The 72089-nt window shown below is 43.5% G+C and overlaps 1 protein-coding gene across 2 annotated transcripts; it reads right to left on the bottom strand.

The window, feature by feature from the left end:
- Nucleotides 1-42119: 42119 nt before the first annotated feature.
- On the bottom strand, nt 42120-48064 carry RPS14 (ribosomal protein S14). 2 transcript variants are annotated; one of them, XM_040440562.1, is made up of 5 exons: nt 47970-48064; nt 47336-47486; nt 47055-47216; nt 43809-43885; nt 42120-42234 (listed from the first exon to the last, which is right to left on the bottom strand). In XM_040440562.1, exons 2-5 carry the CDS (start codon nt 47482-47484, stop codon nt 42167-42169), a joined length of 456 nt encoding a protein of 151 aa, XP_040296496.1. In that variant the 5' UTR covers nt 47485-47486; nt 47970-48064; the 3' UTR covers nt 42120-42166. The 2 variants fall into 2 exon arrangements, with proteins under 2 accessions (XP_040296496.1, XP_040296489.1); XM_040440555.1 differs by lacking the exon at nt 42120-42234 and adding an exon at nt 43015-43034 and having other exon boundaries at nt 43722-43885.
- Nucleotides 48065-72089: the final 24025 nt, after the last annotated feature.

Genomic DNA, 72089 nt, shown 5'->3' with positions numbered 1-72089 from the left:
TACCGTATATCACTTAATGTTGTAATAGCTTTGGAACGCTTTTACTTATCCAAGCCATTCAGAGATTGTTTTCTCGTGACACATTGTAGTTCATGATAGTCATAAAATTGAGTCAATATATTTCACCTTTATTTATGAAAAAATCCCAAATTTACCAAACATTTTGAAAAATTCGCAATTTTCTAAATTTTAATTTCTCTGCTTTTTAAAACAGAAAGTGATACCTCATAAAATATTTATTACTTAACATTCCCCATATGTCTACTTTATGTTGGCATCATTTTGTAAATGTCATTTTATTTTTTTAGTATGTTAGAAGGCTTAGAATTTTAGAAGCAATTCTTAAAAATTTTAAGAAATTTGCCAAAACCCACTTTTTAAGGACCAGTTCAGGTCTGAAGTCACTTTGTGGGGCTTACATAGTGGATACCCCCATAAATGACCGCATTGTAGAAACTACACCCCTCAAGTTACTTAAAACTTATTTTACAAACTTTGTTAACCCTTTAGGTGTTCCACAAGAATTAAAGGAAAATAGAGATCAAATTTTTAAATTGCACTTTTTGGGCAGATTTTCCATTTTAATCCATCCAAACTCAATATTTATTACCCTGATTCTGCGGTTTACAGAAACACCCCACATGTGGTCGTAAACTGATGCAAGGGCACACAGCAGGGCGCAGAAGAAAAGGAGCGCCACATGGTTTTTGGAAGGCAGATTTTGCTGAACTGGTTTTTAGATGCCATGTCCCATTTGAAGCCACCCTGATGCACCCTTACAGTAGAAACTCCCAAAAAGTGACCCCATTTTGGAAACTAGGGGATAAGGTGCCAGTTTTATTGGTACTATTTTTGGGTACATATGATTTTTTGATCATTCATTATAACACTTTATGGGGCAAGGTGACCAAAAAATTGGTTGTTTTAGCACAGTTTTTATTTATTTATACAGCGTTCACCTGAGGGGTTAGGTCATGTGACATTTTTATAGAGCAGATCGTTACAGATGCGCCGATACCTAATATGTATACTTTTTCTTATTTATTTAAGTTTTACACAATAATAGCATTTTTGAAACAAAAAATTATGTTTTAATGTGTCCATGTTCTGAGAGCTATAGTTTTTTGTTTTTTTTTGCGATTTTCTTATGTAGGTACTCCTTTTTTGCGGGATGAGGTGACGGTTTTATTGGTACCATTTTGTGGGACATACGCCTTTTTGATCACTTGGTGTTGCACTTTTTGTGATGTAAGGTGACAAAAATGGCTTTTTTTTTACACAGTTTTTATTTTTTATGGTGTTTATCGGACTGGATGGATTATGTGATTTATTTATAGAGCCGACTGTCACGGACGCGGCAATACCAAATATGTCAATTTTATTTATTTTTTCTATTTAAAAAAAATATAATAATTCCTTACTTGGGGAATTTTTTATTTTTACATGTGAAACCTTTTTATTTTATTTTAAAACTCTATTTTTTATTTTTTTTATTTTACCCGACAGCTCCTGCACTCTCCCTGCTGGTGAACCAGGTAAATTACATTTATAACATTTATATAACAATATTATAGATGCACATTGTGGTGAACCTGTAACAGAATACATGACCGCCGGGCCGGAACAGGAAGCGCAGAGCGCTCTGTATACAGTGATCTAGAAGGCAGGGACACCTGGGAACTGTCCCTGCCTTCTCTCTGGGTTGGCCTGCTGTCACTGACAGCGGGCAACCCGCTCTGCAGCTGCACGATTAGCATGCAGCTGCAATCTCTGAATGGACGTTCAGTAATGTCCATTCAGAGATAGAGAACCACCTCCTGGACGTTTATAGTCAACGGGCGGACGGGAGATGGTTAATGCAGGGGAAGGTGTTGATTGGAGCAGCAATTTGGCACATATGCATTGTGGAAGCATATTATACTTACCCCTTTCTTCAGTGCGATTCCCTGCAGCTCTGGTCAGTTCTGGCTAGTTTACAAACTGCAGCGGTAACTTACTGGTATATGGCATGTTACCACTGCAGCCAATCTCCTCTCTGTGATCGAATGCTGAGGACAGTGACTGGCTGCAGAGGTCACATGTCATACACCGGCACATCAGTGTGCACATTACTGACACTATACTTGCTGGTTGTATACCTGTCAGTCTTTGTTTACATGGCCGCAGCAATGATGCCAGAAAGTCCAGCACGTCACATGCATCATCACTGCGGCAATAGAAACAAAGCACTCATACTAGAATAGTGAGGATGTAACAGACAATAAACGTGGATTTTTTTCCACATGCTGCTGCCATATTTTATTTTTAAATACTGGACACCCCCTTTAATCCTGGGGTTTGGGGATTTAAGGGCATTCTGTTTAAGACATTTTGAGGGTGTGGAATGGAGGCATGGTCTCTAAAAAGGGGGCGTATGTGCAACGTGCCGCCTCCCCCCAGGGCCCTCTATATCGCGTCTCAGGTTTGGTAGGAATGCCGAGTGGTGCAATGCGGCCTAAGGCCTCTTTCAGACGGGTGTTGCGGGAAAATGTGCGGGTGCGTTGCGGGAACACCCGTGATTTTTCCGCGCGAGTGCAAAACACTGTAATGCGTTTTGCACTCACGTGAGAAAAATCACGCATGTTTGGTACCCAAACCCGAACTTCTTCACAGAAGTTCGGGCTTGGGATCGGTGTTCTGTAGATTGTAATATTTTCCCTTATAACATGGTTATAAGGGAAAATAATAGCATTCTGAATACAGAATGCAAAGTAAAATAGCGCTGGAGGGGTTAAAAAAATAATAATAATAATTTAACTCACCTTAGTCCACTTGATAGCGCAGCCGGCATCTCCTTCTGTATTCTTTCTTTAGGACCTGGGTAAAGGACCTTTGGTGACGTCACTCCGGTCATCACATGGTACGTCACATGATCTTTTACCATGGTGATTCACCATGGTAAAAGATCATGTGACGTACCATGTGATGACCGGAGTGACGTCATCAAAGGTCCTTTACCTATAATTAATGCTCACCACAGGTCCTATTCAACAAAGGGGACAGAAGGAGATGCCGGCTATGCGATCAAGTGGACTAAGGTGAGTTAAATGATTTATTTATTTATTTTAACCCCTCCAGCGCTGTTTTACTATGCATTCTGTATTCAGAATGCTATTATTTTCCCTTATAACCATGTTATAAGGGAAAATAATAATGATCGGGTCTCCATCCCGATCGTCTCCTAGCAACCATGCGTGAAAATCGCACCGCATCCGCACTTGTTTGCGGATGCTTGCGATTTTCACGCAACCCCATTAATTTCTATGGGGCTTGCGATTTTCACGCAACGCACAAGTGATGCGTGAAAATCACTGCTCATGTGAACAGCCCCATAGAAATGAATGGGTCAGGATTCCGTGCGGATGCTGTGCGTTCACCTCCCGCAACGCATCCGCGCGGGAAACTCGCTTGTGTGAAAGGCCTAAATGTCTCTTTATGTGTGTCACAGTGCTCCTACCTGGATACGGCTGGACCCCAGGCGTTGGCTCCGAAGCAATAAAAAGGGGGAATAATTGAGGGATTTGAAAGAATAAGACTTGAGCCCAGACCTTGAGATGAAGTTCAATGGCAGCTTTACTTGAATAAACGTTTCTCCAAACCGTTTTCAGGCTTTGTCCTGGTTCCAGCAGGCTTTAGCATGAACTGGCAGGCAAACTCAACTCTGCTTTATCTCTTTCTCTCTGCTGTACTGAAAGGCTAACTTAGTAACTTTGATTCCTCCTTTATGCTGCACTCCACTCTTTAGTCTGACTTAGTTTCAGTCAAGGAATAGGTTAGCTCCAACGTGGAGTCTGAACCAGAATCCTCTAGAACTTCCCCACCTCCTTCTGGTAGCAAGCAGGACTCGCCCACTTATGCCCAAAAGGGGGGAGAATGGAATGGTGAGTTCCATTCTGTCTAAGGATAGATCTGCCATATTTGCTGCCACCTGCTGGTGAACCAGGTAAATTACATTTATAACATTTATATAACAATATTATAGATGCACATTGTGGTGAACCTGTAACAGAATACATAGATGACATTGTGTTAGCACAATAAAGACAGTAGCAGGGTGCAGGAGTGGTAACACCACTCTGGGGTGTTACATATGTCCATAAAAAGTTAATGCTGGCAACCCTGAGACAGGATTAGTAAATCTGCCCCTTTCTACATATAAATAGAATCATTATCACCTACACAGCTCAAGGAGCAACCACACAGAGAGTAATTCCAATTAATTATTCTTTATTAGATATCCAACATGATGGATGGTATATCAATTTAAAAAACATATACAAAAGACAGTACATACTGGGAACAGATCGGTGTTACAATGTATAAAAACAGAGTACGCTCCAAACCAATAAGGGACTAATATCCCCCCGTATACACAAACGCAATGTCAGCTAGATGGGGCACATGTGGCAGTAAAGGCATCCAGAACATACATACACCAACACTCCAAAACAATTAAGGGAGTGTAAGCCTGGATGCCGCCCACAACCAGCGGAGGCTGCAAGAAATGAGGGAGGAACAAAACACTAGTAAAGTGCAAGTGCATGAATACCTACTGACCCTGGTCTGGAACAGCCGCCCGACGATCGTTTCGCAAAGTGCTTCCTCTTGGGGCACTTTGCGAAACGATCGTCGGGCGGCTGTTCCAGACCAGGGTCAGTAGGTATTCATGCACTTGCACTTTACTAGTGTTTTGTTCCTCCCTCATTTCTTGCAGCCTCCGCTGGTTGTGGGCGGCATCCAGGCTTACACTCCCTTAATTGTTTTGGAGTGTTGGTGTATGTATGTTCTGGATGCCTTTACTGCCACATGTGCCCCATCTAGCTGACATTGCGTTTGTGTATACGGGGGGATATTAGTCCCTTATTGGTTTGGAGCGTACTCTGTTTTTATACATTGTAACACCGATCTGTTCCCAGTATGTACTGTCTTTTGTATATGTTTTTTAAATTGATATACCATCCATCATGTTGGATATCTAATAAAGAATAATTAATTGGAATTACTCTCTGTGTGGTTGCTCCTTGAGCTGTGTAGGTGATAATACGAATAACTCCATGCGAGATATTTATGATATTGTTGTTTTTTGGTGCTATATAAATAGAATCCTATATGAATACATTACAATTAGGGATGAGCGAATCGACTTTGGATGCTTCATCCAATGTCGATTTGCATAAAACTTTGTTTTAATACTGTACAGAATGGGCGCTCCGTACAGTATTAGAATGTATTGGCTCAGAAGCATCCGAAGTCGATTTGTTCATCCCTAATTACATTATCCATCCTTACATTTGAAAATAGTAGTATGATGTTCACAAACAAAGGCGCCATCTTTTGGAAGATCTCAGCTATTGCAGGACAAGAGACCTCCCTACCAGAAACCCAGACACTTCTATACTGTATACCGCTGTCATAATTCAATGTCCACACAGACTGAACTATATAGACTAAACTAATGGTAAATGATGAGACAGTTGCATTACCTAAGGCTGTGTCCACTAGGGCTGCAGCTATCGATTATTTTAGTAATCAAGTATTCTATTGATTAATCCAACGATTAAACGAGTACTCTAATAAGAAAAAACTAATTGAAAGAATGTTTTTCTTTCTAAAAACTCATCAGCCCCCCTGCCATCAGCCCCCCCATGCCATCAGCTCCCCACAGTGCCATCAGCTTCCCGAGTGCCATCAGTCCTTTGTGTTGTTAAGGGCTTGTTCACACGACTGTATGGCTTTTTCAGTGTTTTGCTGGCCGTTTTTAAAAGATCAGTTTTTCAGTTTTTTGTTTCAGTAGTGTTTCTGGTTCCATTCCGTTTTTCCGCATGGCATATACAGTACTTACATAGAAAAAATTGGGCTGGGCATAAAATTTTCAATAGATGGTTCCGCAAAAACGGAACAGATACGGAAGACATACGGAATACATTCCGTATGTGTTCTGTTTTTTTTGCGGAGCCATTGACTTGAATGGAGCCACGGAACGTGATTTGCGGGCAATAATAGGACATTTTCTATCTTTGAACGGAACATAAAAACGGAAACGGAATGCATACGGAGTACATTCCGTTTTTTTTGCGGAACCATTCAAATGAATGGTTCCGTATATGGACCGTATACGGAACTCAAAAAACGGCCCGTATACGGAATGCAAAAAACATTCGTGTGAACAAGCCCTAATACAATGGAGCATGAAAAATGATGAATGATGGTGGCAGCAATCCTCGGTTCTTTTCCAGAGATGAAGCTTTATTCCGATTATCAGACCCAGATACAGCAAGGTTATAGCTCTTAAGATGAATGAACCTACTTATACCCAGAATGATGTTACCTCAGTTCATCCATATCAGTTCATGCCTCCCAGTCCATTTAATTTTTATAACCATCCTTCAGCCTTCCTTGTTATACAATTTTTACCCATTGACTAACACGTGGAGAGCATCTAATTGGCTAGTACAAAATTCCAATTCTGATTATAAGTCTATTGGCCGTTTTAAACTAAACTGATATTCTGATAGGTTGATTTTCTAATCCTATTTTTGTGGAGGCAGTTGTATAACTTAAAATGTGGAGGGAAGATTTTTGTCTGGGCAGTTCTATGCAGATCTAGATGACAGAAAATAGTCACCTTTACCATAAACAGAAACTGCTCTGGACAGAAAACGGTATCCATTGTTCTCCCAGCTACAGAGTCTCCACTGGCCTAGAAAACCCGGTGAGGTGAATGCATTGCACCCGCACTGAATCCAGACCCATTCACTTCAATGGGGCTGTGTACATGAACGGTGATTTTCACGCATCACTTGTGCGTTGCGTGAAAATCGCAGCAAGCTCTATATTGTGCGTTTTTCACGCAACGCAGGCCCCATAGAAGTGAATGGGGCTACGTGAAAATCGCAAGCAAGTGCGGATGTGGTGCGATTTTCACGCATGGTTGGTAGGAGACAATCGGGATGGGGACCCGATCTTTATTATTTTCCCTTATAACATGGTTATAAGGGAAAATAATAGCATTCTTAATACAGAATGCTTAGTAAAATGTCCATTGAGGGGTTAAAAATAATAAACAAATTTAACTCGCCTCATCCACTTGGACTCCTCTTCTTTCTACTTTCTTCAGGACCTTACTAAAGGACCTTTGATGATGTCACTGATCACATGGTCCATCACCATGTGTCACTTTATGTGATAATAACTTTGGAATGCTTTTACTTATCCAAGCCATTCTGAGACAGTTTTCTCGTGACACATTGTACTTCATGACAGTCATAAATTTGAGTCAATATAGTTCACCTTTATTTATGAAAAAATCCAAAATTTACCTAACATTTTGAAAAATTCGCAATTTTCAAAATTTCGATTTCTCTGCTTTTAAAACAGAAAGTGATACTTCATAAAATATTTATTATTTAACATTCCCCATACATCTACTTTTATGTTTGCATCATTTTGTAAATGTCATTTTATTTTTTGGGGACATTAGAAGGCTTAGAATTTTAGAAGCAATTCTAAAAAAAATTAAGAAAATTTCCAAAACCCACTTTTTAAGGACCAGTTCAGGTCTGAAGTCACTTTGTGGGGCTTACATAACCCCCCATAAATGACCCCATTGTAGAAACTACACTCCTCAAGTTACTCAAAACTGATTTTACAAACTTTGTTAACCCTTTAGGTGTTCCACAAGAATTAAAGGATAATAGAGATAAAATGTCTAAATTTCACTTTTTAACTACCTCCCGACCGCCTAACGCAGGGATGCGTCCTGCGGGCGGCCGGGTTATTCCTCCTGGATGCATATACGCGTCATCTCGCGAGAAGCGAGATGACGCGCATATGCGGCCCGCACATGCGCAGTGCGGGTTGGCAAAAGGCGCACAAGGAGTTGGTCACCAGCCTGACAGCCAATGATCAGCGCTGGCAGGTTGGTGACTTTTAAAATAACGAACCACCAGCCATATAACACATTATATTTATAAATATAATGTGTTAAATGGCTTCTGTGCTCTCTGCTGGGTCCTTTTCGCCGGTTGGTCCCAGCAGAGAGCACAGATCACAGTGAGTACACCAAGCACTACATATTTAGCCCCAGATCACCCCCCCCCCATCACCCCAATTAACCCCTTGATCACCCCTGTCAGTCACTAGTGAAAGGGAAAAAAGTGATCAGTGTAAACTGTCACTTTTTTTTTTCCACCAGTATTGACTGTTAGGTTTAGGTTAGTTTAGGCCCCTTTGGTAGGTAGTTAGCTTCAGTTAGCGCCCAGCCCACCGCACCGCAGTCACTGATTCGCTGATTAGCATATCGCTAATCAGCATTGGTACTTTATAGTATCTGTAAGTGATCAGAACTGATCACAGTCAGATCTATAATATTAATAGTGTCACCTTAGCTCGCCCTCCACCCAAAACGCAGTGTTTGCCCGATCAGGCCTGATCGGTCGCCCACACGTGCGTTCACCCACGCCCGCCCCGCCGCAGTGACAATTTTTTTTATTTTTTTTATCACTGCACAATCACTACACAAGCGCTGCGGCGATAAAAAAATCTGTTTTGATATTTTTTATCAATCGCAGCGGCTTCCTGTACTTCGCTAGCCTCCCATTTGTAAGACAGACTTGCTTTTTTTCTTGGGTAGTCTCAGGGAATACCCCCTAAATTTAGTTGACCAAATGGCAAGGAAGGGGTATTCTTCTGAAGAGGCCTACAGGCTTCTGACCCAGTCGGATGAGGAATGGGAACCCTCATCTGACGAATCCAGCGGGTCAGAATACGAACCTGTAGAAAGCAGTGGCAGTCTGACCCAAAGTTCGGACTATGAGGTTGAGGTCCCTGATACCACCAGGCGTACCCGTCCCCGTGTTGCTAGACCACAGGTTGCGCAGGATCCGCTTCAAGGGCAGCAGAGTGGGGCTGGCGCTGTCGGATTACGTGGTGAGGCATACACCAGCAGCGCAGCCCGTCCTGGACCTAGTACCAGCACTGCCGTAGAACATGGTGAAGTGGCGAGCACCAGAAGGGCAGTTGAAGCTGGTACGGTGGCACGTGCAGTAGTTCCCCCGTCGCAGCCACCGCACAGACAGGCCCGTAGAGCCCCTAGAGTCCCTGAGGTATTGGCAGCCCCCATCTTCAGTCGCACCAGTAGTTCCCCCTTTCACCGCCCAGTCTGGAGTTTAGATTGAGACAGCTCAGATCGGATTGGCACTGGGGATTTTTGAGCTGTTCTTCACTGCAAAGCTCTTTGACTTAGTCGTGGCAGAAACAAACCGGTATGCCACTCAATTTATAGCAGCCAACCCGGGAAGCTTTTATGCCCAGTCTTTCCGGTGGAAACCCGTCCAAGTTTCCGAACTTAAGACTTTTCTGGGCCTTCTCCTCAACATGGGCCTGACAAAAAAGCATGAATTGCGGTCATATTGGTCCACGAACCCAATTCATCACATGCCCATGTTCTCTGCTGCCATGTCCAGGACACGATTTGAGACCATCCTGCGTTTCCTGCACTTTAGTGATAACAGCACCTCTCGTCCCAGAGGCCACCCAGCTTTTGACCGGCTCCACAAAATTCGGCCCCTCATAGACCACTTTAACACCAAATTTGCAGATTTGTATACCCCTGAGCAAAACATCTGCATAGACGAGTCCCTGATACATTTTCCCGGGCGCCTTGGCTTCAAACAATACATCCCAAGCAAGCACGCCCGGTATGGGGTCAAATTGTATAAGCTCTGTGAAAGGGCCACAGGCTATACGCACAAATTTAGTGTCTATGAGGGTAAAGATCAGACCCTGGAGCTGGTCGGTTGCCCTGACTACCTGGGGAGCAGTGGGAAGACAGTCTGGGACTTGGTGTCACCCTTATTTGGCAAGGGGTACCACCTTTATGTGGACAATTTCTACACAAGTGTGCCCCTCTTCAGGCATTTGTTTCTAGAACAGATTGGCTGCTGTGGCACCGTGCGACCTAGTCGCCGGGGCTTCCCCCAACGGCTCGTTACCACCCGTCTTGCAAGGGGGGAGAGGGCTGCCTTGTGTAACGAAGAACTGCTCGCGGTGAAATGGAGAGACAAGCGTGACGTTTACATGCTCTCCATTCACGCAGAAACGACAATCCAAATTGAACGGGCAACCAGTGTCATTGAAAAGCCCATCTCGGTCCACGACTATAATTTGCTCATGGGAGGGGTGGACTTCAATGACTAGATGTTGGCTCCTTATTTACTCTCCCGCAGAACCAGACACTGGTATAAGAAGGTGTTGGCTATGTACAATAGTTTTGCTCTCTACAGTAAGGCTGGGAGAACAGGATCCTTCCTCAAATTTCAGGAAGAGATCATCGAGAACCTCCTGTATCCAGGAGGTTCCGTGGCCCCAACCACCAGTGTAGTGAGCCGTCTACACGAGCGACATTTCCCAAATGTCGTTGCTGGTACCTCAAACCAAGCGTCACCCCGAAAAAGATGTGTCTGTAGCAGGAGTGGAATAAGGCGTGACACCCGCTATTTCTGTCCTGACTGCCCTGACCACTCTGCCCTATGCTTAGGGGAGTGTTTCCAGAAGTACCACACACACAGGTACACTTAGTATAGGGATTGCGTGACACAGGACAAGCACACAGGGGTCTTAGGGCCCTTTCACACAGAGCTGCTGCAAACCTCTCCTTTCACCTGGGACAAAGTGCATAATGTACTTCACCACAACTTTTTGTCACAAGTTAGCGGAACGGGAGACTTTGTGAGAAAAAAATAAAATAAAAATTTCCGCTAACTTGTGCCAAAAAAAAAAAACTTCTATGAACTTGCCATGCCCCTCACGGAATACCTTGGGGTGTCTTCTTTCCAAAATGGGATCACATGTGGGATATTTACACTGCCTTGGCATTTTAGGGGCCCAAAAGTGTGAGAAGAAGTCTGGAATCCAAATGCCTAAAAATGCCCTACTCATTGGAATTTGGGCCCCTTTGCACACCTAGGCTGCAAAAAAGTGTCACACATGTGGTATCGCCGTACTCAGGAGAAGTAGGGCAATGTGGTTTGAGGTGTATTTTTACATATACCCATGCTGGGTGAGAGAAATATCTCTGTAAATTGACAACTTTGTATAAAAAAATGTAAAAAGTTGTCATTTACAGAGATATTTCTCACACACAGTATGGGTATATGTAAAAATACACCCCAAAACACATTTCCCTACTTCTCCTGAGTACGGCGATACCACATGAGTGGCACTTTTTTGCAGCCAAGATGCGCAAAGGGGCCCAAATTCCAATGAGTACCTTTAGGATTTCACAGGGCATTTTAACGCATTTGGATTCCAAACTACTTCTCACGCTTTAGGGCCCCTAAAATGCCAGGGCAGTATAAATACCCCACAAGTGACCCCATTTTAGAAAGAAGATACCCCAAGGTATTCCGTGAGGGGCATGGCGAGTTCATAGAATTTTTTTTTTTTTGGCACAAGTTAGCGGAAATAAAAATTTTTGCACCATAGTTTGTAAACGCTATAACTTTTACCCAAACCAATAAATATACACTTATTGCATTTTTTTTTATCAAAGACATGTAGAACAATAAATTTAGAGAAAAATTTATATAGAAATGTAGTTTTATTTGAAAAAATTTACAACAGAAAGTGAAAAATTTAATTTTTTTGCAAAAATTTCTGTCATTTTTGATTAATATCAAAAAAAGTTAAAATGTCAGCAGCAATGAAATACCACCAAATGAAAGCTCTATTACTGAGAAGAAAAGGAGGTCAAATTCATTTGGGTGGTAAGTTGTATGACCGAGCAATAAACCGTGAAAGTAGTGTAGTGCAGAATTGTAAAAAGTGGTCTGGTCATTAAGGGGGTTTAAGCTAGGGAAGCTGAGGTGGTTAATCAATTTTTATTACCCTGATTCTGAGGTTTACAGAAACATCCCACATGTGGTCGTAAACTGATGTAAGTGCACATGGCAGAGAGCAGAAGGAAAGGACTGCCGCATGGTTTTTGGAAGGCAGATTTTGCTGGACTGGTTTTTAGACACCATGTCCCATTTTAAGCCCCACTGATGCGCCCCTACAGTAGAAACTCCCAAAAGTGACCCCATTTTGGAAACTAGGGGATAAGGTGACCGTTTTATTGGTACTATTTTGGGGTACATATGATTTTTTATCGCTCTATATTATGTTTTTTGTGACAGTTTTATGGGTACTATTTTGGGGTACATATGATTTTTAATCGTTCTATATTACGTTTTTTGTGAGGCAAGATAACCAAAAAATGGCACTATTTTTTTTTTACAACGTTCATCTGACAGGTTAGATCATGCGCTATTTTTATAGAGCAGGTTGTTACGGATGCGGTGATATCAAATATGTCTACTTTGTTTGTTTGTTTCAGTCTTACATAATAAAGCATTTTTGAAAAAAAAATATGTTTTTTTTGTCTCCATTTTTTAAAAAAAATTTATGCCAATCGTCTTGTGCAAGGGCTAATTTTTTTGCAGGAAGATTTGACGATTTTATTGGTACCATTTTTGGGTACATATGATTTTTTTGATCATTCATTATTACACTTTATGAGGCAAGGTGACCAAAAAAATTGGTTGTTTTGGCATAGTTTTTGTTAGCAGTTTTCTTCAGGCAGGTTTATGCTGGTATAAGATGAGGCATCAGACCTCCAACCCTTGAATATTTCCCTGTGCAATGAATATCCCTTTGCTTCTGATCAGGAGGTAAATAACCAGCCCAGACCGAACTTAGGTGGTTAAATATCTGACATCTTTATTTTTCATCACATACTTATAGGGCTTTTTGGGGGTGGGCGCATATTGTTTCTCAAGGTCCAATAGGAACAATCCTGGTATTTCTAAAGAGGCTCTGGGAACATGTGTCACCAAATTACAGTTGAAACTTTGTTAAACAATGCTGGTATCTGCTGTATACAATACTTGCAAAGGGTTATTTTACATAGAACAGGTTTTCTCTACATGCTAATAAGTTGAATAAGTTGCTATCATTGTATGTGAGGTGAGATGTTAAATAGCCTTTTGTTCAGGGATGCTGCTATTGTGTCCAGCACTGGCAGAGGGTGTGTTACGTGCTTATTCGATGTGCTGCATGCATCAGAGATGAGGCTTGTATAATATATGTCTTATCTGTGATGTATCAAACGATTTATGAAAAATCCCTTTCAATCCAACCATTGATCCCAACTTATATATATATATATATATATAAAAACGGGATCACTGTACGTTTTCCTCCATCTAAGGCCGTGTGTGTGTGTGTGTATGTATGTGTATATATATATATATCGTGCGTGTGTGTGTGTGTGTGACACATGAAGACACTGAAGACTATGAAGGAGATAAAAAAAAACTTCTGTGTAATTTGGCGCACAGTAGGAAAAAATCTCCTGCATAGTGAAGAAAGAGAAAAAAGAAAAGTAAGAAGGCATGCAAGCTCTACACATAGATAGGCCTTGACCAATAGAAATTCTTTTTAGACCTGGAAGGCACACATTCCCCGAGAGTGGCGGTGGGTGGCGCTCAAACACTCACCATCCGCTACCACACCCAGAACATGCGCAAATGCTCCCAAATGAATCAGCCTTCTTTTAAACAAATGTGGCCCTAATCGGACAACATCTATTTAATCTGGTACAAATATGCTACTGACCCACAGTGAATCTCTGTTAGACATGGTTCCGACAGGGGGGATCAGTCCCTGAGGAAGGTCTTTTAAAACAGAGTCGACCAATAAAGGTGATATAGCATTCACATGGACACCAGTCCCACCAACCAATGTTCCAATGTTGGGGCGCCCATGGTTCAGTGAGACCGGCATCAGTGTGCCATACCCCACCGTTGCAGATGAGGACCCGCTGGTAGCTTTCACTAAGAACATTGCTCTCAGAGCCAGCAGCCATTAGATCCCTCTCAAACCAACGGTGGCGGCTTTCACATGGGGAGTAGGGACCAGAGTGCTGATTTATAGAATTTCCCTTGCAACGACCTGACCCGATCACGCTCTCATAACCTTAATCAGGTCAGACCTTACACAGGGAGGCATATAGAAAATAAACCTACATACCATTCCTAAGCCAAAAAGAAAGTCTACTATAGTCATCCCATGCTTAATAAAACTTTCCACGACAGTTCCCTCCTCTCTGTAATATGTCCCCTGTGTTCTTTGAGTCTCTTGCTGAATCTTCGGTTTCCTCAGCTTGCCCTCGTCGATTGTGGTGCTTCCTTGGGTGTTATTGCCTCCATGATGATGCTCCATCCTTCGGTTCGATTCTTTGGGGAGTTGACTCTGAGGCAGGTCCTGATGTGGTAAGGTGTGGCGTGGCGATGAACGTTTAGTTGGACATCCTTTCCATCAAAGACATAGGTTGATCTGTGGTGTATCTGGGAGCTGCGATTAGGATGTGATTATCTGCACGTCACTGGGAGATCTGATCGATCAACCAGCAGGAGCATCTCACCAGGATATATATGATAAAAGAGAAAAACAACAACAACATGAGTATATATATATTCCTATTTCCTTCAACCAGTTACCTATGGAAACAGGAAATCTCCAAAACCACCCAAAGCTGTGAAAGGATTCTATCCCTCAGTAATAGCCCTATCTCAATTACAGTGATCTTATCCATATGGGCCTGGACTTTATCCCTGGTATCTGCAGTCCTCTCCTATAAACTCACAGAAACCCCCCTAAGAAGCTAAAAGATAATCCAGCTGGTGCACCTGTTGGCAAGGGAAACAAGAGCGAAATATCATTCTAGTCAATGTTTAATTTCTTAATCAGTTTTGCCACATATTCCTCTTATATCTGCTGCAAGTCTCTAGGCCAGAATTAATGGACTCATTGTCCATGGGGTTGGGAAGGGTCTTCCCATCCAATACTACTCCTCCCATTGACCATAGACCGTTAAGAGTCTTTGGTCAGCCCTTGAATCTTTAATGCCCTTGCATATAGTTTTTATTTATTTATTTTTACAGGGTTCACCTGAGGGGTTAGGTCATGTGATATTTTTAAAGAGCAGGTCGTTACGGATGTGGCAATACCGAATATGTATACTTTTTCTTATTTATTTAAGTTTTACACAATAATAGCATTTTTTAAACAAAAAAAATTATGTTTTAGTGTCTCCATAGTCTGAGAGCCATAGATTATTTATTTTTTGACCGATTGTCTTAGGTAGGGGCTAATTTTTTGCGGGATGAGATGGCGGTTTGATTGGTTCTATTTTGGGGGGCATACACCTTTTTGATCGCTTGGTGTTGCACTTTAAATGATGTTAGGGGACAAAAAAATTTTTTTTGGGCACTGTTTTTATTTATTCATTTTTTACTGTGTTCATCTGAGGAGTTAGGTCATGTGATATATAACATGGCGATATCTAACATATCTACTTTTTTTTTATTTTACTTTAACACAATAATAGCATTTTTGAAGCAAAAGAAATCATATTTTAGTGTCTCCATTGTCTGAGAGCCAAATTCTTTTTATTTTTTGGGCGATTATCTTAGCTGGGCTCACATTTTTTGCGGGATGAGGTAATATTTTGGGGGGCATACGCCTTTTTGATTGCGTGGTGTTGCAATTTTTGTGATGTAAGGTGACAAAAAATTGCTTTTTATGGCACTGTTTTTATTTAATCATTTTTTACTGTGTTCCCCTGAGGGGTTAAGTCATGTGATATTTTTATAGAGCTGGTTGTTACGGATGCGACGATACCTAATATGTATACTTTTTTTATTTATTTCACTTTAACACAATAATTGCATTTTTGAAACCCAAAAAATTAAGTTTTAGTGTCTCCATGTTCTGAGAGCTATAGTTTTATTATTTTTTGGGTGATTGTCTTATGTAGGATCTCATTTTTTGCGGGATGAGGTGACAGTTTGATTGGTACCATTTTGGGGGGCATAAACCTTTTTGATCGCTTGGTGTTGCACTTTTTGTGATGTAAGGTGAGAAAAATGGCTTTTTTTTAACAGTTTTTATTTTTTACGTCGTTTATCGGACGGGGTGGATCATGTGATATATTTATAGAGCAGGTCGTTACGGACGCGGCGATTCCTAATAAGTGTGTATTTTCTTCTTCAGTTTTTTCATATAAAATCAGGGGAAAGGGGTGTTTTTTCTTTTTTTAATTGAAACGTAATTTGTTTTTATTAAAAACTCATTTTTTGACTATTTTTAATTTTTTTTTATTTCTGTCCCATTCTGGGACTTTACTTTTGGGGGTCTGATCCCCTCTGCAATGCATTACAATACATGTGTATTGAAATGCACTGCCTGATAGTGTATTACACTGAGTAATACACTAACAGGTTGCCTAGGAGACCAAGCCTGAGGCTGGATCTCCTGGGCACCCGTAGAAGGCAGGTCCCAATTCCGTGCAGGGCATTAGGCAGCCTCTGCACGGCATCGGGCTGCCTTTTCACCCATTGGTCCCCTCCACAGCAGCGCGGGGACTCGATGGGCTCCCTCAACTTCTATGTCGTGGTCAGCGCTGATCGCGGCATAGAAGGGGTTAATCCGGCTATCAGGGACTGCCGGACCCCTGCTGTGATTGGGCGCGCACCGCTCCGGTGCCCGCCCGATCACCATGATGTAATAGTGATCGGGCGCACCTGCTGCCATGACGTACTATTACGTCATATGTCGGAAAAGTGTTAAGTATTTTTATTTTTAGGACTTTTTAACCCCTTAGTGACCAAGCCTGTTTGGGCCTTTATGACCAAGCGTTTTTCTTCCTTTTTTTATGGTCTCGTTCCAAGAGCTATAACTTTTTTATTTTTTCATCTATATAGCTTTATGAGGGCTTGTTTTTTACGGGACAAGTTGTAGTTTTTAATGGCGCCATTTTGGGGTACACATAACTTTCTGATTAACTTTTATTAACTCTTTCTGGGAGGGAGATAGGGAAAAATAGCAATACTGCCACTGCATTTTTACATTATACATTTTTTGGCGTTCATTTTTTGGTACAAATAACATAATATCTTTATTCTCTGGGTCAGTACGATTACAGTGATAATAAATACTTATAATTTTGTTTACGTTTTACTACTTTTTTTGCAATAAAACACCTTTTATTAACCAAAAAAATTATTTTGCATTGCCACTTCACAAGACCCATAACTTTTTTTTATTTTTTTATATGGAATTGTGTGAGGGCTTGATTTTTTAAAGACGACTTGTATTTTTCATTGGTATGATTTTGGAGTAAATGCCGCTTTTTGATTGCTTGTTATTACGTTTTTTTTCGGTGGAAACTAAGAATAAATTCGAAATTCTGTCTTTTTTTATTTTTTATTTTTTACGGCGTTCACCATAGGGGATAATTTATGTAATATTTATGTAGTTCCGGTCGTTACGGACGTGGCAATACCAAACATATGGGGGATATTTTCTTTTTGCAATTTTTTTCATTGAAAAGCGTATTTTCAATGGAAAAAAAAACATATTTTTTTATTTTATGGAATTTTTTTTATTTAATAAATGTGTATTTATTTTCTATTTTTTTTACTACTTAATAGTCCCACAAGGGGACTATAATATACAGTATTTTGATTGCTTTTAAAATGTAATGCATTATCTCTATAATGCATTGCATTTCAATAGCAATGCTATTCGAACATTGACCAGCAGGCTGCGCCAGAGAGGCACAGCCTGCTGGAAGTAACGGAAGAAAGGCTCAGGGCCCTGATCGGAAGCAAGGTAAGCTTCCCAGCACATCAGCACCCCGCGATCGCATTTTCGGGGTGCTGATGGGAGACAGAGGGAGTCCGCTGGGAGACAGAGGGAGTCCAACATTGACCAGCAGGCTGCGCCAGAGAGGCACAGCCTGCTGGAAGTAACGGAAGAAAGGCTCAGGGCCCTGATCGGAAGCAAGGTAAGCTTCCCAGCACATCAGCACCCCGCGATCGCATTTTCGGGGTGCTGATGGGAGACAGAGGGAGTCCGCTCCCTCTGTCACCACTTTACATGCAGCGGGCGCCATTGCGCCCGGCATGTAAAGGGTTAAACAGCCCGGATCGGCACTCCTGCCGTTCCGGGCTGTTAGAGCAGGGACCCGGCTCTCATGTGAGAGCCAGGTCCGCGCTCCCAGCTGCACGGGGGAGCCGTGCAGCGCTTAAACTGGGCCGCCGTAAAAACGCGGCAGCCCAGCCTAAGGCCCCTTAGTGACCGCCGTAAAAACACGTATGGGTGGTCACTAAGGGGTTAAGGTGTTTTTAACTTTTTTTAAGTCATCTTGGGTGACAATAACTGGCAATCTTTAGACTGCCTATTGTGTTCATTGGTGTCTATATAGACACTATTGAACACTTAATTTGCACTATACCAATACAATGCTGCCACCTAGTGGCCTGTATTGGTATAGTCATCTAAAAGGCTCCGAAGCCTGCTTGAGACTTCAGCCTATTAGATCAATGTAACAGGTTCCCCGATCTCAGCCGGGGAACGCTGTTACCGGAGCGGCATCTGAAATGTGCCGCGGGTCTCTGCTATTTAAAATAGCAGAAACCCGACGACTATGGCGCCCACTGCACGTGCGAGCATGCGCCATGTTTGGGGACCGGACTTCCGCCATACATGTAGGTCCTTAAGTGTTAAGGATTAAAGGGGTTATGTTATACATGCAAAGCCTATTCAGTTATAATATTAATGCATTATATTGGAAATATTCCAATGGACATGTCCAGACCAGTTCGGACGCACTCAGGCTAATGTCAGCAGTAAGTATATAAGGCAATCTGGACAGATTTTGATAAAGTGATCTGTTTATAGTGATATCAGTTTTGAAACTTAAGATGGATAAACGCAAATGTGTTAATGATCCAGACAATTTCTGCTACATATGTAGCAAATACACTACTTATGATCAGCACAAAAATCTGACAAACCGAGTGCATTTTGCAGCTTGGGATGCATTTGTGCTAGTAGTGCACAACTTCCTTGGGAACAGATGAGCTGCAAACTAGCTGAATTAGTAGACAACATGCTTACAGCATATGAACAACTTGGCTGCCGAATGTCATTGAAAGTGCATTTCTTACATTCCCATCCTGACTTTTTCCCACCCAATTTGGGACACGCAAGTGACGAACATGGAGAGCGGTTCCATAAAGATATTTCTACAATGAAGAACAGGTATCAAGGCCGCTGGAATCCCAACATGATGGGGGACTACTGCTGGTTTTTGCAATAGGAAAATATGACCGTTCACAAATGCAAAAGCAGATGCCTGAAGCACTTTTAACAGTACTGGGCCTTGCTCAAGTAAGACTTTTATATTGAAAAACTAGACTTTTTGAAATTTTGTTATTCCATTACATTTTCATACACTGTTTACTACGCAAACTTTGATGTAGATCAGGTAATTGTTGGAGTAAAACTCGTTCTGTTCAAAATTATTCAATGCTTTCCAAGTGTTTAATTAATTTAGGCATACTTATGCATAGCAGAATTTTGTGACGTGTTACAACAATTCTGACTTTGGATTTGTAATCCGCACGATGAAAAGTTTTATTTTTTTAGTTGCGTGGTGATATGTAATATACCAATACTCTGTGCCATAACCCCCCCATGACATCAGCTCCCCCATGACATCAGTTCTCCATGCCCTCTGCTTCCAGTCCCCAGCGCCAGTTTAATACCTACCTCTCCTGTAGGGGTGGTGCTGAGACTCCACAGCTCTTGAGCCTTGTCGTCTTGATGTCACACAGTGTCAGGTCATAGTGCGTGCTTACGTGCACTATGTCCTGACGAAGTGCCAGGATCCAGTGCAGAGCAGTTCGGGCCGGTGGGTGACCGCGGAGCGTGAGTAATAGCAAGCGATTCACTCACGCTCCGTGGTCACATGACACAAACGAATACTCGATGCTAAAAATTTGCATAGAGGATTTTTGTGTGTCGAGTTACTCAATTTAATCGAGTAATCGTTGCAACCCTAGTGTTCACATCATGATTTTGTCCTACTTTTAACATATACGCATGACTTTGCCTCAGAGAAATGCTATACATTGGAATCTGTCACCCTTAACGTATACAATTTTGACTGAACTATGTGGGATAGAAAAATACAGTATACCACACTTTTCCATATTTTCTTCATTTGTTTGAGCAAAAACAGTCATGGCCAGCTGACCTTTTTTCTACCTTGACATTTTTTTTCTGGATCACAGCAGGCTTTGAGTGTGGCGTTTACCCATAGACAGGAAAACACCTGTCACAATTTTAATGCAAGCTAAAAAATGGCTAAAAGAAAACTCCTTAGTGTGGAACCACTCATTGTCATGTTCCCCAAACCACACCTAACAACTTTTGTAGAGTGGTAGGAAATTTTATCCCATTGAAAGAGGCCACTGCCATTAGGGGATACCATTGTCTGAAGCAGTTGAAGTGTTCTGCAACAATGTTTAGGTACGGTAGGTGGTACCTGTCAAAGTAACATCTACAAGAGTGCCCAGACGGTTTCCCATCAGAGCATGACATAATTTCCACCAGGTTGCCTTCTTCCCATAGTAAATCCTGTTGCCATCTCTCCCCATCTCCATAGTGACTAATGCGCACATACACAGCTACAAATAAGGACAGGTCCTCATTAAAGGGGTACTTCCATCTCAAGGTTCCCCAGTCAGTTTTCCTTCCTAGTACCTCAGAACTGAAGCTGACTTTGGTTTTAAGTTTTAAAGTGGCATTCCTCTTTAAAAATCAATAACCGAAGTTATTCAATTAAGTCACGCGTAACTTCTTGAATAACTTACTTCGGCTCATCGGAGCCCATACATTCTAATACTGTACGGAGACAAATCTCTGTACAGTATTATTCCGACGTTTTGAACTAAACGACTTTGGATGAAGCATCCGAAGCTTGCTTCGCTCAACTCTAGTCCAGAACAACTTCCAAAGAGATTATAGGTGAACTCCAATGTCAAGGTACATCAGTGTCAGATCACACCATCCATCACTGTCTTAGCCAAAGTGGACTTAATAAGAAATGACCAAGTAGGAAACCACTGTTGAAAGCAAGTCATAAAGCTAGGCTGGATTTTGCCAAAACCCATATTGACAAGCCACAAAGCTTCTGGGAGAATATCCTTTAGATAGATCAGACAAAACTGGAGCTTTTTGGCAAGTCACATCAGCTCTATGTTCACAGTTGCAAAAATGAAGCATACAAAGAAAAGAACATTGTATCTTCTGTGAAACATGGAGGAGACTTGGTTATGTTTTGGGGTTGCTGTGCTGCATCTATGCAGTGTACAATGAAATCTCAAGACTATCAAGCCATTCTAGAGTGAAATGTGCTACCCAGTGTCAAAAAGCTTGGTCTCAGTTGCAGGTCATGGATCCTACCAACAGGATCATGCTCCAAAAGACACTTAAATATCCAGGAATGTCTTAGAGCAAAGCACTGGACTATTCTGACGTGGCCTTCCATGAGCCCTGATCTAAATAGTATTGAACATCTGTCGAAGGAGGTGAAACATGCAGTCTGGAGAAGGTACCCTTAAAGCCTGAGACAGCTGGAGCAGTTTGCTCATGACGAGTAGGCCATAATACCTGTGGACAGATGCAAGAGTCTCATTGAGCGTAATAGAGATCACCTCTGCCTCAAAATGTTATATTGATTTATAATGCTTTATGTCTCTGCATGACCTTACTTCTACTGAATTGTACCTTATTCACACGTCAGTGATTGTGAGCCAAAGCCAGGATTGGGGCTTACACAGAGATAAGGTATAAAAGATCTGCACCTACTCTGTGTTTTTGACCTGTACCTGGTTTTGGCTCAAAATCACTGACTGTGTGAATAAGGCATTATACTTGACAGCATTATGTCAGTATAATTCTGAATTAAGTTCATTCAGAGACACACAGCATTATAAATCAGTAAAATGCTGTAAACTCCTGTAAAACAATTACGTTCACACATGGTCCATGATTTCCACACAGGACATGCTCGTTTGAAAGAACCCTAAAGGTACCATCATTTTTGTGTAAATATTTATTTATGTCAAGTTTTTGATAACAAAAACACTATATAACACAATAGTGTACATCAGAGAATATAACACAATTGAAGACCATTAGATCATATCTCCGACTCTGTAGTTATATGGCCATAAGACAACCCATAACGCCAAAATGGCATGAGGTACTAATAAAGGGTAACAGTAGCGTTACAACAAGCTAGAGTCATCCAACTCTACCAATCACGCTAATGTTGACTTTTACCTTAAGTAGAATTTGGCAAATGGAATTATTTCCACTTGTTGGTCTTATCCCATTTTTATCGGGCTTATTGTAAAAGGAGAAACAAAAGAAAAACAAACCAAAAATAAACTCATACTAACAAAAGTCAGCTCGGATCTCATCTATTTAGAGTACATTTATATTGCTTACTCGAAATAAACCTCTAATTCGGGTGAACTAATGAGAATGACATTGCCATTACTTTTAGTGTTATATTGTGAACTTCTCTGAAAAGCATACCCTTAAACTGAAGCATATCTCTCTTCCATGTGAGAGAGCCAAGGCTGCCATATTTTTAGGAACTCCCTCCTTTTGTTATTCTCCCATCCCGCCAATTCTTCCATTCGACATAGGAAGTTCATTTTCTCATACCACATAGTTAAAGTGTGTGTGTGTGGGGGGGTCTGTCTCTCAACATTTAATTGGGATAAGAAGTTTTGCTGCAGTGATCATATGCGTAGCAAGAGAAGCTTTATTTTGCCTAAAATCCTTCACAGGGAGCCACAATAGTACCAGAGGGTCTGAGAGTTTAATTTGGGAGTGACAAACCTTATTATTGGCAGTCTTGACCTCATGCCAGAAAAGTTGCAAAACCACCAAATATGAGAGATGTTGCCCACTCCATCAGAACATCTCCAGCACTTATTAGAAGGGATCAGGTTAATCCTATGAAGAAAGTCTGGGGTACGATACCATCTAGTAAGTATCTTTACAGAATTTTCCTGAACCCTAATGCATCTGGAGAAACCATGTAAATGAGATAATACAAACACCTTATCTGATTTGTTTATCATGATGTTTAGTTCTCTCTCCCACTCCCTCAAATATGCCGGGGTCTGTTGATCTCTACAGGTCAGCAGTTGCCTGTAAATTAACGATAGGCACTTTGTGGGAATGGAAGGAAGCAAAACATAATTCTCCAACCAGGTCGGGTCCGGAAGAGGAAGGAAATCAGACTTTTTAAATCTGGCGCACGTGCTCTCGAAATCCCACCCCTTGATCACATTTTTCCCAGACAGGGGGCCTCCTGTTAGGGTGGAGTAGTAATCAGAGCTCGGCGACAATAGAGTGAGATCGCCCAATCTACAATCTTGGACATCCATCCAAACCTTCAATCTGGAGATGGGGTGAGCCGAGAGCACATGCAGGAGTAAAGGAAGAGGCATTAGGGGAGAGAGACGTTTGCAACTCATGTTAAGCGCTGCAGAAGCATAACAGTGTTTAATAGTACAGTTTGTGAGCTCACTGATTTACTTTTTGTCTAATGGGTGTTTTGTTGTAACTCCAGAGAAGATGTTCTCCGTTCCTCCCTAGTAAAGCTCTTTCCATAGCTATATAATTGGGAAATGGATGTGGTCTGGACAAGGCACGTGATCCGACCAGAGAGTGGTTTGCTAGTCGGTGATGTTATCCACCTGCGCCGATCGAAGTAGCGGAAGTTGATGTAGCAGAGCCGCGCCGATGTGTTCGGCAAAGACGTCAATATTAGCGCACCAATAAGTCAGTCCACTATAATAGTGTTATACCGCTTGCACCGCTTGAGGTTATGGCTGATATCGTGCTCACCCTTTACAAGCTGCATCCAGATGAGATGGTCAAGGCAAAAAATCTTTTTAAAAGAAGATGAAAGCAGAAGCAAAAATAACGCACCACTAGCTGGGTCAGGTTCACACTAGTTCGCACTAGACGCGTTTCGGAACCGTAGTTCCTTCCTCAGTAGGCAATTGTGTAATGCTGAATGTGGACAAACTAGACACGTCTTTATATCCCCTTATTGGGTCAATTAGAAAATATGGTCTGGATTCCTGGTTTTGCAGCTGTCGGTCATTTGCAGACTGCACTCTCCTGAATCCCTCTTTAGACCAAGGGTGCTTATATAAATATATAATAATTTAATAAATCATGAATATAAACAATATATAATACAAAAATATATATAAAAATACATATCAAATACAAAATCTATAAAAATTATGTTATACATATTATAAATGGATCTCAGGTTCATGGATCTGTATGTACTGATGGCGTGGATCTGTGAACATCAGCGGAATGGGGAGAGGGGGGGGCCGCAGGGAAAGCCAGCGTGTCGCTGAATAGCCCAACACTGGCTATCCATGTGGACCTGCCCACCTCTCCTATAAGAAGCCGAAGATTTCAATCTCCGAGTTCAATCCTAGGGGCATTAGAGATCCAAATTCAAAAATCTTCTTGGATTCTTGTCTGGACATATTTGCTAAAAAATCACCCCCTCTCCAGTCTTGTTTGACTGATTGGATGGCACAGAAACTCATCTTACTGGGATCTCCTGTATGATGTAATTTAAAATGTTTTGACAGGGGATGTGTTTCTGACTGTTTTTTTAATATTGTTGATATGTTCTGCGATCCTAGTTTTAAATACTCTTTTTGTACGCCCTATATATTGTTTTGGGCATGGGCATTGGATGACATAGATGACTGCTTTACTATTACATGACAGAATTTCTTTAATTTCCCACTTGAAATTATTAGACGTTGATGTTATAATTTTTGTATTTCTATCAAAATGTGTCTGTCTGCAATTTTGACAGCAGCCACACCTGAAAAAACCTTTCAGGTTGGACCATGGAGTTATCATTGGTTCCATGATCTTCTTTCGTATTGTCGGAGCTACCTGGAGTCCTAAATTAGGAGCGCGGGTATAGACTATTGGGGGATTAGCTGGAAGTATGGGACCCAAAGTTTTATCACCTTTTAATAGATGCCAGTGTTTATATATAATGTTATTCACCATCCGATAGTCTTTATTGAATGGTAGAATAATTTTTGCCATTATATCATCTTCTTGGGTGGTATTGGATGTTTCCTTGGATTTAAAAAAGGAAGTTCTATCCAATTGTCTCACTTTTCCTATTGCATCCTCCAATAGTCCATTAGAATACTCTTTAGCCAGGAATTGCATTTTCATTTGTTCTGCCTCTACCTCAAACTGATCTTGTTCAGTACAATTACGTTTTAGGCGTCTGAACTGAGAAAAGGGGACATTTAGAAGCCACCTAGGGAGGTGACAGCTTGTACTTAAAATAAAACTATTTTTGGCTACATCTTTTTGGTACGTACTACAAACAAAAGTTTCCTGTTTTTTGTGTATATGTAGGTCTAAAAATTCAACAGTTTGAGGATCGATATTTGCTGTAAACTTCAGATTGAGCTCATTATCACTGATCTCTTGTATGAACTGTAATAATGTAGCGTGTGGACCTCTCCACACTAATAAAATGTCATCGATATTGCGCCGCCATAGGACCAGGTCCGCCCCGAGTCTGGGAGTGATGGTATCCTGTTCCCATGCTGCCATAAATAAATTGGCATAACTCGGGGCGAACCTGGTACCCATGGCGGTGCCAGTAGTTTGTAAATAATATCTGGACTCAAACTGGAAGTAATTGTGACTCAGCACAAAACTGATCCCATCCAGTATGAATTGCAATTGTTCTGCAGCTAGATTATCTTTCTGAGATAAGATTTTTGATATTGCTTGTATACCCTGACTGTGATTAATGCTAGTGTACAGGGAACTTACGTCTAGCGTAGCGAGTAGCCAATCTGGATGACAATACATATTTTCCAAAAGAGCAACAACTGTTGACGTATCCCCAAGATACGAAGGAGTGTCTCTGACATAGGGCTGGAGGAACCTGTCTAAATATTGAGACAAGTTCGATGTTAGTGATCCTATGCCAGAGACAATTGGTCTTCCAGGAGGGTTGACCGGATCCTTATGTATCTTGGGGATACAATAAAATACAATAAAATATAGGCAATCTTTTCTGGGTGCCCAAAATGAAATTGTACTCTGTTTCATTCAAAATCCCTTGTTCCTTTGCTTTGTTACGTAATAGTTTTTTATTATATCCAACTAAAGGGTCCTCACATAATTGTGTATATGTCGTGGTGTCAGATAGCTGTCTCAAACATTCTTTATTATACATTTCGGTGTCAAGGATCACAATTGCCCCTCCTTTATCGGCTGGGCGTATTGTTACCTCTAAATCTTTCTGTAGTTCCTTTATAGCCTTAATTTCTTGTTGGGAAAGGTTAGTATTATCTTTTTGTTTTGGATTGAGTCTTCTCAAATCTGCCTCTACTGCCCCTCTAAATGTGATCATTTCATTACTCAATTCCTGTTTAGGATACATTTTGGATCTGAGTTTCACATCAACATGCTGATATTCTGGTGATATTTGGTTTAATTGATGGGAATCGTTCCTCATATAATACTTTCTACAGCATAGTTTTTTCATGTATTTTTCAATACCAATGTAAGAATCAAATTTGCTGAACTTTGTGCTAGGGGCAAATTCAGTGGCATAGGGGCCCGTCCGACCGCATTCAGTTTTTTAAATTTTTTTTATTATTAACACACAGACACTACACACAGGCAGCCAGGAGGTGGCGTAACTACCGGGGAAACAGCTGCTTCGGGGCCCGACAGTTTATTTTCAAGTTAGTTAAATATCGATGTCTTACTGTTCAGGGCCCCTTCACAGCAGCGGTCTTAATGTTCAGGCCCCCTCGCTAATGTGATCTAATCTTACTGTATTCTAAAGTCTCCTGATGTGTCTGGGATTCGAACCCACAACCTCCAATGTATGAGTGTATCAGAGGCAAAGCATTTACCCTCACAACCATAAAGGCTGCAATACAACTGATTGAAAAAATTTGACACTTCTACTGTTATAGCTGGCTAAGTGTACATTTATACATATGACAGCTGCCCCAACACACCCAGCACTGCTATATCGCTATATGACAGCTATCCCAGCACACTCAGCTCTGCTATATCTCTATATATGAGCAGCTGTCATGTGTATAGATGTACACTTAGCCAGCTATAGTCTCATAATTTTTCAGTCAGCAGCAAGGCAGCTCTTATGGTCTTGTGGTTAGATGCTTTGCCTCTGATACCGAAGGTCGTGGGTTCGAATCCCAGCAGAAACATTTTCTGAAATACAAGCACTGACTCCATATATGGACATACAGGGCGGGACACAGGAAGAGGCTGCATCGCATCGCTGACATGGAGGTAAGTAGAAGTGTTTATTTTATTTTTTTTAATACCCGACTGTTACTGCCATGGGGGGAGCGGGGGGCACTTGATACTGGCACATGGGTGGAGGGGGTTTGGTACCTGACCTGATACTGGCACCTGGGGGGGGGGGGTTGGCACCTGATACTGACTGGCACATGGGGGGGGGAGGCACCTGATACTGTGGATGGCACTGTTTAGGGGAGGGGGATCTGTGTATGGCACTATTTAGGGGAGAGGGGGTCTGTTGATGGCACTATTTAGGGGAGGGGGATCTGTGGATGGCACTGTTTAGAGGAGGGGGATCTGTGGATGGCACTGTTTAGGGGAGAGGGATCTGTGGATGGCACTATTTAGGGGAGGGGGATCTGTGGATAACACTATTTAGGGGAGGGGGATCTGTGGATGGCACTATTTAGGGGAGGGGGATCTGTTGATGGCACTATTTAGGGGAGGGGGATCTGTGGATGGCACTATTTAGGGGAGGGGGATCTGTGGACGGCACTATTTAGGGGAGGGGGATCTGTGGACGGCACTGTTTAGGGGAGAGGGATCTGTGGATGGCACTGTTTAGGGGAGGGGGATCTGTGGATGGCACTATTTAGGGGAGGGGGATCTGTGGATGGCACTATTTAGGGGAGGGGGATCTGTGGATGGCACTATTTAGGGGAGGGGGATCTGTGGATGGCACTATTTAGGGGAGGGGGATCTGTGGATGGCACTATTTAGGGGAGAGGGATCTGTGGATGGCACTATTTAGGGGAGGGGGATCTGTGGATGGCACTATTTAGGGGAGGGGGATCTGTGGATGGCACTATTTAGGGGAGGGGGATCTGTGTATGGCACTATTTAGGGGAGGGGGATCTGTGTATGGCACTATTTAGGGGAGGGGGATCTGTGGATAGCACTATTTAGGGGAGGGGGATCTGTTGATGGCACTATTTAGGGGAGGGGGATCTGTGGATGGCACTATTTAGGGGAGGGGGATCTGTGGATGGCACTATTTAGGGGAGGGGGATCTGTGGATGGCACGGGGGGGGGGGGGGCCCATAAATTTTTTTTTGCTATGGGGCCCATGCATTTCTAGCTACGCCCCTGTTTTAAACCTTTTGATAATAGTGACTTTTGTGAATGAGTTAATTCTTTTGTGCTTAAATTGATTATATTATCTCCTGTGATTTGCCTATTTTTTGCTTCGGACCCTCGTTTATTTCTACTTGTTCGTGTTCTCTTTTTCGTGTAGTTGTGTTCTGTAGTGAAAAAACATTGTATATTTGTGCTTGGGCTGTGAAAATTTTTGGCCGCATATTCAGTGCTGGGTCTGACTTCTGTGTTTCTGCTTCTAACTCCTTGTGTGAAACTGATGGAAGGTGTGTTTCCTTGGATAGGGAAAATGACCAAGGAATGTTTGACTTGGGTGTGGTTGACTTGGGTGTGGTTGAATTGGGTGTCTGTTTGTCTAAGGTGTTTTTCTGAGATTGTGTTTGTGAATAAGCCCCTTTCTGTTGTTTCAAATAATGGGGGTTGGGTCTGGATTTGTATTTCATTCGATCTTGTTTTTTGGGGCCAGGACTCCTTACTAAAAAAGACGGTGAATTAACAACTTCATTGGTCCTCACCTCCAACTTTGTATTATTGGTGGTGTTTGAGTAGTTTTTGACTTTATTTGGGACATCATTTTCTCTCAATTTGCTATCTCCATTTTTGTATATGGGAAATTTTTGTGTGTTCATTTGTTTTCTTGAAGTTATAGAATTTTTTTTTGTTTTTTTCTCAATAATCTCTTGTTCCATTTTGTCTAATTTGGTAAATAATTCTTTTTGGAATCTTAAATAATCATCATCTTTTCTAAAGGTGTCCATTATTAATTTTTTCTCTATTATTAACTGTTCTAGTTCAATCACCAATTCTTCTCTTCTTTGTATCACTAATTGCACTAGTGCTGTAGACTGTATCTTAAAGAAACACTCCCACTGCAAATCAAAGCGTTCCCCGCATAAATCTGAGGCTGGCGACTTGAAGAGAGTCAACCCTTGTGGGGTAATACCTGCTTTTATATATTGGGTTAATGATCTAATTTCCCACTGATGTCTTAATTTCCTCACCAACAGTCTCTCAAGTGCCTTAAATCTATCAAACAGGTTTGGTTGGGACATTTCTGACTGTTTCGGTACAATTCCCTGAGAATCCATGAAAACAAATTTATCAATTGTCTCTTGTTTCAACATCATAAATTGCCAAATATCCATACTATAATAGAACAAATATATCACTCTAAATAGAAAATATAGAGTTATAAAAATATATAAAAAATGCAATATAAAATTCAATATAAAATACTAAATAATAAAATGCAAAACTGCTGGGAGCTTTCTCTCTGTGGTAAAGGTACAATATAACAATATAGAGAAGCTGCGCCAGCAACCTACTGGAGCCCAGTCTTTCAGTTACCAACTGAAAACCAAGTAAATCCGTAAAAAACAATCAGACTGGCTCACAGTATTTTTGCATTTATTAAAATTATTGACCCAATACAATGTTACACATATCCTAGTTAATTGTCAACATAACAGCATATATAGATAGGTACTTTAAATGCGGAGCTCTCGCATATACCTAAATGACAGGAGTACTCCAAATATGACCTCTGGTTTTGCTATGTGGTGTCCGTCTGCTACGTATTGAGATAGAATATCTCTAGTGTTCAGATAGTTCATCTGTTGATTTGCCTTGATCTAAACATAGATTGTTCAGCCACTAATCCATTAGCGGTCGCTGATAGTCTCAGCAACTATGTTGCTTAATATTGCGGTTAGTTTCCTACCTCCTGCCACGAGGTAGTCACTCTGCTCGTTCTTCGCAGCGTCTCACGTGATCCGACCAGAGAGTGGTTTGCTGGTCGGTGATGTTATCCACCTGCGCCGATCGAAGTAGCGGAAGTTGATGTAGCAGAGCCGCGCCGATGTGTTCGGCAAAGACGTCAATATTAGCACACCAATAAGTCAGTCCACTATAATAGTGTTATACCGCTTGCACCGCTTGAGGTTATGGCTGATATCGTGCTCACCCTTTACAAACTGCATCCAGATGAGATGGTCAAGGCAAAAAATCTTTTTAAAAGAAGATGAAAGCAGAAGCAAAAATAACGCACCACTAGCTGGGTCAGGTTCACACTAGTTCGCACTAGACGCGTTTCGGAACCGTAGTTCCTTCCTCAGTAGGCAAATGTGTAATGCTGAATGTGGACAAACTAGACACGTCTTTATATCCCCTTATTGGGTCAATTAGAAAATATGGTCTGGATTCCTGGTTTTGCAGCTGTCGGTCATTTGCAGACTGCACTCTCCTGAATCCCTCTTTAGACCAAGGGTGCTTATATAAATATATAATAATTTAATAAATCATGAATATAAACAATATATAATACAAAAATATATATAAAAATACATATAAAATACAAAATCTATAAAAATGATGTTATACATATTATAAATGGATCTCAGGTTCATGGATCTGTATGTACTGATGGCGTGGATCTGTGAACATCAGTGGTTAAAACATTCTTTTTCCCCAACCAAGACAAATTTGGCACTGTGGCTCTGGAAAGGAAGGTTTGTATTTTATTTATACAAACTAAGAAGACAGGTTGGCATTAGCAGGAGGTGCTTCAAACCCACATGCAGTTGTGCATATACAGTGGAGGAAATAATTATTTGACCCCTCACTGATTTTGTAAGTTTGTCCAATGACAAAGAAATGAAAATTCTCAGAACAGTATCATTTCAATGGTAGGTTTATTGTAACAGTGGCAGATAGCACATCAAAAGGAAAATCGAAAAAATAACTTTAAATAAAAGATAGCAACTGATTTGCATTTCATTGAGTGAAATAAGTATTTGAACCCTCTAACAAAAAAAGACTTAATACTTGGTGGAAAAACCCTTGTTTGCAAGCACAGAGGTCAAACGTTTCTTGTAATTGATGACCAAGTTTGCGCACATTTTAGGAGGAATGTTGGTCCACTCCTCTTTGCAGATCATCTCTAAATCCCTAAGGTTTCGAGGCTGTCTCTGTGCAACTCTGAGCTTGAGCTCCCTCCATAGGTTTTCGATTGGATTAAGGTCCGGAGACTGACTAGGCCACTCCATGACCTTAATGTGCTTCTTCTTGAGCCACTCCTTTGTTGCCTTTGCTGTATGTTTTGGGTCATTGTCGTGCTGGAACACCCATCCACGACCCATTTTCAGTTTCCTGGCAGAGGGAAGGAGGTTGTCGCTCAGGATTTCACGATACATGGCTCCGTCCATTTTCCCGTTAATGCGAATAAGTTGTCCTGTGCCCTTAGCAGAAAAACACCCCCAAAGCAAAATGTTTCCACCCCCATGCTTGACGGTGGGGACGGTGTTTTGGGGGTCATAGGCAGCATTTTTCTTCCTCCAAACACAGCGAGTTGAGTTAATGCCAAAGAGCTCTATTTTGGTCTCATCAGACCACAGCACCTTCTCCCAGTCACTCTCTGAATCATTCAGGTGTTCATTGGCAAACTTCAGACGGGCCTGCACATGTGCCTTCCTGAGCAGGGGGACCTTGCGAGCCCTGCAGGATTTTAATCCATTGCGGTGTAATGTGTTTCCAATGGTTTTCTTGGTGACTGTGGTCCCTGCTAATTTGAGGTCATTAACTAACTCCTCCCGTGTAGTTCTTGGATGCTTTTTCACCTTTCTCAGAACCATTGACACCCCACGAGGTGAGATCTTGCGTGGAGCCCCAGAGCGAGGTCGATTGATGGTCATTTTGTGCTCCTTCCATTTTCGAACAATCGCACCAACAGTTGTCACCTTCTCTCCCAGCTTCTTGCTAATGGTTTTGTAGCCCATTCCAGCCTTGTGCAGGTCTACAATTTTGTCTCTGACATCCTTGGACAGCTCTTTGGTCTTTCCCATGTTGGAGAGTTTGGAGTCTGCTTGATTGATTGATTCTGTGGACAGGTGTCTTTTATACAGGTGACTAGTTAAGACAGGTGTCCTTAATGAGGGTGACTAATTGAGTAGAAGTGTCTAACCACTCTGTGGGAGCCAGAACTCTTAATGGTTGGTAGGGGTTCAAATACTTATTTCACTCAATGAAATGCAAATCAGTTGCTATCTTTTATTTAAAGTTATTTTTTCGATTTTCCTTTTGATGTGCTATCTGCCACTGTTACAATAAACCTACCATTGAAATGATACTGTTCTGAGACTTTTCATTTCTTTGTCATTGGACAAACTTACAAAATCAGTGAGGGGTCAAATAATTATTTCCTCCACTGTATATAGGGGAGCAAATCCTGCACTTGTGGCCCGTTGCTAATGGCAATCCCCAGCAAAATGCATACAATGGAGGATGCCCGCGGCGAACCACAAGTACCACAATAGACATCCTACACAAGGTAACAAGTGCGGATGTAATAATTAATATAACAATATAACAAAACAATAACAAACACAGGTGCACTCTGCAGTATTACTAAATCCTCAAACTGATTTTAAAATTGAGAGATTAGTCAACATGTCCTACGGTGTAGAACATGTCTAAGCCCGGACACCGCGACAAGGTTTCTCAAGTAGCCCGGGACCCTACACTCTCCTACCTGAGCCGTATGGGCGATACCAGGAGCCAGTGGGCAAATTACAGGAGCATAAGGCCGACTCACAAACAACTCACCAGTTACCTCCAGCATGTGGCCATGCTTGCAATGGGAGGAGGGAGGAGTCTGTGAGTCCCACTCAAGACTTGCTGATATGTCCCAGGCCTCACAGGTGCACCTAAATGTGACCTGTAGATGGAAAACAGGCACATTTAAATAGGAGTTTATACACCTCCAGGAATCTATATATACAAACTAAGAAGACAGGTTGGCATTAGCAGGAGGTGCTTCAAACCCACATGCAGTTGTGCATATATATAGGGGAGCAAATCCTGCACTTGTGGCCCGTTGCTAATGGCAATCCCCAGCAAAATGCATACAATGGAGGATGCCCGCGGCGAACCACAAGTACCACAATAGACATCCTACACAAGGTAACAAGTGCGGATGTAATAATTAATATAACAATATAACAAAACAATAACAAACACAGGTGCACTCTGCAGTATTACTAAATCCTCAAACTGATTTTAAAATTGAGAGATTAGTCAACATGTCCTACGGTGTAGAACATGTCTAAGCCCGGACACCGCGACAAGGTTTCTCAAGTAGCCCGGGACCCTACACTCTCCTACCTGAGCCGTATGGGCGATACCAGGAGCCAGTGGGCAAATTACAGGAGCATAAGGCCGACTCACAAACAGTTACCTGTGGCCATGCTTGCAATGGGAGGAGGGAGGAGTCTGTGAGTCCCACTCAAGACTTGCTGATATGTCCCAGGCCTAATTATTACATCCGCACTTGTTACCTTGTGTAGGATGTCTATTGTGGTACTTGTGGTTCGCCGCGGGCATCCTCCATTGTATGCATTTTGCTGGGGATTGCCATTAGCAACGGGCCACAAGTGCAGGATTTGCTCCCATATATATATGCACAACTGCATGTGGGTTTGAAGCACCTCCTGCTAATGCCAACCTGTCTTCTTAGTTTGTATATATAGATTCCTGGAGGTGTATAAACTCCTATTTAAATGTGCCTGTTTTCCATCTACAGGTCACATTTAGGTGCACCTGTGAGGCCTGGGACATATCAGCAAGTCTTGAGTGGGACTCACAGACTCCTCCCTCCTCCCATTGCAAGCATGGCCACATGCTGGAGGTAACTGGTGAGTTGTTTGTGAGTCGGCCTTATGCTCCTGTAATTTGCCCACTGGCTCCTGGTATCGCCCATACGGCTCAGGTAGGAGAGTGTAGGGTCCCGGGCTACTTGAGAAACCTTGTCGCGGTGTCCGGGCTTAGACATGTTCTACACCGTAGGACATGTTGACTAATCTCTCAATTTTAAAATCAGTTTGAGGATTTAGTAATACTGCAGAGTGCACCTGTGTTTGTTATTGTTTTGTTATATTGTATTTTATTTACTAAGGGTGCGTAATTAAGTCGAAAGAGGAGTTTCGGGTTAGCAGGTAATAAAATTCCTAAATATTTAATAGCCTCAGGGGGCCATTTGAATGGGGTCGACTCAATAATGTGTCTCCTTTGAGTATGATCAAGCGAAACTCCAAGGGCTTCAGATTTCTACATATTTATTTTAAAATTAGAGACCGTTCCAAAAAGTCTGAAAATCTCCAATACATGGGGCATTGCTTCCTTGGGATTAGTTATCATTAGCAAAAGGTCGTCGGCAAACGCTGCCATTTTATGTGTGACTCCTCCTACCTGTACCCCTTGATATTAAGAGATTGTCTGAACTTCAAGAGAAGAGTCTCCAGGGTGAGAATAAAAAGGGTAGGAGAGAGGGGGCAACCCTTCTAGTACCGTTTTTAATCTGAAAGGCGTCTGACAGAGTTCCATTAACTAGCACTCTTGCAGAAGGTGCTGAGTAGAGAGAGAAAATGGCATCAATGAGTTGCGTAGGGAAGCCAAAAGCTTCCAAGCTAGATTTGATATACAGCCAGCTAACTCTGTCGAACGCCTTTTCAGCATCCGTTCCTAATAGTACTAATGGTGTCTTCTCTTTAGCTAAGTATACTGCATGTAATACTCTGCTAATGTTATGTCTCCCCTCTCTGCCGGGTACAAATCCCACCTGTTCTTCTCCTATCAATTCAGGGAGTAATTTAGAGATGCGTTGACTCAACAGCTTCGCCCACCATTTCAAATCCGTGTTGAGAAGCGAAATGGATCGATAGCTACCACACTCCTCAGGGTCCTTCCCTTCTTTATGTACAAACCGGATTCCAAAAAAGTTGGGACACTAAACAAATTGTGAATAAAAACTGAATGCAATGATGTGGAGATGGCAAATGTCAATATTTTATTTGTAATAGAACGTAGATGACAGATCAAACGTTTAATCCGAGTAAATGTATCATTTTAAAGGAAAAATACGCTGATTCCAATTTTCACGGTGTCAACAAATCCCCAAAAAGTTGGGACAAGTAGCAATAAGAGGCTGGAAAAAGTAAATTTGAGCATAACGAAGAGCTGGAAGACCAATTAACACTAATTAGGTCAATTGGCAACATGATTGGGTATAAAAAGAGCTTCTCAGAGTGGCAGTGTCTCTCATAAGCCAAGATGGGTAGAGGATCACCAATTCCCACAATGTTGCGCAGAAAGATAGTGGAGCAATATCAGAAAGGTGTTACCCAGCGAAAAATTGCAAAGACTTTGCATCTATCATCATCAACTGTGCATAACATCATCCGAAGATTCAGAGAATCTTGAACAATCTCTGTGCGTAAGGGTCAAGGCCGTAAAACCATACTGGATGCCCGTGATCTCCGGGCCCTTAAACGACACTGCACCACAAACAGGAATGCTACTGTAAAGGAAATCACAGAATGGGCTTCCAGAAACCATTGTCAGTGAACACAATCCACCGTGCCATCCGCCGTTGCCAGCTGAAACTCTACAGTGCAAAGAAGAAGCCATTTCTAAGCAAGATCCACAAGCTGAGGCGTTTTCACTGGGCCAGGGATCATTTAAAATGGAGTGTGGCAAAATGGAAGACTGTTCTGTGGTCAGACGAGTCACGATTCAAAGTTCTTTTTGGAAATCTGGGACGCCATGTCATCCGGACCAAAGAGGACAAGGACAACCCAAGTTGTTAGCAACGCTCAGTTCAGAAGCCTGCATCTCTGATGGTATGGGGTTGCATGAGTGTGTGTGGCATGGGCAGCTTGCATGTCTGGAAAGGCACCATGAATGCAGAAAAATATATTCAGGTTCTAGAACAACATATGCTCCCATCCAGACGTCATCTCTTTCAGGGAAGACCCTGCATTTTTCAACAAGATAATGCCAGACCACATTCTGCATCAATCACAACATCATGGCTGCGTAGGAGAAGGATCCGGGTACTGAAATGGCCAGTCTGCTGTCCAGATCTTTCACCTATAGAGAACATTTGGCGCATCATAAAGAGGAAGGTGCAACAAAGAAGGCCCAAGATGATTGAACAGTTAGAGGCCTGTATTAGACAAGAATGGGAGAGCATTCCTATTTCTAAACTTGAGAAACTGGTCTCCTCGGTCCCCAGACGTCTGTTGAGTGTTGTAAGAAGAAGGGGAGATGCCACACAGTGGTGAAAATGGCCTTGTCCCAACTTTTTGGGGATTTGTTGACACCGTGAAATTCTGATTCAACATATTTTTCCCTTAAAATGGTACATTTTCTCAGTTTAAACTTTTGTTCCGTGATTTATGTTCTATTCTGAATAAAATATTAGAAGTTGGCACCTCCACATCATTGCATTCAGTTTTTATTCACGATTTGTATAGTGTCCCAACTTTTTTGGAATCCGGTTTGTATAATGGTGATGTGGGCCGATTGAGCCTGCGGAGTGAGGGTGGAGCCTAACATCAGAGAGTTGCACATTTTAGTGAAGTGTGGGATCAAAACTTCCCTGAATTTTTTTATAGTAAGTGATAGGAAACCCATCAGGGCCAGGACTTTTCCCAGACAGTATAGTATTATGTATTTTCTCCACCTCCGTGAATGGTGATAAAAGGCTATTCTTCCCTTCCTCAGAAATAGTTGGGATTTTGATAGATTGAAGGAAGGAGTTGATATGGTTTTGTAAAGGAGAGGGGTTATTCCCAGGTACATCAGAGTGTTCCTCAAGGTTATATAGTGATTCATAAAATCTACAAAATTCCTCTGCTATAGCAGGAGTCGTGGTCAATCTATTGCCTTTCTTAGATTTAATAGCACTAATAAAGGTTTTATTTCTCTGAGCTTTCAGAAGGGAGGACATTATTTTAGAACCTTTGTCACCATGTGAGTAATATTTAAAACGCAGTGACTGTAAGGTCCTAGCTGACATTTAACGTGTCTTTCAATTGGGAGTGTAAAAGGTTAAGTGTATTTTGTGTATCTGCTCACAAAGTAGACTTATGTTGTTTTTCTAATGTGGAGATCTGTAGAAGAAGGGAATACATTTTTTGTTCTTTGTCTTTTTACCTTGGTACCTAGGCTAATCATTTCTCCCCTAATAACTGTCTTGTGGGCTTCCCATAATATTGTTCTGGATAGGTTGGGGGTATCATTATTTCTAAAGTATTCCAAAATCCTCTTCTTTATATGTTCCTTATTAAGCGCATCTTCGATTAGAGTGTTATTTAGCCTCCAAGACCATGCTTTAGGTGGTATATTCTGAAGCCTCATTTGCAAACCTACTGGGGCATGGTCTGATACTGTTATTGAGCCTATTGAGGTGCTTGTGACCGAAGGGAGAGCATTATTTGAGAGGAATAAATAGTCCAGCCGTTGATAGGATTTATGGACTCGGGAATGGTAAGTATATAATCCCTGTCCCCTGGATTAAAAATTCTCCATACATCAGATACTCCCAGTTCCGCTAACCCTATTTGGAGCTTGCAAATTTGTTTTGGAGATATGGAGACAGACTTGGAGGTGGAGTCCTTAGAAAAATCTAAGGCCAGGTTGAAGTCTCCGCCTATGATGAGTGTTCCTTCAGTGAAAGATTTCAGGATATCTAATGTCTGGGACAACCACGTAACCTGCTTAGTGTTAGGAGCATACAAGTTGGCAAGTGTAACCGCATAGTTCAGGATCTTACCCTTAATAAGCAATAAGCATGTATCTTCCTTCTGGATCTACTAGATTATCCGACATCACAAAAGGGACATTTTTACCTATCCCTATTGATACTCCCCTCGCTGCTGATGAGTATGTAGCATGATGCCAATCAGTGAAATGTTTGTTCAACAAGCTGGGTACATGGAGATGCCTGAAGTGAGTTTCTTGAAGAAAAGCTATATCTGCTTTCTCCTTCCTAAGCATATATCTGACTACGTTTTTAAGGTATGTTCATCCCGTTCACATTAAGTGTCACTACTGTGACCTTAGCCATTTGAGAGTTGTTTGATGTTAGAGGCTAGCAATAATATAAAGATCCTAACCGACTTATAGAATAAAAGTAAAACATATACAAGTATCAACCTAAAATAGAGGTGTAGACACCTCCGAGACGCACATCTGCACATGAATGAGGCAACATAAAGAGGAAAGAATGTTGGGGGTGGTAACTTAGTGGTGCGAGCCAAGGCCATATTCGGAGCACCACGACTACGGCTTAGGATAAATGTAACCTGCCTATGGCTATTTAATACAGGTCTGTATTGAAGGCTCTGGGGTATCGCCCCAGGAGAGGGGCCAAGACAGCTTCATACGGACTCGGAGGTTGCATTGCCCGATCTACCCCCAAGGTTCCTCACCAGAACCCTCAAAGATCTATACAATTCTAAGAGAGAATGACCAAGCCAATTATATAGTCAGTAATTAGAATAACGGTAAACCATAAACTGGACAAACGTCTAAATCCTACTATAGGAAATTGATGCAATCACAAACATTACGTTTATTACATCTGAAAACTAGTAACTGTGCTTTTGAGTCCCTCCAATCAGACCTAAAAAGCAAGATGTTAAAGCATTTTCACAAGAGTCTCACGTGTGGAACCTCAGTCTGCTGGATCCGCTCTCTTCCTTGGAGACTTGAACTTTGTCACCTGATGCCATGGAGAAGGGATGGTTAGCTGGGGAAGTTCATCTGAGTCTGCGACCAGGAGCCAAGGTGTGATATCCATCGGTGCAATTTCTAGTGCTTCCCATATCTTGGCTAGATCATCAGGATGTCTCACATAGATCTGTCTCCCGTTGATGGTAGTGCTCAGACCGAAAGGGAACAGCCATCTAATGGGGTGCTTCCTGGATCTCAGCTCCGACGTGAGCGGGCGAAGAGCTCTGAGCTTAGCCAGAGTGCTTGCGGCCAAATCTTGGAATAGCAGAATCTTATGGTCGTCAAGCAGAATTTCTTCCCGATCTCTTGCTGCTTTTAGGACTTCCGCAGTGTCCAAATAGATTAGCAATGCGCAGACAGTGTCCCTGGGGGGATCTCCCGCCGGAGGTTTCGGTCTCAGTGCCCTCTGGGCTCTTTCTTTCGAGATAGTGGCTGCACGATCCGGGCCCAGCAACATGGCGAATATGCGTCGGACCGCCTCCGTCAGCTCTTCAGCTGAAATTGATTCGGGTATGCCCCTCAACCTCACATTTTTTCTCCTTCCCCGATTCTCTTGATCTTCAAGATACAGGTAGGCATTGTTAATCTGTGAGCGAAGTGATTGCACTTGAGATTGCATCACTTTGCTATGCTGGACTATTGCAGCTTGAGATTCTTCCAAAGCCTCCACTCTGTGCCCCACCTCTGACTTTATATCGGCCAGCTCCTTCATTACTGGGGTTAAGGCTTGTACCAACATGTGCTTCAGGAAGGATCTGGTGATGGGCATCGGGTCTTCCCCACCATGCGCTTCAGAGTGAGTGCACAAACTCGTGCAATCTGAGTCTTCTTCCTCGTGAGCCGCTTCACTGTAGTCTGCAGGCGCCATTTTACAGCGCTCTGCCGATAAAGACAACTTCTTCTGGAAGTATTTATTCATATCCCCTTGGGATTTCTTGACCTGTGGGGTACTCTCCGGGTCCTTGCCCATGGTTTGGCAGGTGAAATCACTGTTTTAGCTAGTAAGCCGGGCAGTGGGGTGAAGAGCTCAAGTGTCCTGCACCATGCTCCGCCCCCCTGGTACCATCATTTTTAACCAGGCCAGTTTAATAAATTATTCTGTTGAACCACAATTCAAAAGCAATTTCAGATTTTCAGTAAATTTGTATTTATTATTAGCTTATTTCAGTGACCACTGTGGGTTTTTCTTTCTTCAATGGAAGGGTACCATTTTGTATGTAATTACAATATTAGAGAGAAAGGATAAGTTTGATAAAAACTGTACAATTGAAAGGCGGCTCTAGTGCCATGTTAGGTCGCCTCTAGTCATGATACAGTTGGACATGGAGTCATACATGTTCTGTATGGCATTCTGTGGCACATTTGTCCACAGATGTTACAACTGGGCATGTAGATCCTGCACACTCAGGATGGAATATGTGTTGTAATCTGGCAGACACATTCCTGGGAAACCCTGTTTGTATATGGGAATTATCCTGCTGAAAATTCCAGTTGGAAACCCTGACAGGAGAGGCAACACATGTGGTCGCTGGATGTCCTGCACATATCACTGAGCTGTTAGTGGCCCTCATGTCCTTACAAAGGGTGACCGAGTGTTGTGATGGCAGCAACAGACCATCTCACCAGCAGAGGGGGCAGTGTGACACTCACCATGAAGCCTCTATACTCATACCTGGGTTGTTAGAATTACTTTCTGCGCATGCATTAATGGTTTAAAATCCGAACTCTGGTTCGTTAATGACAATGACGCAAGCCACAAACTGAAGTTTAGCGTTTGAAACATTAATGTGTGCACAGAAACTAACAAGTTTCGCATTACTGGTGGGGATAAGATTGCCTCAGCAAAGCCCATACATTGTAAGGTTGTATGGAGTGCATAATTTATTTATGCACTTATATAGCGCTGACATATTCCGCAGCACTTTACAGGCATCATATTATGAATGAAGTTTAGGAACAAATCTGGTTCTGATAGAGCGGTCCAAACCCACTTGGCTCAACTTATCAGTGGATCAAATTGTCTGTCATCTGGAACCTATTTACGGTGTATGCATGCCCTGATGTAACCAGTGCTCCCAACATCTAACCGCTACATCAGAATGTCTTAGATCAGGGAAGCCCAACCTGTGGCCCTCCAGCTGTTGTAAAACTACAACTACCAGTATGCCTGGACAGCCTACAACCATTAGGGCATGCTGAGAGCTGTAGATTTGCAACAGCTGGAAGCTCACAGGTTGAGCATCACTATCTTAGATGGTAGGCAATTCGTATCAGCTACGTCAAAACATCTTAGATGGTAGTCAAACTGTTGAAACAGTCATCTTGCCTCAGTCCAATGATACACCCATTCCTCAAACTACGTCAACTGGGCAAAGCGTCCGAGTGCATCACAGAGGCATGTCTAGCAGTCTTGCTCTCACCAAGAGGTACACTATCCAAAAGTAGCCTGAGGGCTTTTTTTTTTTTTATAGGGCAGCAGGAAAACATGTATACTCTTAATAATCAGACCATACCTGCAATCATTTACATATATGAGACATAGCTTTATAGCAACATACATTTCTACCTGGGTGCATTATTATTTTTTTGTTTGGAGGGGGGGGTCATTAAGTGTAAATGGAGATTGCTACACATGTGACCACCTATTCTCTACCTGAATACGTTGGCCTGGATATAGCTGATCTGCCAGAAATGTATGGCACATCTTGTGGCACAATAAATCCCTGCTCATGCACAGCTCCGTTTATGCCCAGTCTAATGCAGACTGTTTCCAAGGTGCTGTAGTGATTGCTACAGAATAAGGGCTCATGCACACAACCGTATGTATTTTGCGGAACGGAACAGCTGGCCCCTAATAGAACAGTACTATTGTCTGTGATGCGGACAACAGGACATGTTCTAATTTTTTTGTGGAACGGACACAGTAACTTCAGTTTTTTGCAGATCCATTGAAATGAATGGTTCCACATAAAGACCGCAAAAGAACAGAACGGACACGAAAAGAAAATAAGTTTGTGTGCATGAGTCCTTACAGTAAAGTTAATACACATTTTACTAAAATAGACAGTGAGAAGAGCTGGTTTTGGTCTGATAATTTTATTAACAATTGAATGACAAGGCTGGATAACTACAGACGACGACCACGGCGACCACCCTTTCTGCGGGTGCTGTCTGAAGGGATGGGTGTTACGTCCTCTGAAGAGAGAAAAAAAAAGGGATACATAATTAGAAGACACATTAACAGTAGTAGTACAGTCAGTAGTGCTCTGCAAAAACTCCCAGAAGCATATGGAGATACAGTAGGGTCTATAGGCTGGATGCCAACTGAGCTTGCATTGACCATTAATGCACATAGGCCTTAAAGAGGACATTTCATTTCTTTATATTGATGGAGATAAATACCTTTACTTGCGGGGTACTGCTAATGCTGCCACCCTGCCTGATTTTTTTAAAATATCGCTCCTAGGCCCCCCTACTATTTTTCATGCTCAGTAGAGCAATACTGAACATCGGTATAGGGAGGAGGAGACGCCAGGGTCTCTCAATGGGCTTCTCCTTCTCACTGGCTGCGATTGGATTGTGGCACAGCCAGGGAGAATGAGACGCCCATTGAGAAACCCTGGCGTCTCCTCCTCCCTGTACCGATGCTCAGTATTGGCATACCGAGTGCGAAAAATACAGGGGGGCGTAGGAGCTATATATATATATATATATATATATATATATATATATATATATATATATATATATATATATATTTTTTTTTTTTAAATCAGGAAGGGTGGCAGCATCAGCAAGTACCCCACAAGTAAAAGGTATTTATCTCAAATATAAAACCATGAAAGGTCCTCTTTAAAGTGATCACCACAAATATAAACTATCTTTAGGGGCACTCCATTTTAGATGGGAGTGCCTCTTCAAGCAAAACTTGTCAACAGTTTAAATAATGCACAAACTGCCAAATACCCTTCAACCCAGAATAATTAGCGATTAACCCAGTGGCGTATCTATCAAGAGGCAAACAAGGCATTTGCCTAGGTAGGGCAGCACTTACCAATGGGGCAGCAAAATGCCTTGTTTGCCCCTTGTCCCCCTTGTCCCATCCGTCTTATATGCCGGTATACTCAGAAGAGCCGATGGTATATTCTAACCCCCCGGTGTTCCCATGGTGACTGGGACACTGGGGGTTTAGTATATACAGGGCCACGCCGCTCACAGGAGTACATTTATAAACTAATCAGTAACTTTAATCATTGCTGATCTCTTTACTTGGATACCTTACTCTGTCTTAGCTCCGGTAACAGCAGGCAGGCAGCGCTCACTCACTGATGTCAAGCGCCTGCTCCTCCCACTGCCTGCTGTTACCGGAGCTAAGACAGAGTAAGGTATCCAAGTAAAGAGATCAGCAATGATTAAAGTTACTGATTAGTTTATAAATGTACTCCTGTGAGCGTCGGGGAGGGGGATCTGTGGATGGAACCGTTTAGGGGAGGGGGATCTGTGGATGGCACCGTTTAGGGGAGGGGGGATCTGTGGATGGCACCGTTTAGGGGAGGGGTGGGGTTTAGAGAGAAAGGGGTTTGGCCTTGACAGGAAGGGATGGGTCAAATTTATATTAGGGGGGTGCCCGAGTTTAGTCTCGCCTAGGGCAGCACAAAACCAAGATGCACCACTGGATTAACCTAACAAAAGAAAGGCTCCTATGGAAAGATGCAGTAAATTCAACCACATGCAATGTTTCAATAATAAAATAAAAATGGTGTGCTTACCAATGCGGCCAATTTTCATGCCAGAACGAGCCAATGCTCTGAGGGCAGACTGGGCACCAGGTCCAGGAGTCTTGGTCCTGAAAAAGTAAACCATTTCAAGCTATAAATCTGTGGTCATAGACATATGAATATAATGCCACCAACTAAAGCACAGCAGGCATTTATTGCTTTTCAGGCAACACCCCCAATATAGCAGTGGGGAAACCCATACTGACTGGGCACTGGCTGCAAAGGGCACTACTGCTAAAATCTAAAGAACGTGAAGGGGTTGTCCAGGATCTTTATACTGATCGTCTCTCTTGAGAAAAGGCCATCATAATCTGACCAGGGGCCCGACACCCTGTTGATCAGCTGTCTCGGGGGTAGCTCTGGCACCAGAAGTAAACAGCTCCATGCATTCGATGGTGGATGAAGCTTCCGCAATCACATCTATGGGAGCAGTGATACAGTTAGCAGCTCCAAACAGCACAGACCTGTGTAGTTCCAGTGTCGAAGCTACAATAACACATCCAATTGGCGAGCGCGCCTTACACCAATGCACTGCTTGAACATTTTTATCTCAAGACCTGTCCTCCACCAATTCGGTATTGACAGATTGTCCCACAAAATTAATTTATCACCTATCTATATGAGGGAAGGGGTCCAACAGCACAGCTCCCATTGAAGTGAATTAGCCTGCCAGATCCGTCCTGCAGCTAGTGATAGTGTGCCCCCAGACTGCAGTGCCGTCCCTATTGACTATAATGGGGGCGGTGCAAAGGCACGGCAAGAGGCTGCCGGAATAAATTTTGGACATGTCGGAGTTTTATTCCGGCAGCCTCTCGCCGTGCCTCCGCCCCATTATAGTCAGTGGGGATGGAGCGGCAGTCCGGGGCACACGGTCACTAGAAGCAGGACAGAGATCTGTGCCACTAGTGTGAAAGTAGTCTTAGCAGTGCCATCAGTGTGTAGGACCAATGCCTTAATTTCACATTGATAGAACTATCCTAGGACTGGTCATCAATTGTTAAAGAGGTTGTCCGACACCCCCACCAACCAGCTGTCCGCAGTACCAGAAACTATACTGTGTATGAAGCGCAAATCAAGGGAATGGGAGATGTGCTACAGTACCCTGGGGACAGAAACCACACAATATAGTTTCCAGCTCTATAGCTGCCAGATACAGCTGAACCATGGGGGTGACTGACCCAATATTATTGACCTATCTTGAGGATAGGTAGTCAATATCTGTAACCCAGAGAACCCCTTTAAGGGAAAGGTGCCCATACACATTTAATAACTGTTGGCCAAACAATATTCTGAAACCGGAAGTCACAGTGAATCCTAAAATGACCAATCCCCATTCCTCTCTGGTGAATGTATTTTTTTTATGTCCCAATCAAAGTTCAACTAAGGCTACTTTCACACCTGCGTTCAGGTGTCCGCTCATGAGCTCCGTTTGAAGGGTCTCACAAGCGGCCCCGAACACATCCGTCCAGCCCTGATGCGTTCTCAGTGGACGCGGATCCGCTCAGAATGCATCAGTCTGGCGGCGTTCAGCCTCCGCTCCGCTGAGCAAGCGGACACCTGAACGCTGCTTGCAGCGTTTGGGTGTCCGCCTGGCCGTGCGGAGGCAAGCGGATCCGTCCAGACTTACAATGTAAGTCAATGGGGACGGATCCGTTTGAAGATGACACTATATGGCTCAATCTTCAAGCGGATCCGTCCCCCATTGACTTTCAATGTAAAGTCTGGACGGATCCGTTCAGGCTACTTTCACACTTAGAAATTTTTCTAAGTTATAATGCAGACGGATCCGTTCTGAACGGATGCAAACGTCTGCATTATCGGAGCGGATCCGTCTGATGAAACATCAGACGGATCCTCTCTGAACGCTAGTGTGAAAGTAGCCTTAGACTGGGACATAAATGTGGTTCGAATTCACCCCGGAAGAGGAGAGGGACTGGAGATCGAGCAGCCAGATGAGCTGATGGACTAGTCACATGTACTGGGCATCACAGCAGCCGGAAAAGCAAAACAAAGCAACTTTTTTTTTTTTACAAAAACCTAAATTTAAGATGAAAATTCATGTAAATAAGAAAAAAAAAGTCTCTGAAGGTGCCCATGGGCTTTTGCTGGCTCATGTGAGTGGAGCATAATCCACCACACTTACACTCTGACCTAATGGGCGAACACGGCCTAAGTCAGAACTCCAGCCCACACCATTACATGGCACCACCGCAAGAAATGTTCTAATCCCAAAGGAAATCAGAGCCAGGGCCCATACATTGAGCGGGTCTGAGAACCGCATATCAGAAGTGGTTGTCCAAAACTAGACCACAGTTAGATGCTGGCACATCAACGGGAGATGAAGAACTCCATATGAAGCGGTCTGTTCCAGAATGACCCAACAACATATCACTACTACTAACCTGCATAGACAAGAGTCTGGAGCACCGTGTTCTACAAGACCTACACATTCATACACTGCCCCACAGGAAAAGGTCCGGTCTGGGGTAACACACAATAACAGGTTTGTGGTGGAGGAGGGACTGCAATATGGCTGCAAACTACAGAAATTAACACGCCAGGAACTTATAGAAGGCAAGGACATAAAACAAAATACACATTCCACTGCCAACAGATACAGCAGGAATGACCATCTCCCAGCATTTACCTGCGGTGTGCACTAATCTTAGGATTAGAAAAAGAAAAAAACACTATGCAGGAGCTCGGCTACAGGTACCAACCTGCAACTGCTGGAGCCCAGGTTCACACTGCACTAATGAGATGATGGTCAATGCCCACAACTGCCAAAAAACCAGACTGAACCATCTGCATGCAACTTTCCCCGGCTGGCTTAACTCCTCAAAGAAGGTGCACCCCTCAACAGCAGAAGACTGAGGCAGATCTGCCTGCAGGATTCTCAGCCAAAGCCAGAAGTGGATCCACCATACTTTTAATCCCTTTCCCACTTCTGACGTTGGCAAAAAAATAAATAAAAATCCTGCTTCAATACCTTGTGCAAAAAACTAAACCATGCCAACTCCAGTTCAAGTGTTCAATGCCCATCACATTCTGAAGGTACCCCCTAGACCAGATGCCCCCTAGAAGAAGTGTCTTGGGGGAGACTACTACAGCACAGATCCATAATACAGGTGGCAATCAGGGTAAAACCCTCATCACACACTGGTACTGCAGCCATGTGCTACACACTACATCGTCTTAGCCCCGTGTCCCACAGGGATGTAGACGCTTAACCATTACCTGTTGCCACCGGTGGCACGGAGCTTGATGTGAAGAGCGGTGATGCCAAGTTCCTTGCACCTCTGGGCGACATCTTGAGCAGCCAACATAGCAGCATAAGGAGAGGACTCATCTCTGTCGGCTTTCACCTTCATGCCACCGGTCACGCGGCAGATTGTTTCCCTGCAGAAGGAGAAACAGGAGTCAATATACTGCCAGGACCCGACTGTACAGGGCTGTGGAGACACCATGCCCATCCTGACACATGGCACCATGCCCTTACCCTACATCCAGTCACTTACTTGCCAGACAGATCGGTCACATGTACAAAGGTGTCGTTGAAGGAGGCAAAGATGTGGCAGACTCCAAACACGTTCTCCCCTTCAGCCACTTGTGGCCCCAGGCTGATCACCTGCTCTTCCTTCTTTTCCTTACCCTTACGTGGAGCCATTTCTAGGAGGAAAACACACAAGATGGCAGATTATAAACCGGGAGAGGGCTTCCCTACAAAGAGTTATGTACATACACACCGGGGCACTACGACACAAACACCAGGATGTAGCAGAGCTGAGCATGTAACCAAACTGGTCCTTTAGGGGTTAGAGCGGAGCCGAGGCTGTCATCTGCCACAGAACGCGGGGTTACGATTTTACATAGGGCTGCAGGTACTTTTACTCCATAACCAGCAGGCTGGTTTACACCCCGTGTTATTCCGCGCGGAGGGATATACCACAGGGCGGCAGTGCGGGGGCTCCGCCAGTACTACTCAAGAGATCTACAACCTCGTCTTCTACCAGTCATCCGCCTCCCCGGCGCGCAATAAGCGCCAGAACACTGAGGGCAGGGCGCCCCTAATCCCTGGCACCCGCCGATGCCCTCGGTCCCGTTATCGTTACTTAGGATTGATTTGGATTTCAGTGCCAGGGCCGCACTTACTGTTACGTCTTCTCGTGGAGCCGCTACAGGAAAGGAAGGAAGCAAGGCAGCGGGGGCAAAGGTCAATCCCTCCACCGGAAGTGATTCTGGGCGATGCGCTCAGGGGTCACAAGAGAAACTGCAGAAAAGCGGGATATTTTCTTCTGTCGCAGTATGATATTAATGTCTGTAATGTTCCCAGATCCAGTGGATGAATGGATTTACTTTTTATAAACAAGCCAGAACCGAAGCGGGAATCGTCTTCCAGGAACAAAGATGGCCGATTTGGGGTAAGTCACGTGAGGACGCTCAGTAACATAATAATGGCTTCTCGTCTGACTATTGAGAACGTGGAATTGTTGCCCACCGCGACCAATCAGAGCATTTCATTTCTCTAGTACAGTTCAGAGAATGGAAGTTAGATTGTGATTGGACAGTTTTGATACTGGAGTCTTAAAGGGACACTGACAGGCCCAATAAGCATAATTAGCTATATATATATATATATATATACACATGCACAGGTCTTGTATTGTGTATTAAAAACATATAAGTATAACCTCCTGTCCACCTTATGAACACTGCAAACTGATGTTTTATAACCTGATGTAATCGGTCTTCTTTCTGCCCAAGGGGCAGCGTTTCAGCTTCACTTCTGCCCAGCCAGCCGCGCCCCAACCGCTGGGCGGCTTCTGCTGTCCCCGACGTTCCGAGATCCCGCTGAAAGTGAGTCCGATGCCCATAGCTTTCTATTGGGCATGCGCAGGATCTCGGAACGTCGGGGACAGCAGAAGCCTCCCAGCGAATGAGCTGGGCGGCGCTTCAAAACGGCAGTTGGGGCGCGGCTGGCTGGGCAGAAGTGAAGCTGAAACGCTGCCCCTTGGGCAGAAAGACAGGGGTTAGACTTATATGTTTTTAATACACAATACAAGACCTGTGCATGCATATATATAGCTAATTATGCTTATTGGGCCTGTCAGTGTCCCTTTAAGGTTTAATATGTGCCATATCTTATATATTAACTCCTTAACTATCAGACCTGTGTACACCATAAGGACAGAGCATGTTCGTTTTTCAGTCATTGCATTCCGAGAGGCGTAACTTTTATTTCCTTTGTGGATTTAGTTGTGCCCCCCTCCAACATCCTGCAGATGGTGTGGGCACAGCTTGTGTGCCTATGCCGTACACTGGATATAACTATAGGTCCATTGGCAGGAAGCCACTGCAAAACCATGCCTTAGAAAAGTTACAGTAGGGACACCAGGGAGATTCTAAAAATTGGCATATATTGCAAAATGTTTGCCTTTAGGCTTCTCCTATTGTATACGCTATGCTCCAAATCTATGGAATTTGAATCACAAAAGAAAAATCACAGACTGGACTCTATAATAATAGAAACCACAGACCCCTGAAGCAATACAGACCATTGAAATCGATACAGATACCAGAACCATATCCCCAACTTTTAAAAACCCATGGAAAGAAAATAGCAGAGCTTGTAGCACGCCACAGCAATTTTTTTTTTTTACATTAATCCATGTCTCTAACTTCACCCAATGCCTATCTATACAAGAAGGGTTGCCACCTTTCCCCCAAAAAAATACTGGCCAAGTTAAGCCACACCCCAAAGGGGTCTGGGAGGCATGGCTTAACACAGGGTGTTAAGTCGCTATCATACTGTGGCTCCCAATAATATTATTGCCCTCATTAGTGCACCCAGAATTAATAATGCCCACATTAGTGCCCCCAGAATTAATAATGCCCCCATTAGTGCCCCCAGAATTAATAATGCCCACATTAGTGCCCCCAGTAATAGTAATGCCACCATTAGCGCCCCCCAGAATTAAAGGGGTTGTTCGGGTTCAGAGCTGAACCCGGACATACCCTTATTTTCACCCAGGCAGCCCCCCTGAGGCTAGCATCGGAGCATCTCATGCTCCGATGCGCTCCCTTGCCTTGCGCTAAATCGCACAGGGCATGGGCTCTTTTGTTTATCATAACACACTGCCGGGCAGAAGCTTCCGCCCGGCAGTGTGTTCGGTGACGTCACCAGCTCTGATGGGCAGGCTTTAGCGCTGCCCTAGCCGTTTTACTGGCTAGGGCAGCGCTAAATCCCGCCCATCAGTGGCGGTGACATCACCGGACTTCCTGGCAGCCCCATGGAGAGCCCGGTACGTCACCGGATCTCCAAAAAATGCCTTTGCCCTGCGCGATTTAGCTCATTACTAGCAGTCCGCAAAGGAAAATACCAGCAATTAACTTTGCCGGTACAAAAAAATTCCTGACAGCGGCAGGGCCACTAATTAAAATGAATAAAAAGGGGCCCACACCACACTGATCCTCCATCGTTCCTGTTTCAAGGATGCCTGGTCCCCCAATGTTCTCTACCACCTGATGCTTACGATGACATTCCGACATAGAGACATGTGATTGCTGCAGCCAATCCTTGACCACAGCAGTAATCCACTGACAAAGGTTATGTGTGACACAACCATTAAAGGGGTAACCCCTTCATCCACAATGAGGTACCTGTACATCATAGTGGCTGAGGCACTGTGGAGCATGTATGGAGCGGGCTGCTGCGCTGAGGCACTCAGCCGTAATGGGCAGGATCAGCGATGACGCCAGACCTGGTCATTTAACACCTCAGATGCTGCAGTCAATAGCGATCACTGCATCTGTGGAGTTAGGCCTCTTGCACACGACTGTATGGCTTTTTCGGTATTTTGCGGTCCGCAAAAAACGGATCCGCAAAAAATAAGGATGACGTACGTGTGCATTCCGTTTTTAACGGAACAGCTGGACCCTGATAGAGCAGTACTGTCCTTGTCCATATGCGGACAATAATAGGACATGTTCTATCTTTGAACGGAACGGAAATACGGAAGGCATACGGAGTACCATCCGTTTTTTTTTGCGGATCCATTGAAATGAATGGTTCCATATACGGTCCGTATACGGAACGCAAAAAATGGAACGTAAACAGGAAAAAAAAATCGTTTGTGTGCAAGAGGCCTTAGGCAGAGGGAATGGCTCCTTCTGCCTTCCGTTCAGAGCCTCCCGGAGTGAAATCGCCATACCATGACATCCTGGGCCCTGCTGAAGGTTCCCAGGCCTGTCATTATAAACTGCCTGACAAACTGTGCACAAGGCACTGCTGAGCAGGCAGAGCACCAGAGTTACATAGACTATAATAGATCTCTATTATGGTCTATGAGACAAGTGATCAGACGATCCAAGGTTCTAGGCTCCTAAACAAAATAAACAGTTATCGCCATGTCCAAAAATGTCTGGACTATTAAAATAAAATAAAAAATTTCCTGCGAGCGTGTACGCTGTAATAAAAAAATAAATAATAAAAGCACATGATTTGCGATTTTTTGGTCACCTTGTCGCCCCTCCTCCAAAAAAAATAATAATTGAGTAACAGTGCTCAAAAAGTTGTACGTACCCCAAAAAATGGTACCAATAAACAGTACAGTTCGTCCGGCAAAAAATAAAGGCCTCATACAGCTTGATAGATGGAAATATTAAAAATTCTGACTGTTTCAAAGGTTATTTTTTTAATAGTAGTAAAACAAAAAATAACTAAATAAATTTGGTATAAACATTATCATATTGACCTGCAGAACAAGGATTTCATGTCATTTTTAGCGCACAGTGAACGTCCTAATATCAAAACCAAAAAACCTTGTTGGAATTGTGTTTTTTTTTTTTATTTCACCTTGTTTTCCAATACAAGACAAAAAAATATATAAGCCCTGATATGGCTATAGGAACGGAAAATTAAAAAAGTTATGGCTATTGGACTGTGGGGAGGAAAAAAAAAGGGTATGAATGGGTGTGCATCCGTTCCGCAATTTAGCAGTTCCATTTATTTCAATGGGTCCGCAAAAGATGCGGACAGCACACAGTTTGCTGTCAGCATCCGTAGTTCCGTTCCGCGGCCCTGAAAAAAAGATAGAGCATGTCCTATTCTTGTCCTCAGCCACGGACAAAATAGGCATTTCTATCACAGGGCCAGCCATGTGTGGTCCGCAAAATGCGGAATGCATAAGGCCGGTGTCCGTGTTTTGCAGATCCACAATTTGCGGACCGCAAAACACTTGCGGACGTGTGAATGGACCCTAACTTTTATTAACTCTTTCTGGGAGGGAGATGGGAAAAACAGCAATACTGCCATTGAGTTTTTACGTAATAAATTTTACAGCATTCTTTTTTCGGTATAGATAACATAATATCTTTATTCTCTGGGTCATTACGATTACAGTGATACCAAATACATATAGTTTTTTTTCTTTTACCTTTTACTACTTTTGTGCAATAAAACTCCTTTAGGCTACTTTCACACTTGCGGCAGAGGATTCCTGCAGGCAGGTCCGTTGCTGGAACTGCCTGCCGGATCCGGCAATCTGGACGCAAACGGATGCATTTGTGAGACGGATTCGGATCTGTCTGACAAATGCATTGCAATACCGGATCCGTCTTTCCAGTTGTCATCCGGAAAAAACGGATCTGGTATTTATTTTTTTCAAGTTTTTAAAGGTCTGTGCATGCGCAGACAGGAAAAACGGATCCGTCAATGCGGCAATTTTAATGCCGGATCCAGCACTAATACATTTTAATGGAATTTAATGCCGTATCCAGCACTCTGGCAAGTGTTCAGGCCAAAAAACGTAAGAAAGACTGAACTGATGCATCCTGAACGGAATGCTCTCCATTCAGAATGCATTAGAATAATACTGATCAGTTTTTTTCCGGTATTGAGCCCCTATGACTGAAGTCAATACCGGAAAAGAAAAACGCGAGTGTGAAAGTACCCTTACTTAAAGAGGACCTTTCATCAGTTTTTGACATAGGCTAATTATGGTATTACAAAGAAAAAATTTTGGTAATTGATTCAGCACAACCTGTATATAGGTGCAGATCACTATGGCGAAATACATATACAAACGGAGAATACAAATGTGATCGCACTCTATATCCAGCATTCTGCCCTGCCTCCATGCTGGATGAGACATTGGTGTACATTTTGGCCAAAGCGTAATAAGCCACTCACCGCGTCAAGGTTGCCTCCATTTGAGTGGTCCCTATCACTAGTTCCTACCTGTATTCTCCAATTATGGTATTACCTTGTAGGGCGGCCCCCATTGATGCCATGGGTGTATTTATTTTTTTCAAACCCACCCCCCGTTCGTCCGCTGTGGCCCCCCGATGATTTGGAGCGCTGTATTATAATGAGCATTAAACTCGCAACGGGGAGCAGACGCAGTCTTCTGCTGTGGGCGTCTCCTTCTCCCTGGATGTGAGCGCGATCCAATTAGAGCGGACCGCTCACAGCCAGGGAGAAGGAGCGAGATTCCTTCTCCCTGGCTGTGGAGTTGTGTGAGGGCTTGATTTTTGCACGACGACTTGTAGTTTTCACTGGTATCATTTTGGAGTAAATTATGCTTTTTGATCGCTTGTTATTAAGTTTTTTCAATGGAAACTAAGAATAAATTAGCAATTCTGTCATTTTTTTTTTTTTTTTTATAATTTACACGATATTTATGTAGTCTGGGTCGTTACGGACATGGTGATACCAAACATATGGGGGGGATTTTTTTTTCACATTTTTTTTTCATTGAAAAAATGTTTTTTTTTTTGTTTTTTTTACTTGAATTCTTTTTTTATTTAATATATTATATTTTTTAACATTTTTTTACCACTTAGTCCCACAAGGGGACTATAACAGACATTTGGATTGCTTTTAAAATACAATGCACTATCTCTAAAGTGCGTTGCATTTTAATGTCAGTGCTCTATTGACACTGGCCAGCAGGCTGCGCCAGAGAGGCACAGCCTGCTGGAAACTACTCAAGGTAGGAATTGGGGCCTACATCAGACCCCAGCCAGCCTATACATGCACCAGCACCCCGCGATCGCATTTGCGGGGTGCTGATGGGAGACAGAGGGAGTCCGCTCCCTTTGTCAGCGCTTTACATGCGGCGGGTGCCATTGCCCACAGCATGTAAAGCAATAAGCAACCTGGATCATCACTCCTGCTGGTCTGGGCCGTTAGTCCAGGACCGCGGCTCTCATGTGAGAGCCAGGTCCCCGCTGCCGAGCCGACGTGAAAAAGTGGCAACCATCCTATAAGCGTATGGGTGGTCACTAAGAGGTAAAAGACATATGCCCTGGTGAAGAGCTGGGTCATGTTCTTAAAAATTCTGTTAATCTGCACATGCTTCCTCCTACTCAGTAAAAGGGGGGCAGAGAGCTCAGTCAGGGAAAAAAGGCGATAAGACATTCTTCAGATACATAAATGAAAAAAGGAAACTAAAACAAGGAATTACAAAATTAAAAACAAAAAGAAGGAAGGTATATGAAAGAAGATAAAGAACTAGCTGACTGCCTCAATGAATACTTCTGTTCAGTCTTTACGAAGGAAAATGAAGGAAATGGACCTCAGTTAGGAAAGAAGACTAATGAATCTTTTGATGCATGTGTCTTTACAGAGGAAGAGGTCCTAAGTCAGCTGTCTAAAATCAATACAAATAAGTCACAGGGGCCTGATGGGATAGACCCAAAGCTATTAAAAGTGCTCAGCGGTGAACTAGCAAAACCATTAACAGATTTATTTAACCAATCACTGGCAACAGGAGTCGTCCCAGAAGATTGGAAATTAGCAAATGTTGTGCCGATTCACAAGAAAGGTAGCAGGGAGGAATCGGGAAACTATAGGCCAGTAAGCCTGACATCAATAGTGGGGAAATTAATGGAAACCATACTTAAGGAGAGGATTGTGGAACATCTAAAATCCCATGGATTGAAAGATGAAAAACAGCATGGGTTTACTTCAGGGAGATCATGTCAAACTAATCTTATTGATTTTTTTGATTGGGTGACTAAAACAATAGATGGCGGAGGTGCAGTAGACATCGCTTATCTAGACTTCAGTAAGGCTTTCGATACTGTCCCACACAGAAGGCTTATCAATAAATTGCAGTCTTTGGGCTTGGACTCCCATATTGTTGAATGGATTAGGCAGTGGCTGAGGGACAGGCAACAGAGGGTTGTAGTCAATGGAGTATATTCAGACCAAGGTCTTGTTACCAGTGGGGTACCTCAGGGATCTGTTCTGGGACCCATATTGTTTAATATCTTTATCAGCGAAATTGCAGAAGGCCTCGATGGTAAGGTGTGTCTTTTTGCTGATGACACAAAGATTTGCAACAGGGTTGATGTTCCTGGAGGGATACACCAAATGGAAAAGGATTTAGGAAAACTAGAGGAATGGTCAAAAATCTGTCAACTAAAATTTAATGTGGATAAGTTCAAAATAATGCACCTGGGGCGTAAAAACCCAAGAGCAGAATATAAAATCAGTGATACAGTCCTAACCTCAGTATCTGAGGAAAGGGATTTAGGGGTCATTATTTCAGAAGACTTAAAGGTAGGCAGACAATGTCATAGAGCAGCAGGAAATGCTAGCAGAATGCTTGGGTGTATAGGGAGAGGAATTACCAGTAGAAAGAGGGAGGTGCTCATGCCGCTCTACAGAGCACTAGTGAGACCTCATTTGGAGTATTGTGCGCAGTACTGGAGACCATATCTCCAGAAGGATATTGATACTTTGGAGAGAGTTCAGAGAAGAGCTACTAAACTGGTACATGGATTGCAGGATAAAACTTACCAGGAAAGATTAAAGGACCTTAACATGTATAGCTTGGAAGAAAGACGAGACAGAGGGGATATGATAGAGACTTTTAAATACATAAAGGGAATCAACAAGGTAAAAGAGGAGAGAATATTTAAAAGAAGAAAAACTGCTACAAGAGGACATAGTTTTAAATTAGAGGGGCAAAGGTTTAAAAGTAATATCAGGAAGTATTACTTTACTGAGAGAGTAGTGGATGCATGGAATAGCCTTCCTGCAGAAGTGGTAGCTGCAAATACAGTGAAGGAATTTAAGCATGCATGGGATAGGCATAAGGCCATCCTTCATATAAGATAGGGCCAGGGGCTATCCATAGTACTCAGTATATTGGGCAGACTAGATGGGCCAAATGGTTCTTATCTGCCGACACATTCTATGTTTCTATGTTTCTATGTAACACATAAGTGCAGGAGCAGACCACTCTGTATCCTGTGACATAAATCTACATAGATGGGGGGCGGAACCTGACCGCTGAGGGAGATGGAGGTCTGAGACAGGGCTCCTTCTCCAGAGACCCGTGCCAAGCTACAAAAAGACAACCCAAACTGAAAAAAAAATTGTGAATATTGGGAGAGACGGGTTGAGAGAACACCCTACAACCCCTAAACACAAAAAGGGGCAGACGGAGATGGATCGATATGCGAGAAAAAAGCTGGCGTTTTCACTGGCGCGCACAAACAAAATGGCACCTCTACCTGACTCAGCGGAGGAGGAAGACAGGGAGGACGCTGTAGCCAGTGGCGGACAAGAAGAAAAGGAGGACTCTCAAGCAGAAGAAAATGCCATATTAACAAGGTCCTTCCTGAGAGACTCCCGTTCCCAAGCATTAGACCTCTGCTACAGGAGGTGAGAGATATGCGCCATGACATGCGGTCGCTGGGTTAGAGGGTGGAAACCTTAGAGACTAACCAGGGGCAGCTCACAGAACACAGCGCTGCAATATCTAAACAACTGGGGATCCAAATAGACTCCCTCAATAGCGTTTTCCTCCTGATAGAAGATCAGGAAAACAGGAGTAGAAGGAAAAATATAAGAATAAAGGGACTGCCAGAAACTATTGAGCCCAACGACTTACATGCAACAAATTTTCACTGACCTACTTGGAGGAGAAAGAGCACAGCATATCATCATAGAAAGGATCCATAGGACCCTGCGCCCGGTTCCAGGAAAGGGAAACCCGCCGCGTGATGTGGTCTGTGGCCTACTTAGTTTCCAGGACACTCCCTTGGAACTGATTCGATACATATAGATTCCTGGCTACCTCTGGATAGCACAGCGCTAAAACTACCCCCACTGCCTAGGATGGAACCATGGTAGGTAGTCACCAAGCACAAGTTCCCGGGCACCAGAAGAAGAAAGGATTGAATACACAGAATCCATTCTCATGTTCAGATAGAACAGGAATCTATATGTATCGAATCGGTTCCAAGGTGAGTCCATATTTCTGATAGGTCCGATGGTGTGGGAACTGTGTACCTTTTTTCTTCTTTGCTGAAGGTATGGACAAATGGGTAAAGCCAGCGGTATATTATTTTGTGGCCCCTCAGGTATTCTGTAAGGGGCTTGAGGATGCGCCTTTTATTTAGTGTTGTGGGGGCTATATCCTGGTACAAATGAATTGCCGCCCCATCATGAAGAAGTTCTTTCCTCTCTTTTGCTGCTCGGAGTAAGGCTGCAGTGTACCCATTCTCTTGCCGTGTCTTCTTTGCTTCCTCTCTTTACCACCATTCATCTGTCTGCCCCTCTCTCTCCTTCCACTATATCATTGTCTCTACATTCCTTTTTTTCCAGCATTCAAACTCTAATTATTGAGCCCACTGTGCATCCTCTCATATTTCTGTAAGAGCTTAACCCCATAGCGACACCCCCCCTAAAATGAGACCACTAACGATGGGGTTTTTGTCATATCTTAGCTTAATGTACAGGGAGAACCATGCCAGTACTTAATGTGGTATATCTAAAAAGAAATAATCTAAGATGCTCTTACTTACCCTCTAAATCCTCCACACTTTACCAATCTATGCTTTAAATCTGCTTACTAACTATCATAACTCATATGGATCATGTATATCATGCCAAAATTCTTACACCTGCTACAAATGGTAGCCATATACCTCCCTCAAATCTTCTTTACATCAGTACGCTCCATATTCAGGACTTTCCTATGGATATGATAGACTAACTAAAGAACGCTCTAATGGAGGATTCGGCCTTCCAGACGCAAAAACGTATTACTAGGCAATACAACTAAAGAGATGGCTTCAGATATGCATCCCCCAGTTCAGGATACTAGGGTCAGATATAGATCTGGCAAGCCTCTCTGATAGACAATTAGCAGGAATGTGGGGCATTCGGGGGACCGACCCACTGCCAGATGGTCTAACGAAGGGTGTTCACACTACCATTAAACTTCTGCAAACAGATACAACTTCATTCTCTGACCCCCCAAGATATATGCCTTCTTCCCTACTCCCATACCTACTATACCTTGACTTGGCTGCCCCCCCTCTTTTTGGAGTTGTCTCAAAAACGTAAACATTGAAGAGTTAGTATTTAACACTAAAACCCCTGCTGACATGGATGGTCTTTGTTCTCACTATATAAATAAAGACAACTTCCTAGCTCAAAGGGAGTTTAAGAAAGCTTGTATGCAATTACAATTCAAATACATTATAGCTGTGGAAATGACCTGGTTCAAGAAGCTGATGGCTGGCCAGGCAATTCCCAAATATGCTATTTCTCTCGTATACAAGAACCTGCAATCCATGAGCAGTAGGGGTACCCCCGCCTACATCACACAATGGGAGAGGGACTTGGAGCTCCCAGGAACACTCATACAAGACTATGACTAGATGGTATAATGATCCAAACAAACTATACAGAATGGGACTAAGGGAGACTAATGCTTGCTGGAGATGCTCACAAACAGAAGGCTCACTGAGCCATATATTCTGGTCATGCCCTATAATCAAAATATTTTGGGACCAGATAGAAAACAAAATAAATCACATATGTGGTTCCTCCTTTAAACTCTCTCCCACCTCAGTATTATTATGGCTACCCACACCGAGCTGGACTCCGAAAGCATTTGACCTCCCTACATGGTTGGTGAAGACTGCTAGATTACTAATACCCCTACATTGGCTTAATCCAGACCCTCCGACTCTGGAACAATGGCAGACGAAAGTAGACCAAATCTACCTTATGGAAGAATTAGCAAGCTGGGCTAATAGATCCCACTTTAGGTTTTGGCGCCTCTGGACACTATGGAGGGAATACAGAAACACAAATAGATGACAAGTCCGATCTTTACCCTATCTCCACAGTATGGGATCACTCTTCATCTTTAACGCCTTTGACACAATACAATACATACTGTCCATTGCTCAAGACTCCATAATTATTACATGCAGACGACTCCAAATTAGACATTTATCCTGAACACTTGAACTGCCATGGTGTGAAGCAATGTGATATTACATAATAGAAAATATGCCACATGATTGGCTTTACATACCAGTAGAACAAACCCGTGAGCGACCTGTAACCTATAACTCCTACCCTACGACCTTGGTCCAAAGATCCGATAATGAGGTTTACCCAATATTGTTTCTTGATTATATGTTAATGTATACCTAATAGTGCCTACTTACCTGGATCAATTTCTTCCCCTCACTTCACAACTTCTGTTTTGTGGAGCTAGACTTTTATTATACTCTGGCCCACTGCACGATGCTAAAGAATGAGATCATATAGGGACGGGGTATTGCCATCGCTGTCCACCTCGTGCAGTGAACAGTCGACTCCACAATAACCTCATACTATAATATTACTATGTTCTTATTTTGAACTTCTTATGTTTTGTTATATGCTATTTTTGGAAAATCAATAAAAAGATATTTGATAAAAAAAAAAAATCTGCATAGATGTTGTGTAGACAAAATGATAATATTTATTATTGTAAATCCAAACCACAGTTAAAGAGGTTCTCCGGGAATTAAGAAAATGAAAATACTGAAATATTACTTTATTATAAATATATTCCCAAATACCTTTCATTAGTTATAATGGCTCGTTTTGTCTGGGAAACAATCATTAGGAGAAACAAAATGGCCGCCGTCCTATAAGTACAGACAAAACCTGTCCTAATCACACAGGACGACTTACACAAGTTACTTCAGAAAACTGACGTAAAGAGCTGCCTCATCCTCCTCTCCTGCTTGTCAGGGATTATGATCCTGATTACAGATGATAAGAACTTCAGCTGAATCTTTGTAGGAATGGAGTTCATGAGGAGACATGAAGTACAGAGAGGACGGACAGGACAGGTAATGTGGGGCTGTGGTAATGGAGACTGAATACAAGATTCAGCTGAAGATCATATTAAACTGTATTCAGGATCATAATACCTGACAAGCAGAGCAGAGAGGAGGATGAGGCAGCTTTTTACCTCAGTGTTGTGAAGTAACTTGTCCTGCTGTGTGATTAGGACAGGTTCTATCTGTACTAATAGGACGGCGGCCATTTTGTTTCTCCTAATGATCGCTCCACAGAAAAATTGAACCATTATAACTAACGAAAGGTATTTGGGAACATATTTATAATAAAGTAATATTTAAAGGGGTATTCCCATCTTCCTAATGATATTTCATAAATTTATATGCCCCCCTGTGAATGTTTTTCCAAATATAAAGCATTAAAAAAAAAAACTACTATTCTCTGTAAAATCGCATTATTGAAATCCATTGTTTATCTGCGCTGCCCATGGATACGGCCCCCGCTCGCCGGCCGCATTCATGGGCCGCGCTTGCGCAGAGCTTTCCCTGGTGATCCAGTGGCCGGCCTCATTATAACTGGGAGCGCGCACGTCGCCGGCCGCGCATGCGCAGATCCATATTCTTTTGAGCTGCGTCTAATATAGTTCTGCGCATGGGGCTGAAGGAGGCACTTGGTTGCTGATGGAGGCACTTGGTTGCTGATGGAGGCACTTGGGGGGCTGATGGAGGCACTTGGGGGGCTGATGGAGGCACTTGGGGGCTGATGGAGGCATATGGGGGGCTGATGGAGGCACTTGGGGGCTGATGGAGGCACTTGGGGGCTGATGGAGGCACTAGGTGGGCTGTTGGAGGCACTTGGTTGCTGATGGAGGCATATGGGGGGCTGACGGAGGCACTTGGGGGCTGATGGAGGCACTTGGGGGGCTGATGGAGGCACTTGGGGGCTGATGGAGGCACATGGGGGCTGATGGAGGCACATGGGGGCTGACGGAGGCATATGGGGGGCTGACGGAGGCATATGGGGGGCTGACGGAGGCATATGGGGGGTTGATGTAGGCATATGGGGGGCTGATGGAGGCATATGGGGGACTGATGGAGGCACTTGGTGGCTAATGGAGGCACTTGGGGGCTGATGGAGGCATATGGGGGCTGTTTGAGGCATGTGGGGGCTGATGTAGGCATATGGGGCTGTTTGAGGCATATGGTGGCTGAAGGAGGCATATGGGGGGGCTGTTTGAGGCATATGGGGGGCTGTTTGAATTATATGGTGGCTGTTTGAGGCACATGGGGTCTGTTTGAGGCATATGGGGGCTGATGGAGGCATATGGGGGGGCTGATCGATGTAGCAGAGCTGAATATGCTGCTGTTCAGCCATAGTTCTAATGGGGAAGGAAATAGACAGATGTAGCAGAGCTGTATATGTGGCGGGTCAGCATCAATGCTGGTGGAAGAGAGAAACTGATGTAGCAGAGCTGAATATGCTGCTGTTCAGACATCGGTCTAATGGGGGAGGGAATAGACAGATGTAGCAAAGCTGTATATGTGGCGGGTCAGCATCAATGCTGGTGGAAGAGAGAAACTGATGTAGCAGAGCTGAATACGCTGCTGTTCTGACACAGTTCTAATGGGGAAGGGAATAGACAGATGTAGCAGAGCTGTATATGTGGCGGGTCAGCATCAATGCTGGTGGAAGAGAGAAACTGATGTAGCAGAGCTGAATATGCGGCTGTTCTGACACAGTGCTGGTTGGAGAGATAAACAGACAGATGTAGCGGAGCTGTATATGTAACTTTTCAGACCCAGTGCTAGCGGGGGAGTAGAATAAAGATGTAGCAGGGCTGTATAGGAAGCCATTCAACCAAAGTGATGTTAGGGGACTGGAGAAGACACATGTAGCTGAGCTGTATATGCATCTATAAAGATACATAGTGTAAGGTTTATACACAACTGGAGTACAGCTGTAATGGAAACAAATCTGCATCAGTGCTGGAGGGTAGGGGTTGGTCAAGCTTTTGAGCTAATGTATAATATGGAATTATAGTTTTTGATGCACAGAATGGGTTTGTAAAAGATCAGACTGACATTTTGTGTGTAAAACTGCAGAACAGCCACGTGTTACTGTACTGAGCTCACTTCACATGGCTCTCTGAGTGACCATTCCCCTCACAGACATTGCAGGCTGTGGATACTCGCATCGCATTTTATAAGAAAGACACAGAGGATAGGAAGCAATCTAAATTCCTGCGAGACTGTGAGGACTATCACCTGAACAAGGTTTACAGATGGCAAGATACATCATTCCGCTTGCGGCCGAGATTCAGAAAGCCCGCGAGATCCGGATCATTTACTTCAAGCTCCGGCAACGAATCGACTGGCGCGCGGGAGGCCCGCCTTTTTCACAAAGGCAGTCGGCGTCCGCGCGGAGGAGGCAGAGGCGAGCGGGCCGCAAACATCGCCGGCATCACACCGGAGACGGGCTTGAATCAAGTGCAGACTCGGTCGCAGGTAAGAGTCAATCACTGGTAATGAATCTGTCGTCCCGGTGTTTAAGTAGCCAGCAAGTTGAAGCATTACAGAAAGGCCTGTCATTCAGCCCCTCACCCAGATTCGATAGCTTTCAAGTGGACATTGATATAGAACAATTCTTCCGCAAAGTGAGGCTGAAAGCCCACTTTGCTGAACCGGCCACATCTCTTCAGCGTACTGGTATTGAATCGGAGAAGACATGTTTATGTTTAAAAGATCTTGGATTGAGCAATAAGTCCACATTTATGCCCCCCAAAATATATCACCCAGTGGAAACATACAGTACAGACCAAAAGTTTGGACACACCTTCTCATTTAAAGAGTTTTCTTTATTTTCATGACTATGAAGGCATCAAAACTATGAATTAACACATGTGGAATTATATACATAACAAACAAGTGTGAAACAACTGAAAATATGTCATATTCTAGGTTCTTCAAAGTAGCCACCTTTTGATTACTGCTTTGCACACTCTTGGCATTCTCTTGATGAGCTTCAAGAGGTAGTCCCCTGAAATGGTCTTCCAACAGTCTTGAAGGAGTTCCCAGAGATGCTTAGCACTTGTTGTCCCTTTTGCCTTCACTCTGCGGCATCTCACCCCAAACCATCTCGATTGGGTTCAGGTCCGGTGACTGTGGAGGCCAGGTCATCTGGCGCAGCACCCCATCACTCTCCTTCATGGTCAAATAGCCCTTACTTTCAAAGTTTTCCCAATTTTTCGGCTGACTGACTGACCTTCATTTCTTAAAGTAATGATGGCCACTCGTTTTTCTTTACTTAGCTGCTTTTTTCTTGCCATAATACAAATTCTAACAGTCTATTCAGTAGGACTATCAGCTGTGTATCCACCTGACTTCTCCTCAATGCAACTGAGGGTCCCAACCCCATTTTTAAGGCAAGAAATCCCACTTATTAAACCTGACAGGGCACACCTGTGAAGTGAAAACCATTTCAGGGGACTACCTCTTGAAGCTCATCAAGAGAATGCCAAAAGTTTGCAAAGCAGTAATCAAAGCAAAAGGTGGCTACTTTGAAGAAACTCTTTGAATGAGAAGGTGTGTCCAAACTTTTGGTCTGTACTGTACATACAGCTGGTAACTAAAGAAGTAAGGGAGCATTGTGACAAGATTAAGAATGGTGGACTTTTTATGACACATAACATAACAAGAGAGGAAAAAGGAGCGATCAGGGCCCTCATGGAGGACAATTCTTTAACGATAAAACCTGCTGATAAGGGGGGCTCAATTGTGGTGATGGATAAGGAGAAATACACAAGTGAGGTCATGAGACAGCTGTCTGATTCTCAAACATATCAACTCCTTGATAGAGACCCGGTCTTTAGAATTAAAGAGAAGATTACCACTATGGGACAGCTGGGACAATTGACCAAAATATGAGTAGATTTCTCATAAATGAGTCTCCAATCACCCCGGTGCTATACATACTACCAAAGGTGCATAAGACTCTTATAGACTCCCCAGGACGCCCAATTGTGTCCTCAGTGGACTCTATTCTAAGTCCATTAGCCATGGTCCTAGAGATGGCCTTGACGCCACTTGTAAAAAACACGAAGTCGTTCTTACTGGACACGCCTCATTTTTTAAGGATTATTAATGATTTGGGTCATGTTCTTGGTGACAGCCTCCTAGTTACTATCAACGTAGTTAGTTTATACACGTCGATTGGCCACAGGGAGGGCATTCAGGCAGTCTCCATGGTCTTAGAAACCAGTGAATACCCGCCATCCATACGTGATTTCTTTGTACGGCCGTTAGAGATTGTTCTGCTGGAAAATTATTTTTTGTTTGGGGATAATTATTACCTCCAGAAATGCGGGACCGCGATGGGGTCGAACGTGGCCCCGCCCTATGCAAATATATTCATAGCTTAATTTGAAGAAACATGTGTTTACACTAATGACTTGTACAGAAAAAATTTCCTCATTTGGAAAAGGTTCATTGATGATATTTTTTGCATATGGGCGGGGCCACGTGAGACCCTGTTGATGTTCATTGACAACTTAAACACAGGTTGTGTCTGTTTACAGTTCACCATGTCAGGGGCCACGTGAGACCCTGCTGATGTTCATTGATAATTTAAACACAGGTTGTGACGGTTTACAGTTCACCATGTCATGTGACAGGGACATGGTCAGCTGTTTGGATATGATGGTTATAAAAAGGATACAGATAGAAATAGCATTCTACACTATACGAGTGCATATCCCCCCTCTTTAAAGAAATCAATACCTAAATCCCAATATCAGCGGGTGAAACGGATTGTTTCGGATCCATCTACACAGAACCAGAGACTTGAAGAAATGACTACTAGGTTTAAGGAACGAGGATATCCCCTACATATCCTAGCCAGTAGTAGTGTTGACCAATCTGTAATGACAACTAACCCTAGTAAAAGGGACACTGCTAGGGTAGCATTTATACATAAATTTCATCCTTTTAACAAACAGATTGATAATACTACAAAGAAAAAATGTGGGGGTTCAGTCAGCACAACCCTGTATGCAGGTGCACATCGCTATGGCGAAATACACATACAAACGCAAAAACAAATGCAATAGCACTCTGCAACCAGCACTCTGCCCTGCCTCTATGCTGGATGTTGAATGAGGCATTGGTGTACATTTTTGCCAAAGCGTAATAAGCCACTCACCACGTCAAGGTCGCCTCTATGAGTGGTCCCTAACACTAGTACCTACCTGTTATGGGCCATGATAGCCACACAAAATCCAGGGAGCGCAGGTACAGCATGCACGCCAAGCACACTCTGCTTTTAACCCCGTCCGGTGCATGCTGTACCTGCGCGGTAGGTACTAGTGTTAGGGACCACTCATAGAGGCGACCTTGACGTGGTGAGTGGCTTATTACGCTTTGGCCAAAATGTACACCAATGCCTCATTCAACATCCAGCATAGAGGCAGGGCAGAGCGCTGGTTGCAGAGTGCTATTGCATTTGTTTTTGCGTTTTTGAGATTGATAATACTGTCAGGAAACATTGGCACCTATTGGGTAAAGCCTATCCAGAGGTTATGGAGTTTAAAAGTCCACCTTTAATTTGCAATAGAAAGAACCCTAGTTATAGGGACATGTTAGTCAATGCAGATATAGGAGGCACCAAATGTATATCACGCCAGAGTGTACTGTCAACACAGATTTATTGTTTATATTTCTTTCAGGCGTCAACTATTTAATTATCTACTACGGGATTAGACTACAACATGTGCTTTTTGTTATTGTAGTATGCTTATTCACATTGATGTTTTGTATCCTTTTGCGGCCACTCCCCTTGTGGGATGGGCCTTCCGTCCCTGTGGGCGGTACCTTTTGTATATATATCTTGCTCTTACCACACTTGGATACACCTGTTGATGAAGGCACATTGCCAAAACGCGTCCTGGTTATAGGACCATTCCTATTCATGGAATAAAAAGTCTACCTGCATCAAGACACAGCTGCTGGGAGTTTTTCTTATTTGATTATTGTGGAGCGTGCTCTTCTCCCGGGCAGCGTGCACCTGAGCGAGTGCTGGTTCCTTCATACTTATTACTGCAGGCTGCCAGACTGATGTCATACTCTTCACATGAACTAGCACTAGCTCTCAGTGTGATGTCATAAGGAGGTGTGACCGGCCTTCACTCTAGCTGCCTAAGCCCGCCCAGCTTTAGAAGCCTCAAACCAGGAAGTGAATTCTGCTGTAACGGCAGCTCAGGCTGATTTAGCAAGATGGGAATACCCCTTTAAGTATTTTTATTTTCTTAATTTCTGGAGAACCCCTTTAATATGGAGGCACATGACTTTATGTATAGGGATTCCTCAACCCTCCCCAAATTTACACGGGGGTGTGCTCCTATGCAGTATTTTTCAGATGTCACTAAGTGACCAGGCTGATCATAATGTGAGTAGTAGTGCCCATCTTTTTGGCACTTGGCAGGTAAATGAAAGTGGATATTCACAGGGCGCATTGATCTGTATGGAGAGCTGCTAATAACTTAGCCCTATGTTCCACCATGTGGTATACATGGGCGGAGGGGGGGGGTGGCTTTCATCATAGGAATCAGTGATCTTTCCTTTCACTACTATACATCATGCAGACTCTATATATTGAACATAGCAGACCTCATCTTAGGCCTCATGCACACGACCGTATTTTTTTGCGGTCCGCAAAACGGGCTTCCGTTTTCCCGTGATCCGTGACCGTTTTTTCGTCCGTGGGTCTTCCTTGATTTTTGGAGGATCCACGGACATGAAAAAAAAGTCGTTTTGGTGTCCGCCTGGGCGTGCGGAGCCAAACGGATCCGTCCTGAATTACAATGCAAGTCAATGGGGACGGATCCGTTTGACGTTGACACAATATGGTGCCATTTCAAACGGATCCGTCCCTATTGACTTTCAATGTAAAGTCAGGAGTCCCTTTTTTACCATCGGATCAGAGTTTTCTCCAATCCGATGGTATATTTTAACTTGAAGCGTCCCCATCACCATGGGAACGCCTCTATGTTAGAATATACTGTCGGATATGAGTTAGATCGTGAAACCTCATTTCCGACAGTATATTCTAACACAGAAGCGTTCCCATGGTGATGGGGACGCTTCTAGTTAGAATACACTACAAACTGTGTACAAGACTGCCCCCTGCTGCCTGGCAGCACCCGATCTCTTACAGGGGGCCGTGATCAGCACAATTAACCCCTCAAGTGCCGCACCTGAAGGGGTTAATTGTACTATCATATCCCCCTGTAAGAGATCAGGGCTGCCAGGCAGCAGGGGGCAGACCCCCCCCCTCCCCAGTTTGAATATCATTGGTGGCCAGTGCGCCACCCCCCGCCCGCCTTCCTCCCTCTATTGTAATAATTCGTTGGTGGCACAGTGTGCGCCCCCCCCGCCCCCCCCTTCCTCCCTCTATTGTAATAAATCGTTGGTGGCACAGTGTGCGCCCCCCCCCCCTTCCTCCCTCTATTGTAATAAATCGTTGGTGGCACAGTGTGCGCCCCCCCCCGCTTCCTACATCTATTGTAATAAATCGTTGGTGGCACAGTGCGGCCCCCCCCCCCTTCCTCCCTCTATTGTAATAATTCGTTGGTGGCACAGTGTGCGCCCCCCCCCCCCCTTCCTCTATTGTAATAATTCGTTGGTGGCACAGTGTGCGCCCCCCCCCTTCCTCCCTCTATTGTAATAAATCGTTGGTGGCACAGTGTGCGCCCCCCATCGGCCCCCCCTCCCTCTATAGCATTAACAACATTGGTGGCCAGTGTGCGGCCTCCCATCTCCCCCCCCCCCCCCCCCCGATCATTGGTGGCAGCGGGTTACTAGCAATAGTACAATAGTAAAAGATTCATACTTACCTGGGAGCTGAGATGTTCGTGTCCGGCCGGGAGCTCCTCCTACTAGTAAGTGACAGTTCATTTAGCAATGCGCCGCACAGACCTGTCACTTACCAGTAGGTGGAGCTCCCGGCCAGACACGAACATCGCAGCAGCAGCCAGCAGCAGGTAAGTATGAATCTTCTACTATTGTACTATTGCTAAGTAACCATGGCAACCAGGACTGTAGTAGCGTCCCGGTTGCCATGGTTACCGATCGGAGCCCCAGCGATTAAACTGGGACTCCGATCGGAACTCCGCTGCCACCAATGATGGGGGGGGGGGGGGGGGAGATGGGAGGCCGCACACTGGCCACCAATGTTGTTAATGCTATAGAGGGAGGGGGGGCCGATGGGGGGCGCACACTGTGCCACCAACGAATTATTACAATAGAGGGAGGGGGGGGGGGCCGCACTGGCCACCAATGATATTCAAACTGGGGGGGGGGGGAGGGTCTGCCCCCTGCTGCCTGGCAGCCCTGATCTCTTACAGGGGGCCGTGATCAGCACAATTAACCCCTTCAGGTGCCGCACCTGAAGGGGTTAATTGTGCTGATCACGGCCCCCTGTAAGAGATCGGGTGCTGCCAGGCAGCAGGGGGCAGTCTTGTACACAGTTTGTAGTGTATTCTAACTAGAAGCGTCCCCATCACCATGGGAACGCTTCTGTGTTAGAATATACTGTCGGTTCTGAGTTTTCACGAAGTGAAAACTCAGCTTTGAAAAAGCTTTTATGCAGACGGATCTTCGGATCCGTCTGTATAAAAACTAACCTACGGCCACGGATCACGGACACGGATGCCAATCTTGTGTGCATCCGTGTTCTTTCACGGACCCATTGACTTGAATGGGTCCGTGAACCGTTGGCCGTGAAAAAAATAGGACAGGTCATATTTTTTTCACGGCCAGGAAACACGGCTCACGGATGCGGCTGCCAAACGGTGCATTTTCAGTTTTTTCCACGGACCCATTGAAAGTCAATGGGTCCGCGAAAAAAAACGGAAAACGGCACAACGGCCACGGATGCACACAACGGTCGTGTGCATGAGGCCTTAGCCAAGTCAATTGCTCCAGGCCTTATTTTCCCATATTCCTTTATATGCTACTGAAATCAATATTGTCATTACATTAGAGGGCTAGATAAATAACCACACATATAAGAGAACTGGGACTCTGAGACCTTCGTAGTGCACCATCTTGAATTTAAAGGTGTTGTAGAAATATTAATAGTTGAAATCCGCTCTCATCAAACTTTGTGTAAGGACAGGCAAATCTCTCAACCGCAGTCAGAGTCAGACACGAGTGTTACCATTTTGAGTTCTTCCGAGCAACTGCCCCTCCTCCACAGTCTGCTCACCTTTTATTTAGTCACAGTAACAATAGAAAATGGGTTGGCCCATCACCCGACCACTTACTTCATGTAACAAGGATGCAGGAAGTGATGACATACAGGAAGTGATGACATAGGAAGACAAGACACCATCATTTAGAATAATATAGCCAGCTAACAAACACATGTATCCTATAACCACTGGAGTTAACTTCATCCAGCCTTGCTCAGTGATCAATGCCAGATAAAGTTACTATGATCCTCATGCATGTTTATTTACAGGACAGCGTCATTATCTCCAGCGGCTGATCAGGCGCACTAGAGACAACAAACGCACGTTCCTTTCATATATTGTTCTCTTAACAAATGCATCCACGCCAAGCCAATAAATCCGCGTCTTGCGCGGGGGCCCTAGCCGGCGTCCATACATCAGCCAACAAAACACTGCTCTGCTGAACACATCAGTCTCCCCCGGCCCACAGCCCAGTGCAAAGCACATGGACCATTCGCTGACGGAGACCTCTGCGCCCAGCAGTTGTAACAGGACATACACGGGAAGATATCTACTCCAATGGTTTACCCTGACACTGAGAGACATGATGACAATACACAATATATTAGAAACGCATCCTAATAAAATTTCCACAACAAAGGGAACCTGTTGGCACAATCATACTGTACTACACCAACTGCAGGCAGCATGATAACAGTGGCAGCTCCCCTGCAAAACCCCAAAAAACATCATATTCTTGTCAGTTTTACGGACAAGGATAGGACAGTTCTATAGAGGGCTGGAAGTTCCATAACATGCGGAATGCACAAGGCCAGTATCCGTGTTTTTTTTTATGTGAAAAAAATAAATAAAAAAACACTCCTCAGCGTTACCATAATGCACTGTTGCCCTGTTACTGGACACTTTGGTTCCTGCAGGACTAGAAGTGGCTCCCGTGACTGCTGCAACCAATCACAGGCCTCAGTGGACATATCTGCCTAAACAGTAGTCACTATTGTAATACAGTCCTGATCAAAAGTTTAAGACCACTTGAAAAATGCCCAAAAAAATCATATTTAGCATGGCTGGATCTTAACAAGGTTCCAAGTAGAGCTTCAACATGCAACAAGAAGAAATGGGAGTGAGACAAAACATTTTTTGAGCATTCAATTTAATGAAAACAACGAATAAACTGAAACAGGCTGTTTTTCAGCTGATCAAATGTTAGGACCACACCTCCAAAAAAAAAACTAAACCCCCCCCAAAACAGAAATCCAACTTCCAAACATGAACTCAGTAATGAGTAGCTCCACCGTTATTGTTTATCACTTCCGAAATTCGTTTCGGCATGCTTGATGCAAGCGTTTCCATGAGGTGAGTGGGAACATTTCTCCAAGTGGTGAAGACGGCCGCACAAAGGCCATCTACTGTCTGGTACTGTTGTCCATTTTTGTAAACTTCCCTTGCCATCCATCCCCAAAAGGTTCTCAATTGGATTTAGATCAGTGGAACACGCAGGATGGGCCAAAAGAGTGATGTTATTCTCCTGGAAGAAGTCCCTTGTCCTGCGTGCATTGTGTACTGTAGCGTTGTCCTGTTGAAAAACCCAGTTGTTACCACACAGACCAGGGCCCTCAGTCATGAGGAATGCTCTCTGCAACATCTGGACATAGCCAGCGGCCGTTTGACGCCCATGCACTTCCTGAAGCTCCATTGTTCCACTGAAGGCAAAAGGACCCCAGACCATTATGGCGCCCCCTCCACTGTGGCGCGTAGAAAACATCTCAGGTGGGATCTGCTTGTCATGCCAGTAACGTTGGAAACCGTCAGGACCATCAAGGTTAAATTTTTTCTCATCAGAGAATAAAACTTTCTTCCACCTTTGAATGTCCCATGTTTGGTGCTCTCTTGCAAAGTCCAAACGAGCAGTTCTGTGGCGTTCAAGGAGACGAGGTCTTTGAAGATGTTTTTTGTTTTTGATGCCCTTCAGTCTCAGATGCCATCTGATGGTTATGGGGCTGCAGTCAGCACCAGTAAGGGCCTTAGTTTGGATCGAGGATCGTCCAGTGTCTTGACGGACAGCCGATTGGATCCTCCGGCTCAGTGCTGATGAAATTTTTTTGGGTCTTCCACTTGACTTTTTTTTTTGTTCCATAACCCTCAGGATCATTTAAGAAATTCCAAATGACTGTCTTACTGCGTCCCACCTCAGCAGCGATGGCGCGCTGTGAGAGACCCTGCTTATGCAGTTCAACAACCCGACCACGTTCAAAAAAGGTAAGAGTTTTTTTGCCTTTGCTATCACAACGTGTGACTACCTGACAGAAAATGACAATGAATCCACATCTTTGCACAGATTTGGCCTTTTAAAGGCATGTGGTCCTAAAATTTGGATCAGCTGAAAAACAGCCTGTTTCAGTTTAATCGTTATTTTCAATTAATTGAATGCTCAAAAAATATTTTGTCTCACACTCATTTTTTATTTTTTATTTTATTTTATACATTTTTTATTTACCAAACAGGTAAAAAAATTAACATTAGTATAGAATAGTACAGAATCATACAGAGCAGTACATCACAAGGTTTGTGTGAGATCCGAGACACCTGAAGTACATATATCAAGCAATCAGTTACAGAGCATTGCATCGCCTGGTTGGTGAGGCATGAGCAAGACAACTTCATTTTAACTGGAGCAACAAATCAAGTCTCAAAAGACCTGGGTATGAGGAGGCCAAAAAACCAAAAAACTCGGCCTAGACAAGAGATAGAATACAGGTGTAGACTCTCATTTCTTCTTGTTGCATGTTAAAGCTCTACTTGGAACCTTGTTAACCACCTCCGGACCGCCTAACGCAGGATCGCGTTCCGGAGGTGGCAGCGCTGCGCACAGTCACGCATATACGCGTCATCTCGCGATGGCCGAGATTTCCTGTGAACGCGC

The sequence above is a fragment of the Bufo bufo genome, chromosome 1 (assembly GCF_905171765.1).
Source record: "Bufo bufo chromosome 1, aBufBuf1.1, whole genome shotgun sequence".
NCBI lineage: Eukaryota > Metazoa > Chordata > Amphibia > Anura > Bufonidae > Bufo > Bufo bufo.
The sequence above is the reverse complement of the archived record's forward strand: the minus strand, read 5'-3'. Positions and strand labels throughout refer to the sequence as shown.

Coding starts and splice junctions, on each gene's coding strand:
- RPS14 (XM_040440555.1), bottom strand. CDS start 47,484: ATGGCTCCACGTAAGGGTAAGGAAAAGAAGGAAGAGCAGGTGATCAGC. Junction 47,217..47,335: donor GTGACCGATCTGTCTGGCAA/GTAAGTGACTGG, acceptor CTCCTTCTGCAG/GGAAACAATCTGCCGCGTGA. Junction 43,886..47,054: donor CGTGCCACCGGTGGCAACAG/GTAATGGTTAAG, acceptor TTACTTTTTCAG/GACCAAGACTCCTGGACCTG.